We start from the raw sequence: 53,701 nt of genomic DNA on the forward strand, positions 1-53,701 counted from the left end.
TGACCGACAACTCGTCGTCCTCGGTGACGGGGTCCAGGAGGACCGGGCCGGAGTCCAGTGCGCTGCAGGCCCGCGTCCTTCCAGGCCCCGGCCCGCCGGCAGCCAGCAGAGCGTCAAGGCCAGGTCCCCCGACGCTGGGGCACAGCGACACTGCGAGGACAGGCCCGCCGCGGGGACAGCTGCCCCGCAGCACGTGCCCGAGCCCAGCCAACCTGTGTCAAGGCGAGGCCCTGGTGCGCTTGTTGGGCCCGCGGCCACGTCCCCAGGCCTGTCCCTCCGCTAGCGGCCCGACTCGGCGACATCCAAACCCCGCCCGCACAGGGGTGGGAAGGATTTCTCCTCGGAGCGCTCTTCAAATTCACGAGTGGACTCACCTGGAGACAGGCCTTTCGTGTGCAACCTACGTGGGCGAGCTGTTACCACCAAAGGCAACTTGCAGGTCCGCTCTATGGGCACACGGGGCGACCATGGCTCGGCTGCCTGGGAGGGAGCTGGCCAGCAAGCACCATGGCTCTGTTAGGAGCTGATGGCAAGGAGCCCCTGAGATGTGTCCAAAGGGAATCCTGGCCCCTTCGGGACCTTGGACCCTGCCGTGTGGAACCAGTACAACCCACCGTGCTCAGTGGGTCTGGCCATGAAGACCAATGAGATCTCTGTGGTGCAGAGTGGGGGACGCCTACCTCCCAGTGCCCCTGGAGCCAGCTCCACTGTGGACACCACCACTAGCTCCAGGATGGATGGCTCCAGTCTGCCATCAGTGCTGAAGTGGAAAAACCAGGTGCTGCCCACGGCGTCCCCAAACACCAATTCCCTCCTTTCCTCGAAGAAATAGATTGCAGTCAGCTGAGCTCTTTGTCGAGGGAGAAATGCAGGCAGAATAACCTCTAGAACTCTACTTTTTTTCCTTATTAAAAGAACCCATCTCCTCCTGTTTTTCCTATGATGTGCAAATGTTTACAGTTGTGATCACAACCTCAGGCAAGTCCTACAATCAGATGTTGTTATGCTGCTTTGCAAAAAAAAAAATTTTTTTTTTGATAAAATCGAAAACAATTAAAAAGAGAAAAGAAATTGAAAAAAGAAAAAAAATAATTGAAAAAAAAGAACAAAAAATCTAAAATATACGGACTAGAATTTTTTTCTTTAACTTTGGAAAGAAGCGGGTCCTGCAAGTAGCTTTGTTACTTGGGACAAACTGTATACATAAAACCTTTGTACAACTGAGAGTAACTATTTCCAAAGACTGTCCTCCTATTTCAAGTTGGAACTTACTGAACTACACAATGGACAACTGTTAGCCTAATTGGGGGAGGGGGTTGTGTACTTCCCTGGTGACTGTATGCGGGTACGTGGACAAGATCTGGCAGTTGTTTAGGGACCTGTTTTGCATGACACCCCCCTCCCTGTACCCATCCTTCCTTTCTTTTTTTCCCTGAATGTACTTTTTTTTCTAAACTAAGGTTGTAGAATTACAAAATTCCTTCAACCTTGGGACCTTAGGTAGGATACCCTCAAATGGGCTGGTTTAGTCCTTAGGGAGTCAATGTGTGTTGCTGCTTATTTAAATAGAGTTCATTCGGACCCCAGGAGTGCCAATGTACTCCCGACGCGTTCCAGATGCCTCCTTCCTGAGCCACCAGGAGGGCTAGACACCTAAGCAGGGACCCTCAGGTGACTTAATTTGGTTCGCCAGTGCCTACTCAATCAAAGACCTGGGTTTTCCTTCTTGAAGAAACTCATGGAAAGGGCATATTTCTTATAGGTTCACATACTACTTTACTTTGTACAAAAGTCCTTGGTGCAGCTTATGCCAAGTTAGTATGAAGATTGTTCTTGAGTATTGCATGAAGGCTACGAAGTTCGAATGGCAAGTCATGGGTGTGAAAGCTTTAATTTATCTACCTCATTTATTTTTTACTTTTGTAGCCATAGTGTCTATTTTCTTATTTTATGACCCTGGCTTAAACCTGAGTTGATGTGTGTGGGAGCAGCTGGACATTGAAGATATTTTCATGATTCTTTTTTTTAACTCGAGCCCCCCCCCCCACCTTTTGTATATGTAATGATGAAGCATGCTCTGATGGTTGAACAAGGAAGGAGAAAGAAAGACCTTAATTTCCGAGTGGAGAATCTCTTTCTTTGTGGAAAAGTAGATCAAGACTGTTAACAAATGTTGGTCTGTGTTATTGTGCCTGACTTTAGGATCCAAATTTTTTTTTTTGCCACGTTTTGCTTTTCCTTCTGGAATTGTGAGTTGAGAACACAATGCTAGTACCTGTTTACACTGTGAAGTGGATATTGTTACAGAGAACACACCAGAGCCTTTCTCCCTGTTAAGCAAATCATGCCCGTGTGAATGTATGACCTGTGGAGAAACCCCTGTAGGTTTTACCTGCTGATACTGTCTGTCTTGGAGAATAAATTTTGGATGTTTTTTTTTCTTTCCCCCCCACAAAAAAATGAGCAAAATCATGTGATAATCATCTTTCTCTAACCGACTTATTTTGCTTAGCATAATAACTTCTAGTTCCAACAACACTGTGGCAAATACTAAGATTCCACTTTTTTGATGTCTGAGTAATATTCCATAGTGTATATATATAATACACTGTGTTGCTTTCAAACCCCTGCTCAGGCTGCTTCACCGCCTGTGAAGGAATTCCATCTCACTCAACTCCACCCAGCAAACATCCCTTTGGGAGATACTCATTTTTTCCTTCTCTTCAACACTCTCCTGTCTATTCCTTGGGACCAAGGTCTCCCACTTTTGTACTCAGAGGCTTTTTCCTGATGCTTCCATTATGAGTGATGACATGATTTGTGACATTAAAAATACTTGTGTCTCTCAGACAGGACATCTTAAGTTCTTGAATTAAGGGTATGGTTTATTCCTTATGGAGCCTAGAATATGGCCAGTGTCCAATATACATTAGCAGAGCTCCTGTTTCTGGCTTTCTATGAATGCCTCTTTTCTTGTCTATAAAGTACACCTGCTGTGGGGCTCAGAATGGAGATATGACATACAGCCTGTGATGTATCCTAAGGGACTTGAGGAAAATTGCCATGGCTTCAGGCAGGTTTACCTTACATTACAGATCACTACAATGTCAACTATTTTGTGTTATATGCAACCGATGAATTAATGAACACTACATCTGAAACTAATGATGTCCTGTATGCTGGCTAATTGAACTAAAATAGGAAATGAATGAAGTAAAATATGAATAAGCTTGACAAGTACTGTTTAGTGCTTGTATTGTTCTTATATTCATACCAAATGGAATAGGTGGGGGCAGTAGAAAGCATTTGAATTGCCATCAACATGGAGGTTACAGACTAGGAGCCAAAAATTGCTTCAGAAGGACTGCCATGGGGTAACATACCGACAATTATGGAAAAAAAAGGCAAGTCATCTTTCTTTTCTTTTTTTTTTGCAAGTCATCTTTCATTCATAGTGGCCTACAGACCAGAATTTAGAATTTCTTTTTTAAGATTTTAATCGTTTATTCACAAGAGACACACACAGAAGAGGCAGAGACACAGGCAGAGGGAGAAGCAGGCTCCATGTAGGGAGCCGGACATGGTACTCGATCCCGGGACTCCAGGATCATGCCCTGGGCCAAAGGCCATGCTAAACCGCTGAGCCACCCAGGGATTCCCCCAGAAGTTAACATTTAGAAATATTTGGATATGACAGACAAAGCAGCAATATGAAAGAAACTGAAATCAAATGAAGTAATGATCAGTGTCTTGGTGCCTTCCCCTTCAACAGTTTTCAAAGGAAGAGCATCAGTTCCAGAGAAAATGCCACTCCTCATCTCTACTTAGTTCCACCAGAAGCTTAGAGCAGTTGACAGATACTATAAGAATAAAGTACCACCACTAAACATGTCACTGTCTATATTCGCAAATGTGAGCAAAACCAAGGAGGATGTCCTGCTGCATTAAGACAGGTCATCCATGGGTGGCTCAGTGGTTTAGCGCCTGCCTTTGGCTCAGGGTGTGATCCTGGAGGCCTGGATCAAGTCCCACATAAGGCTCCCTGCATGGGGCCTGCTTCTCCCTCTGCCTGGGTCTCTGCCTCTCTCTCTCTCTCTCTCTCTCTCTCTCTGAGTCTCCCATGAATAAATAAATAATCTTAAAAAAAGAGGTCATCTCAGGGCAGCCCAAGTGGCTCAGCAGTTTAGCACTGCCTTCAGCCCGGGGCCTGATCCTGGGGACCCAGGATCGAATCCCGCATTGGGCTCCCTGCATAGAGCCTACTTCTCCCTCTGCCTGTGTCTCTGCAGCTCTGTGTGTGTGTCTCTCATGAATAAATAAATAAAATATTTAAAAAGAGAGAGAGGTCATCCCAAACTAATCAAGAAGTCAAGAAGCCCCAGACAGATATGAGGCATTTCTCTGACATGTCCATCCCTTCCTTCACCATGAACTCTACTAGGTCATTATTAAGACATTAAGAACACAGAGACTGAGGTCAAATGGAAGTTCTTTTCTGTGCCTGTAAAAATAGTGAAATTTCGGAGACCTTCTTCAGAACTTTTCTGCTCCTTGACTTTCAGAATTGTACAAATATAACATTACACCCATCCTGCTCTAAATGTGAGGTAACAGAGGATCAGGGAAAAATTGGCTAATCTACCCAGGATCACACAACTTGTTAAGAGCAAAACTTGATGCGTGTGCCTGCAAGACTTGGTTCATTTCCTCTTTGCTTCCCTCCCTGACAAAGAGATCTTCTATCCCTGGAGATGCTGAGCTTGAACCAAGAATAAAGGGTGGGAACTTCTAGTCCCACCCCCTGACCTCTGAGGAAGGGAGAGGGGCTGGAGGTTTGAATGAATCAGCAATGGCCGACGATGTAATCAATCATGCTTACCTAATGAGGCTTCCATAAAACCCCCAAAGGATAACATTGAGAAAGCTTCTGGGTTGGTAGACACATGGCCGGTGCTGGGAGAGTGGCATGCCAGAGAGGTCATGGAAGCCCCGTGTCTCTTACCACATAACTTGCCCTGTGCATATCTTCCATCTGGCTGTTCTTGAATTATATCCTTTTAATAATAAACCAGTAATCTAAGTTTCTCTGAGTTCTATGACCGGCTCTATCAAATTAATCCAACCCAAGGAAGGGGCCCTGGGAACCTCTGATTCATAGTCAGAATGACAAGTCAACCAGACTGTGACTGGTATCTGAAGTGGAGCTAGTCTTGTGGTACTGAACCCTTAACGTGTGGAATCTGAAGCTATCTCTAGGTGAGCAGTGTCAGAATTGAGTTGAAAGGTCACATACCCAGTTGATGTTGAAGAAGTGCTTGGTGGTATGGGGAAACCACCCCCCCCAAACGCACACATTGGAATTTGGTGATCAAACCCATTTAATATGAAAGTAAGGTTAAGAAGACTGTAAAATAGAATTTAAGAGTGCAACATCTGAGGGGGCACTTGATGGGCTGAGCACCGGGTGTTATGCTGTATGTTGGCAAATTGAACTCCAATAAAAAATATTTTTAAAAAGAGTGCAACATATGTCTGATAAATATAAGATGCAGAAACTAGAGAAAATAAGGAAGAGGAAATATTCAAAGTGATAATAACTGAATTTGTTCCAGAAATGATAAAACACATTAATCCTCAGAATCGGGACACATTATGAAATCTCACAGAAACAAGAAATCCACAGCTAGCTCTAACAGAGAGAAACTGTGAACATTAAGGATTAAAGAGACCTTAAACGCAGTAAGAGAGGGGCACCTGGGTGGCTCAGTGGTTGAGCATCTGCTTTTGGCTCAGGTCATGATCCCAGGGTCCTGGAATTGAGTTCTCATCAGGCTCCCCACAGGGACCCTGCTTCTCCCTCTGCTTATGTCTCTGCCTCTCTGTGTCTCTCATGAATAAACAAGAAAAAAAAGGCCTCCGAGTGGGGGGGGGGGCGCGAGGAGCTGGGCTAGGGCCGCGGCGAGAGCCCCCAGGACGGGAGAGCCCGGCCCGGAGGAGCAGGAGCTTCCCCAATCTTCCCGGGCAGAAAGGCGCTTGCAGGGAGGTGGAGTAGGACCCCAGGAGGGCGGGGATGCGCTCAGGCTCCCAGGGGCACCAACAGGACCTGCACCAACAGGACCTGCACCCCCAGGCCCACACCCTACGGCCGAGTTCCCTAAAGGGCTGCAGCACACACGGCTGGACCCAGGAGCACAGGGTGCTGGGGACACAGCCCAGGAACCGGCACTCCCCCCGGGACAGGCAGAGGCCAGGAGGGCCCAGGACAGCAAGGACACTCCTGCAGCCGGTGGCCCCGAGCTGAGCAGATCAGCGGCCCCCCCCCCCCCCCCGCGGGAGCATCCAGGCCCTTGCAGGCTGAGAGCTCCGCAGTTACTGTGGGAGCTGACTCCAGGGCTGGAGAGCTGGCCCCGCCACTGAGGTGGTTCCTCCTGGGGCCTCAGGGGTAAACAACCCCCTGAGCCTCACTGTGTCCTCACAGGACAAACAGGTTAAACACCTTCACTGAGCCCTGCACCAGGCAGGACGCTGAGCAGCTCCCCCAAGTGCTCACACCTGAGAATCAGCACAGCAGACCCCTGCCCCAGAAGACCAGCTAGACCGACAGGGGGAAAAAAAATTGACCAAGCAGCACTGGAAAGGTCAAGGGAAGTCGAGGGATTTACAGTATACACAACCAGAAGATACTCCCCTTGTTTTTGTGTTTTGATTTCTGTTTCTTCCCCTTTTTTGCTTTTCTTCTTTTTTTTCTTTCTTCTTTTTCCTTTTTTTTTTTTTCTTTTCTTTTTCTTTTCTTCTTCTTATCTTCTCTCTTTTTCTCCTTTTCCCAACAACTTGTTTTTGGCCACTCTGCACTGAGCAAAATGACTAGAAGGAAAAACTCACTTCAAAAGAAAGAATCAGAAAGAGTCCTCTCTCCCACAGGGTGACAAAATCTGGACTACAATTCAGTGTCAGAAAGCCAATTCAGAAGCACTATTAAAAAGCTACTGGTAACTGTAGAAAAAAGCATAAAGGACTCAAGAGACTTCATGACTGCAGAATTTAGATCTAATCAGGCAGAAATTAAAAATCAATTAAATGAGATGCAATCCAAACTGGAGAGGTCCTAACGACGAGGGTTAATGAGGTGGAAGAACGAGTGAGTGACATAGAAGACAAGTTGATGGCAAAGAGGGAAACTGAGGAAAAAAGAGACAAACAATTAAAAGACCATGAGGATAGATTAAGGGAAATAAACGAAAGCCTGAGGAAGAAAAACCTACATTTAATTGGGGTTCCCGAGGGCACCAAAAGGGCCAGAGGGCCAGAATATGTATTTGAATAAGTCATTGCTGAAAACTTTCCTAATCTGGGAAGGGAAACAGGCATTCAGATCCAGGAAATAGATCCGCCCCCTAAAATCAGAAGGACCCACATGCAATGAATACTTGATAAGATAGTGGAAGAGAAAACACGAAAAGAGGTGCCATTGGTTTTAGAGAAGTGGGATTATGGTCAACTCATTCTCTATCTTCCCAACGTTCAGGGTGCAGTCCTAACACGATGTTGACTGGGGCTTTCCCTGTTGTATCCACTTTCTCGAAGAGGCTCAATGAGTGCTAGACGCAAAGCAGTCCTGTGATCGTCGCCCGTCATCATGCACTGGTAGACTGCATGAAAAGACTTGAAACGGGAAAGGGAGTTTCATTACATAGGAGAGTGTGTGTTGGCTTTGTGCTAAGGCAGCCCAAGGTCCTCTTCTCCTCCCCTTCCAGCGAGGGAGAGGAATGGTACTCCTTGGTCCCTCACCCATCAAGTGGGGGAAGCTCTAAGAGAGCGAATGGTCAGAGAAGCTGGCAGAGAGAGATTTGTGCTGAAGCTGTAGCAAATGTAGGTCTCCTCTCCACCCTGGCCCCAGAATGCAGTCAGACAGGTACACCATGAGCGACTGGGAGACCTCTGTGCGTGGGAGCCCATACCAGCAGCGTGACCATCACTGTCTTTCCTGGGGAACTGGGACTCACTCCTCAGCCTGGCTCCCTGCCCACTTGCCCCTTGAATCCACCGGCAGATGTCCGGGGAAGGGGGGCGTTGGCCTGTCATTGCCCTCACTGCACACACTGTCACTCTGGGAATGTCCAAGCGGGGAGGGTGTGGGCTCTGTGTCTCGCCAGGCCTTGCCAGGAGCCGCCCGGTACCACCGCCTTCCCTCCTGTGGCTCTGCGCTTCACTCATGAGGGGCACCCAGGGGGTGTCCTTCCACTGACTCTAATCTGACAGGGTAGGGGCCATCTGGTCCAAGAGCCCTCACTGGCCCTCCTGAGCACCTGCTGTGCACCCGGGTCCAGGTGCCACCAGATTGGTGAGTGCGATGCTCCCCACACCCTCTGCTCTGGGTCCCAGGTGGCGGGGAGACAGAGGGCTTTGAAGGGGGCAGATGTGGAGAAGGACTCCATTAGGGGTCCCAGTGCTCTCCCACAAAGCCCGTATCCCATCCACAGCTCTCCTTTCCTCTTTTCTCAAAGGACCCATTAGACCTTACCCTGTCACAGGAATTGCAGACTTGTGGGGTGAGGGTCCAGCAGCCCCTCCAGCCCACAGCCCCCTCGCGGCCCTCCTGGAGAGGGAAGGCTCCCCTGCATGAGCCAGGGCTCACTCACATTTCCCACTGGTCCAGGATTCCTTCCTTCTTGCAGGAAGCTACAATGCATCGATATCCAGAGGAGGGCGGGGGGCATCACAGGAATCGTCCTGTGGACCCGATCTCTCCTCATAGCTGCTGTCACCCTCTGACCTCTGACTAGTCCGGAGCCCTGGGGGGCCGTCAGCTCTGTGCGTGGGGCCATGGGCAGCTCCTGGAGAAGCTCCTGCACCTGCTGGCGCTTCCTGAATGCTTGAGGAATGAAAGGGCTCCGGCCAGGCCCATGGCCGATATCCAAGTGGGCCTGGGCGCCCCGGTGTCCCCGGGGACCCCTACTGCGAATGCCCCAGGATACAGACCCCAGATGGACTCAAAACTCCCTTTCCATGGTAAAACAGGCCAGCTCAAGACCCTGGTGACGGTGGGGAGGCGGCACAGGCTTCGTCATGGGGACAGAACGACGACTGCTGAGCACAAGCACAGCCCCTCTAGCCGACCTGTCACAGGCCAGGCCCGGGGGCTGCCCTGCGGGACCCAATTAGGCCCTGCATGACTCTACTCCAGTCGGAGGAGCAGCCCCAGGGGCCGGGAAGTTCAGGAACATTCCCCAAGACTCCCAACAGTAGGTGGCCCATCCCACTGGGCTGTGGAGTCAGGGTGTTCACTTTGCAAACAGCAGGTCCAGCACCTCTTCAGGGGTGCCATATTCCTCCAAAACATTTAGGAATTCAAATATGGACAAGGAGTCAATGTGCAGCAAGGCAGGCACCAGTTCTTCTACCTGCTGCTCCAGCAGCTCCCTCCGGCTGGGGGTGGTTGGGCAGATGATTCCTTCTCAGGGCTGAGGCCCTTTCAGCCTGAGGTGGGACAGAGGAGACGTGCAGCCTGCACTGTAGCCTCCAGACCACCTGGGAGTTGGAGCGCAGACCAAAGCCCGAGCTCTCAGTGGCTGCGGGGGGCAGGGGGAAGGCAGGAGTGCCCACAGCAGGAACACGGGGCTTGACGCCTGTGGCTCTGTCACTTAGCATCTGACTCTTGGTTGTGGCTCAGGTCATGGCCTCAGCATCCTGGGAACCCGCCCCTGGCAGGCTCTGCGCTTGGGGCCGAGTGTGCTTGAGGAGTCTGTGTCTCCCTCTCCTGCTCCCTGCTCTCTGCCTGTCTGTTAAACAAACAATCCAATAAAATAATCTTAGAGGATAAATTTTCAAAAAAATTTGGATCAATACAAGGACCTAGTGAGAAAGGTGTGTCCCAGGTCGCTTGTCAGCTGAGTTTTGGCAGCACCTCCCTGCATTAACGGCTTCACCCTTTGTCAAATCCCAAATCTTAAAACTTCTCTGTCATATTTTTAAAAATATTTTAAAATAAAAGAGAAGCTTTGAAAATACACCAAGATAAGTTTCTTCTCACATCCAACTAAATGTTTTGATATTTTACATGTCTCCTCCCACTACATCTTTATAAAAGCAAGCAACATCGATAATCCTTCATCTCAATTGCAAATTGACTCCCTGTCAAAGCATTTTCAAAAAATACAAGAACTTTCATAGTGGTGACATAGAATATCAAATGTCAAGTTGAATTTGAGCACTATGTGCCTCGTAAGTGGAACTTCACAACAATATTCTAGGCTTGATTATTTATTAAGAGAGCTTAGAATCCCATATAAGGCTAATGTTCTGGTGATTGCCCTACAAGTCATCACTACACTAATGTCCCTTTTTGCTCCAAAGTATGCTTCAATGTGTGTCTGTGTGTGTGTGTGTGTGTGTGCGTGCGTGCATGCATATGTGTGTATGTATGTTAATATAATTTGAAAAATATAGTCAACCCTTAATTTACTCTTCATGATGATGTTAAATTAAGTTAAAATGAAAGGAATGTGGTCTGGTCTTGACTCTTTCAATGTGTTGCTATTTCATAGTTCCTAACACTTTAATTGTACTGAAATGAGCTTCCCACATTACTTAAGAGGGCAAATATTTGGATCCGGATTACCTTAAAATTTTGCAAGATTTATAAAAGATATATAAAGCTTGTTAAAATAATTTGTAAATTATTACATTTCATAAAAATACAAATTCGAAAATAATAAAATAGGCTTGAAACTAGAAAATAGTAAAGAAACTTTTGTCTGCCTTGATACTTATAGTTAGAGAACATCAAGCCTGATATTGCTAGGACTAATAAACAGCTGGATCACCAAGCTGACTATTCCCTTTGAAAGGTTATCCTGACTTTGGAATGGCATGAGTCAGACTCTAAAGGAGAATAAGTGTCTCTGAGGACGTTCAGATATGAGCACCAAGAAGGTAATGAGCCTGGAAATCCTCTGATACACAGAAAAGTAATAAGAATTGGGGAAAATCTTAAATGAAAAAACTATGTGTATCCAACCTGAAACTATTTAAAAAGCTCTCATCTAAAGAGAGTTTATAAAGAGCCTCATTCAGTTTATGAAACAAAAATAGAAATGATGGCAGGGATTTTATGAGAAAGCACATTCTAATCAATCTAAGAAATAACGTTCTAACAGCAATGTTTTACTTTTGGAGTTAGTAGCTTATTATCCCCCAAATCAGATGAAGTTAGTGGAGTTGGCTTTCAGTGAATTTGTGCTCTTGGTGAGATGCTGGACTCAGAGAAGTATTGAGGTTCCTTCCATTTCTAGGGTTTCTTTTTTAAGTACTGATACCACAAAAAGTGTTAATGAATTTCCATGGTTCTCTCTAACTTTCAAATAAAGAACATATCAGGCTACATGATACCTACTTACTTAATATTTTATATGTGCATCTTATTTTTTTTATTAAAGTTACAGACCAGAATATGTCATCTACCTCTATGTATGGAGATATAAAGATACATTCATACACTATATCTATCTACAGACCAGTATATGTCACCTATCTCTATCTATAGATATGGTATGCAGCTATATCTATATCTACATACCTATACCTATATCTATATCTATATCTATATCTCCATACATAGAGATAGATGACATATTCTGGTCTATATCCTTAATGCCAGAAAAGCAGGATTAATTTTTCCTGATACATTTTTTGACTTTGGCAGACAATAAAGAATGACCTTAAAAAACATTAAATTTCTCAAAAAATATAATAGAGAAAAATAAAAATGGCTCATTATTCCACTTCCCAGAGATAACCACTATTAATATGTTGGTTCATATTCTTTTCCCTCTTTCTGTTGATAATAGACTAGTCAAAATATATTAGTGTCTTTTCACACACGTGGAATAATACTATTAATACTAAAACTATGTTTTTCAAAGTATTTCTTGCCTTTTCTTCCACATAGATTGATCTTCTTCTTTTGCGTGACTCTGTTGTATTCTATTCAATGAACCTAAGTTTATTTAACTGATATCCCAGTTGAATAAGGGGCTTGTTTTGAAACCTTAACTATTATAAATGATGTTGCATAATATTTATAACAATATTATCTTCACTACAAAGACTAATAAACATCTCTCAAGTACTTAGGAGGTGCCAAACTCTTTCTTACACACTTTATAGACATCATTTCATTTAATTCTCAAAGGATAGTGAAATCTAGACATGCTATGTAACTTGCCTAAGCTCACATATCTAGAAAGTAATGCCATTAGAAACGACAAATACCCCCCATTTGCCTCGACATGGATGGACCTGGAGGGCATTATGCTGAGTGAAATAAGGCAGTCGGTGAAGGACAAATATTATATGGTCTCATTCATTTGGGGAATATAAAAAAATAGTGAAAGGGAATAAAGGGGAAAGGAGAGAAAATGAGTGAGAAATATCAGAGAGGGAGACAGAACATGAGAGACTCCTAACTCCGGAAAGGAACAAGGGGAAGTGGAAGGGGAGGTAGGTGGGGGAGATGGGGTGACAGGGTGATGGGCACTGAGGGGGGCACTTGATGGGAGGAGCACTGGGTGTCATACTATATGTTGGCAAATCGAACTCCAATATATATATATATATATATATATATATATATATATATATATTAAAAAAGAAAGTAACGAAATGGTAATTACAACTCAGGTCTGTCTGATTCTAGAGCTAAAGCTCAACACTCACTCAGCAAATACTTCTGTGCATACATTTTTGTATGACTTGTGTTAGTACACACATGGTCCATTTATAAACATAGTATCGCTGAGTCAAAGGTTATGCAATATTTGAAACTCAAGATGTATTTTCTCTTTTTTTTAATATATTTTTTCAATTTTTATTTATTTATGATAGTCACAGAGAGAGAGAGAGGGCGAGACACAGGCCGAGGGAGAAGCAGGCCTCCATGCACCAGGAGCCCGATGTGGGATTCAATCCCGGGTCCCCCAGGATCGCGCCCTGGGCCAAAGCAGGCGCCAAACCGCTGCGCCACCCAGGGATCCCTCAAGATGTATTTTCAAAGTAATTTCCAAAAAGTTTTACCGATTAGCACTATTGCAGAAAATCAGAGCACTACTTTCTCCATACTCTTGCCAGCATTGTGTAGTATTTATCTTCCCCCTCCATATGATATGCAAAATAATTTGTGTTATTAGTGTTGTTTCAATTGTCATTTCTTTAATAATTTACTGTTTTAGTAATAAAATGTATATATTTAAATATCATTCTTGTCATCAGCTGTTGCATTATACCTCATATGCCTATCATCTCTGTTTTGAAGACATGGCATAAAATTCTCAAGAAAGTTTCTTTTTTGTGCATTTGTTTATGTGTGTGTGTGCAGTACATTATTCATTCTCTGTGTCACCGCATGTATCCAAATTCCTTGTTTTTCTTTTTTTTTAAAGAATTTTATTTATTTATTCATGAGAGACACACACAGAGACAGAGAGAGAGAGAGAGACACACAGGCAGAGGGAGAAGCAGGCTTCCTCAGGGAGCCTGACCCAGAACTTGATCCCGGGACTCGATCCCGGGACCCCAGGATCACTCCCTGGTCCAAAGGCAGCCGCCCAACCGCTGAGCCACCCAGGGATCCCTCAGTTAAGGTTTCAGGACTTGGGCAAGGTAACTGACTAGAGAGTAGGAACACACTATTTAAAGTTGCTTTTTTTCTCATAAAAATGATGGCAGTTATGGAAAGAGAGAAGAAAAAGTTTTTGAAAACTAACGTGATATGAGTTAATACATGTATACACACATGCATATGTACGTGTTCTTTAAAAGAGTGAAGAGTTCAAGGGAAAAATAACATTAAAAGAAGAGCTGTTCAAAATTTTTCTTAAATTTTAAAAGTCCTTCAGAAAATCAAAAGTGATTAAAGATTTTGAGGTCAAGAATTCTTAGAAATTAAGAAATCAACTCACCATTTACATTTCTTTTAGAGTCCCTCTATAGGAGCACCTGAGTGGCTCATGGGTGACCATCTGCTTTTGGCTCAGGTCATGATCCTGTGATCCCAGGACCTGGGATCGAGTTCTGGATGGGCCTCCCCATAGGGAGCCTGCTTATCCCTCTGCCTGTGTCTCTGCCTCTCTCTCTGTCTCATGAATAAATAAACGAAGTCTTTAAAAAAAATAAAAATAAAAAAAATAAATTCCCTCTATACACTCCAACAAGTGCATATCACATTGCAGAAAAATGCACCGGAGTCCACCAAATGCTACCAAGTCTAGGAAGTAGTCAGGGTTAACATTTATTCCAAGTGGAAAAACGTGGCACTCAGCTACATCTAATGGCATGAAGATCAACTAAGGCACACAAAAGCACTTGTTTTTTGTAATATATTCAAAGGTACAGCCATTTGCTGTGCTTAGCATTCTCAAGACGATAGTTTTGTCAATGGTAATAAGAGTAAGTATGATTATGTTATAGAATTATCATCAATAAAAACAAAAGTGTCATAAGTGGTGGTCCTTAAGGTTGGAACCAATTAGCAGCACCTGTAATCATTCTCCTTAATTATTCTCATTTTCTTAGAGGAGAAGAGAGGAGAACTTAATGTGTATCAGGTTAAGTGTTTCCTCCCCTAAAGTTAAATACTCTTTCTATAATAATCTCTAATGAATGCATGTTTGATATTTTATACTTCTTTTCTTTTGCATGAGCAGACCTACTGACATTTTTCACCTTGTTCAAGCAAAAATGAAAAAGAATGCTAAGTAATTACAATGTGGAAGTAGCCTTTTTCTTTTTCTGAGTGTTACTTGGAAGAATGCATCTTGCTACAAAGCCAGTATTTTTTCTTCAATTAATATAAATAAGAAATGGGACAGATTAAGGGATTGGGTATGTGGTTTATCTCTGGTCTGTAATTTGTTTAAAAAGCAACTCCTATTTCTTTTCTAACCCTGTTCATTTCTCTCCTCTACATAGCTTAAAAAAGAAAAAAAGACCACCTACATCCACACAATATCATGTCCCCCAAAGCCAAACTTAAAAAAAAGGAAGCATCAGTAAAATATTTATTTAACTTTTCTGCTCTAACAGGCAAATGTAACACAAAAGGCAACAAAATCTACATTATGATTTCATGATTATTAATTTGAATATGAATGGAAATGCCGGATTCCAAAGCTCGATTGAACTGCAAAAGTAATATACTGTGCTGTAAGTCATTTTTTTTCCTAATTATATGGTGAAATCATTAAAAAATAATGATTAAGTTCACTCAAAATGACATTGGAAAGCTTGTAGAAATATAAAAGCAGAATCTTTACATATATGTGCGTGTGAATATATATATATATATATATATTTCATTTTTTTATCATGGTTCATACTGCAAAAGATTTTAAGGAGATTGACTTTATCTTAGAATTCCTATCGATAAGGAGGATAACTACGTAAAAAACAAACAAATTGACCAATCTATCAATGGAATACTACAAATTAATTTCATTATTGGTTATGTACACTGTATTATGAACTTGTTTTCTCAATTGCAGAAATGTCTCCTTTACAATGAGCATTGTTTATTTGAGAAAAGAGAGATTAGACAATCTACAGGTAGAAAAAAAATGAGTGAGAAAAAATTTATTTTATTTTTATATATCTGATTTATTTATTTATTATTTATTTCAGAGAGAGAGAGAGAGAGCATGAGCGATGGGAGCCATACCACCCTGAACATGCCCAATCTCATCTGATCTTGGAAGCTAAACAGGGTTCGGGCCTGGTTATAGTACTTGGATGGGAGACACATATATCAAAATACCACATTGTAGGGACGCCTGGGTGGGCAGCTGCCTTCGACTCAGGTCATGACCCCGGGATCCCAAGATCGAATCCTGTATTGGGCTCCTGGAGGAGCCTGCTTCTCCCTCTGCCTGGGTCTCTGCCTCTCTCTCTCTGTGTGTGTCTCTCATGAATGAATAAATAAATCTTAAAAAAAAAAACAACAAAAAACCCAAATACCACATTATTCATCATCAATCTAAATGATTTTTATTTTTCAATTATACCGCAGTTAACTTAGAAACAAAATGAATGAATGAATGAATGAATGAATGTTATATGACAATGCACATAAGTACTATAGTGGGTGCCCGTATCACACCTTCCTATAATGCTCTATACAAGAAGATGAAACACAGCTTATAACCTTTAACTCAAGAATTTTTTTTTAAATATCTTCTCAGAAACTATAAATACAATATGTCCAAAGTTTTACCAACATAGCTGATTAAAGTTGTATTATGTGTCTGTAGATGTAGGTGAAAAATAAATATATATTCTCTCTCTCTCTGAATATACGCATATGCACATGCAGTAAATACTATAAACTATATTATATTTAATGAAACCATACAATAATTAAAAATTTCCTATACAAAAGAATTTAATGATATGGAGGATGTTCATATTATTATCAAATGAGAAAAGAGATCATGGAAGAATGTTCCAAAATAGCCCATTTCTATAAAAATTAAGTTCCATGATGTACATGCCCTTGTCATCAGTGAAGATTAGTAGCGATTCATTAGAAGAGTTTTTACAATCCTTTCTTTAGAATTATCTGTATTTTCTCAATCAGTCCCTTGCCACATAAGATGATTTCAGCCCATATTAATCAGAAATGTGGCTTCAGTGAAGAGAGACACAACTTGCTGTGACAGTGACAGGTACAAAGTAAAGTCAGTAGGATGCTGGTGGCATGAAAAAAGAAGGATCAGTGTAGGGTGGAGTTCCTGAAGGAAGGAAAGCTTCTCACTGTACATAGATGAAAAACAGGTAGATCACCCATAAAGAATTATGGTGTTTTTTTTTTCCCCCAGCTGGAAAGTTCTTTCCAGGAGCTTCAGTACAGCTTACAGATAAGGAAAACATTTAGTAGCCGAGCAAAGACAAGTAGCAAAGTCCTTGGTTTCTTTTTAGGAAAAAGCAAATTCCTATATTAGTATAAAATGTTTGACTTTGTTTTCATTAATCGTCCTTCAAAAACATGGTACACATCTATTAAGCTAGGGCTATTCTTACGTTCAGTAAGAGGTTGTTTGGCACATGCTAGAGTCATAAATGTTTCCTGGAAACAATTGACCAGCGTTTAAAGTGTTCGCTGAGGTAATAAATAATGTTGAAATATGAAATTACTTCCTTCTACATTAAGAATGAGCTTCCTCATTAAAACTATTTAAAAGACCTTCATCTTGCAATAGCTCTAGTAATAGCCTTAGTTTGAGCTTTAAGTAGGAAATCCCACCTCCAACCTCTGCCTACACTGCCAAAAAAACAAAAAACAAACAAACAAAACAAATTCGGAAGCAAAAGCAACAATTTAGGCTGCCAGCTGCTTTGGGAAGCCCTCTGTAAAGGCACATTTCAAGTAGAAAAATGGTCATTTTATTTATTTTATTTTAGGATTTTACTTATTTGAGAGACAGAGCATGAGCGGGGGGAGGGGCAGAGAGAGAGAGGAGAGGGAGAAGGAGACTCCCCACTGAGTGTGACCTGGCACAGGGCTCTATCCCAGGACCCTGAGATCATGACCTGAGCAGAAGCCAGATGTTTAATCAGCTGAGTCACCCAGGCTCCATAACAATGGTCATTTTAAAGAAGCCCCTTACATAGCCTAATACTTAATATAAATTGTTCCTAAGATACAAAATGATAAACTCCCAGCATTTGATCTGTCATCACACCTGTGATTCACCAAGTTTGTGAAAATATACCCATTTTACCCACCCCCTATGCCCCAACCAGCATAAAGGGAGAGAGAGCTTGAGGTCGTGATCTACACTAATCCTCGAGCAGTAGCTGACAAGTTGGGCCACTGGTAAGGGACTTAAAAGAACCCAATTGAAAGTTGATGACAAGAAGTTCTGATGAAGTATAGGAGTGGTCCCCTTCGAAAGAGCATAAACTATGGATATTCATGTCCCATTTAATCTTCCAGAGAAGGCTGACGCTGCAGAGGGACCTCAATAATCAGACGCACAAAATTACCTATTCTATAGCTATTAGTCTTCATTTTCATTAATCCAAGTGGTTTCTCAATGGGAAAGTTACTAGTAGGCCAGGATAACACAGGGGGGCCAGGTTTGACAACATGAAATTCTCTTCACACACACACCAAAAATCCTCTTTACAGTTGATACAGTTATGGCCAACCAGTGTGCTGACGGCAGAAGACAACACAAAGCCATTCATAGGGCACCTTCTGTCTAACTGGTATGACATTGTTTCTACTTGACTCCTTTTATCACGATGGGAAAATATGTTTTCTTGCAGGAAGAGACATATATGGAATCTTCCTTCTTTGGTCACAATTCTGTCAGCATCATGACCTGTATGTAGGCTTACAAAATCCTTATTTTCTTTGGATCTGACATAATCTTACCTCAGACAAAGGGAAGTAGTTTGCAACAAAAGAAATGTGTCCATGAGCTCACCCCAAAATCCACTGGTCTCAACATCTACAAGTAGCAGATCTGATAGAATGGAATAATCTGCTAAAGACTGCTGTAGCATCTTTCGAGAGACAAAATCTTGTGGATTTGGGATGGCCTCCCACCAGATGTTACAGACCTTACACCATTATCCAACACATGCCATCTCTCCTGCTGTCAAAATGCACAAATCCAGAAACTGAGGAAGGTAGTGAGAGTAGCTTCTTTCAGCAAATAGGTAGAAGTGCCCTAGTTTACACAGAAGAAATGCTTCCCCTAGACAACACAATCTCTGTTAAATTGGAAAGTAAGTATGCCCTCAGGCCATTGTATACTCCTCGAGCTCTTAAACTTACTGGCAGAGAAAGGGACTACAACCATGGTTGAGGTGATTGATGTTATTTAACAATAGGAAATCAGGTTGCTGCCGCACAATGGAAGCAAGAACCATTTCTAGAACCTAGAGGTTTCTCTGGATTGCCTCACTTCTATAAAAGGTCAGGTAACAGAATAATGAAGCAATCCAATCAAGGCAGAAGCAATCAAAGGCTTATACCACAAGATCATATCGCCAGATAAAGAATACTATAGCCCAGTCACTGACAGAGCTTGGAATACACATTGAGTGGATGTAGCTAGAAGAATATATAATTGCCATTTAAGGTCATATGAGAGGTTACACAAGTTATGGGACTATGGCAGCTATATTTTATGTTGAGAATTTCTTCTCTCACTTTTCCCCCTAGATTATTTTACATAAAGCTGGCATACTGAGGTTTGCCAACATTATAGATTTTATGTGGGAATATGACTAAACTGACATCAAGTCATAAGGTTATGGTAGGTGATGGGATTCATGTATCCCTTGTATTAGAGACACCTTTTTTTCATCTGGAAAAGAAAAGATGCCAAGAATAAAGAGGAGTGGAATGCAGCAGGAAATTTTCAATTTTTTCTTGCATATCCACACTCCACTTTCTTTCTCAAACTATGCCCAAGGAGGCTGTCCTGTATGGACTACATCTGTGCACGTCCTTCTCTGGCTTCAGATTGGATCCGGCCAAGGGGAGGGACCAGGAAGAGTTTGGAGGGTGGCAAAAAGTAAAGTCAAGATATCTACTCCCTTGGTTCTTCCTTGGAGAGTAGACATCATCTGTCCCCAAACCAAAGGCCACAGTCTCTGTCAGGTGACCCTCTGCAAAAAGGTATTTTTTATGAGCTCATATAATTGCCTCTCCCTTTCCGTTTAAGATTTAGGAATAGTGATGACTTAACCGCTGATTACTAGCCCAGTGTACAACCAACCATTCCTTGTTTTATCTAAACTCTATTGACTCCTGTATAAGTAGTTCTCGTATTATATTTTCCTTGGCTACCTCCTGAAGTGTACATCTGTTTCCTGCTGATACAAATTTTTAGAAATGTAAGTGAGAACCATAGCAGAACCACTTACATGATAAAGCTGATAGTTAAACCACTCTAATAAGCACTTAACCCAACATTTTCTCTATATTCAATTTTACTTTTCAGTTAAACTCCCTAACATGCTTCCCTAAAAGTCTTCAACATTTTTTGGTGTCATATTCTTCAACCAGTTAAAAAATATATGACGATATATCTGTAATATATTATGATTCTCTGTTCATGATTAATAAAGGTATTACAGGAAACCAAAAGTAGAAAACTAAAAGATTAATAAAATAATTCTAATACTCTCTTATTCTACCCCAGTAATGTAACTTATGCATCCTTGAGGTGGATATAGTACATTCTGGAAACCATTGTCAATAAATAAATCATAGCATGCATTTCTTCTTGCTGTCAAAAATGGTTGTTCGTTGACATTGTTGGTTGATTGGCTGTTATACAGATACTACTTCATTTTGGTATTCACCTCACAGTGCTGTACATGGGGTTGACTCTCCTACTGATTATTCTTAATGGTATAATATCAAGAAAAAGGAAAAGTTAATGGATAGGATTTCTTAGGTCAAAAATACGGATTAGGTTCAAGTGGTAGATGTGCATTGTGATCATAACATTGTCACATTTCATGGAAAAAGGTATGTTAATCTTTGTATTTATTCATAGTTATTATAAATTTTATTGCTTAACTTTAACTTAACTGAATTTGAATTTTCTACTACCTTTGGGCAATAATAAAAGCAACCAGGAAATTAATAATGTGCTTCAATAAAGGAAGATTTCATATTAATAGTCAAAAAATAAATTGAATGTTAGCTGAATAGTATAAATGTCATTAAAATTTCAGAAATCCATATACACACACACCTTTTTCCTTTTTAATAAGGACAACTTATTAACTCAGTTGTCCTGCTTATCAACTCAGAAACTCAACCATTTAAAATACCCAAGACCTAAGTCAATACTCACTTAGTAAACATTTACCGTCTGTGCCAAATATACATGATAATTCTAATATTTAAAAGTCATAGAAATCAAGATGCTCAACTTTTAGCAAGGTACCTGTCTAAATGAACATAATCTTTCTTAAAATTCATCAGAACTACATGAAATATTGTCAAGTAGACCCTGGCTTTTATTATCTAAGCCTTGTTTTTATTTGTTTTGTTTTTTAAAGGGACTTTTGGTTACATCATAAGGTTAAAGGCATATTGTGGATACTTACTCACCTAGACGAGCTACAGATTAAATTAGTGTGAACCTATGTAAAATAACAGTCTCTCGAGTCTGAGGATAAGCAATGCTTTCTTTCTTCTTCTTTACAGTTTCCTCTTAAAATCCTTAACATTCTACCTGTTTATATAATAAGTATATATATGCACATATATACACAGATGTATGCTTATGCTTACGCAAAAAAATTGTATAAACACACACGTAGACATGCCAATATATAGACTTTTTGTGGAATATTTAAAATATCTTTAAAAAATAAAAATAAAATATCTATTGATACTAGTATTTTCTTTCGTATTTGATGATTTCATCTTCACCTTTTTATAACTACATATGAAACAGTTTAATTTTCATGAAGTATGCATTGCTAATTTAAATTGTGTACTACATAAACCTATCACAATAGGTTAAATTTATTGATATTGAGATTATGCACTTAAATTTGATTTTCCAGATAACTATGAACCCTTTGAGGTATTTTTTAAAATTTATTTTAACCTGAAGAAAAAAGTAGTTTACTCTGACATAGTTCACTGCCAATGTTTAGGAATAAATCTGTTTTTCTATAGGAATAATTACTAGTAGTCAGTTTAGGAACTGGATCTAAAATCTCTTTATATTAGGGGTTTTGTCATCCAATAGGTAATTCCATTGAAATTTATGGTTGATAGCTCTTTATTCATGCTACTGGGAAGGGACAACTAATTTAATATCTATCATTATATTCTTATATTTTCACAGTTATTTTATATTTACTCTTCTGTATCACTGAACTAATATAAGAGGAGTGTTCTTTTAGAAGTGGCCTTTAAGACTGCTTATTGATAAAATTTTAGTTCATCTTCCATTACAGCATAGCAAAAGCATTTCACTTTTTAGAGATTTCACATTTCACTCATAGACATTGTTTCCTTCAGCTCCGTTTCTTCACTCTGGCCCCGTTTTTCCAATGTACTGTCCTATTTCATGCACTCTCCAATGAGAGATCAGTTGGGTGAAAAGACTGACTCTGGACAGGTAATATGCGTGGCCATATTAACTTGCATTCATCAAGACCCACACCCCTGCATCTCTTCTAAAATTATAGACTCACAACATATCAAGATTGGGAATTCAGTTTTGCCTGAATGCACAAGACTTTGAATAGAGAATTGCTTAGACCCAGAGTATCTCTCTTTGCATTAGCTGTTTACAAAATCAAGTTGAGTTCAGTGTGCAAGTCAATCTTGCAAATCAGCCATGGTCTCACCAATAGTTCATGATAACCTAAAGCGTAAGAATATGTGTCTCAGGAAAAACAGACTAATGGGAGAATAGAAAAGATAGAACAATGCTGTAAAGTTCCTTTTCATAGGAAGTATCACAGGAAAGTAAACAGAATCACATGATAGTAGCAACTTGCTCTAGTCCCTTGCCAACTAACTGACATAATTGGCTCACTCACTGAAGAGCAGTCAGGGATGCTCAGCTTGAGGTGTTGAAGAAGGTACATTATCTCTTTTGTAATGAAGCATCTGGGGCCATTATGTAAAGCCATTCTGCTCATGTAAAAAGGTGTTCCTAAGACTTTAAAGCAAGCTGTATATGGACGTCCAAGGCAGAATTAAAAGTTTAGTTTTCATGATAATCATTTTGTGAACTTCCATTCATATTGGTCATCTCTTAACCATATAGACTAGCAAAAAGGAAGGGAGGAAGATGAAACCAAATTTTGTCAAGTTTAACTGTGCAAGGTTCAGTGTGATACGTTCCTCATAGAGAAGAAGTAAGGAATTCCCTGATCAACAAAAACTTGTTTCCTTAGAGTTTTTCCATTTCCTCCCATTTTTTCCCTCAGCTAATGTAAATTATTGCCATCTTCTTTTAGTCCTATCAGATGCCTTTGACTTATCACCAAGGCCCTTTGTAGCCTTTTTTCCTACCTGCAAATTATCTACTTCATGCAGATTTCATTTTTCAAGTTTGGGACAGTAGTTCATGAAACAATTTCAAATTCTATTCCCATGTGCATTACATGTTGAGCTGTAGATGTTCACATGTAATGGAATGTTTAATTTTCATAAGTGTTGGACATGCGGGAATTGTACCTTCATGTCCATGCTGATTCAATTCCACAAGCATCTATTGACTTCTCTATGCCAGACTCTATTTGGGATACTTGGCCTATATCAGTGAACAAGAGAGAAAAACATTCTTACTCTAGTGCTTCTTACATCTTATAATATACATTCTCTGGTTCTGCTCTGCCCACCAAAAGTTTCCATTTCCTTCCATGTTATTCATTCTTATAAGTACTACTAGAAAGTTTCCAATGAAAACTTGTGCTAATGTCCAATAAAAACAATAAAAAAAGCAAACAACTAGTACTTAAATTGTGTTCATGTGTTATGCACTGTTCTAAATTTGTTACATATATTAAGTCATTTAATCTGCATAACAAGTATACGGGGTGCACACTGTTTATTATCATCATCCATACTATTGAATATATCAGTAGTCATTTCTCCTGAGTAAATACCTAGAAAGTAATTGCTGGATGGTATGGGAAGTATATTTTTAAATTCATAAGAGATTGCAAATTTTCCTCTAAATCACATTCCTATCATCAATGCCTGACAGACCCAGTTGCTCTCAATCTGTGCACTGCTAGATATTGTCATCCATTCTGATTTGGTCCTAAAGATGATATGTAGTAATATCTCATTATAGCCTTTTTTGAAGGATAACAATATTTTATTTAATAGTTTTCTAAACATTTATACCTTGTAACTATTTAAACATAGGGGATAGTACCTACCCTTCCTATCTTGATCTCCATCTGACAAATGTTTGGAGGCGAGCCTGTGCTGAGGCATTGTAGGGCAATAACAGGCAAACAAAACACAACACCCAAGACTGGGACAAAGTAAAAAGTACGACATTTAAGTAATTGGGATAACAGAAGGAGAAGAATGGGAAATGAGCAGATGAAATATTTGAAGACACAATGATTTATTTCCTCAAATCACAGATCCCAGGAGCTCAGAAAACACAAGTGGGATAAATATCAAAAGCACACACCTAGGCAATTCATATTGAAAGTGCAGAAAACAAAAGACAAATAGAAACCTTTAAGGCAGCCAGAGGGGAGGAACCTTACCTGCAAAGGAATGACAATAATTAGAGCCAGCTGGTCATCAGAATCTATGCAAAGAGAAGAGAGAGCAGTCAAACTATGAAAGTATGAAAAAGAAAAAAAACTACCTGTGTAGAATTCTACATCAGATGAAACTGTTCAATTAATGAAATAAGCATTTTCTTAAAAATTAAGAAAAATTTATTGTTTGCAGACTGTACTATAAGGCATTTTGAAAGTTCTTTTAAAGGAGCAAGATAACATGTCAAAACCTTGGATTTACATAAAGAAATAAAGTGTACCGGACAAAAAATGCAAGAAAAGATCTGTTGTTATGAGTAAGGACCAAGAGAAATAGATGGGACATCCTTAGAAACTTCTGAGATAAAAAATAGATTAGAAATGGGAGCATGATTAACTGACACATGGAAATACATAGGTCAGCATCTATACTGTCAACCTAGAGAAGGAATTCCTGCTGTGTTAACAGAGTTTATTTCTTTTTTTAAAAAGATGTATTTGTGTGTGTGAGAGAGAGAACGTTAGCAGGCAGTGGGGAGGGGGGCAGTGGAAGGGACTCCTCAAGCAGACTCCGTGCTGAGCGTGGAGCCCGACCCTGGCTTCATATCACACCCCATGAGATGATGACCTGAGGCACCCAGGCAGCCCATGGTGTGTTTCTGTAAAGTCCACTCTAGAATGGTGTCGGGGATTGAAAGTAACTGTTTCCCTGTTACTGCCCTACAATGCCTCAGCACAGGCTCGCCTCCAAACATTTGTCTGATGGGGATCAAGATGGGAAGGGTAGGTACTATCTCCTATGTCTAAATATTTACAAGGTATAAATGTATAGAAAACTATTAAATAAAATATTGTTATCCTTCAAAAAAGCCTATAATGAGATATTACTACATATCATCTTTAGGACCAAATCAGAATGGATGACAATATGTAGCAGTGCACAGATGGAGAGCAACTGGGTCTGTCAGGCATTGATGGTAGGAATGTGATTTATACTTTTGTATCCTTGCGCTTCCGTTTGGGTAATTATTGCTACCCTATGTTCAAGTTTGCTATTTCTTTCCCTGGCTATGTTAAATCAGCTATGAGCACATTGAGTACATTCTCTCTCCTACTGCTCTCTATTAAAATAAATCAAAAAATCTTTTAAAAAATAAAAATAAAATCAGTTGACCAATACCTGTTTATCTAAAACAGTAATAATGATGTTACTAGCTGATATAGCATATAGCCAAGTGAAATGAATGAAAGAATTTTCCTAAGGCTTACGATGGACGAATTGGTAATACTCTATTAAAAGATACCTGTACTCTATGTGAAGTGGTATAGCATCATTTCAAAGTATACTTAGATTAGTTTAAACTGTATGTATGACTAGAAATATCAACACCTCTCTTTCAAGAACTGGTTGACCTAGCAGGCTGAAAATCAGTAAGGATATAGATGAGCTGAACCTGAAATCGGTAGAATATAGAACCCTATGAATCAACTTGATCTAACCGACATTGACAGTAGGTGGCGAATACTCCTAATGAGAGAAAAATACACAGCCTTTGCAAGCTCACTCGGCGGACTCCACAAGATACCATATTCAGAGACACCACAGATCACAGCATAAAAAAATTAAGATAATAAAAAACATACAAGTATGTTTTCAGACCACAATGTAACAAAACTAAAAACCAATGTGTATGAAACCTATATGTGGAAAATTATAAAACTTGGATGAGACAAATTGGATGTAAAAGAATAGGAAATATTCTATTTTTATGGATTCATAGACTCAATACTGGTAAAATACCAATTATTCCCAACTTGATCTATAAGTTCAAAACAAATGCAATGAAAATCTCAAATACTATACATTCCACATTCACAATCTTTTCTATTTATCTACTCCTTTCCAATTGTATAGCTTACTCACTTTGTTTGACGATCTAGTCAGCAGGCAATTAGTGATTGTCTCCTACTAGACGTGCACACCTTGGAAAGGAAACGATGAAATTCATTAGAGGTAGCTCTCCTGAAGGAGGAGGTGGCTACACTTTGCCACCTCTTAGATGCATCATTTATCATACTTTTATGGTCAGGATCACCTGCTCCTTTAGGATCAAGCGGCAGACCTGCCACATTAGTTGTATGCACTGAAGAGGAAAATGAGGAATGCGTGGGCTTCAGGGACTAGCAGAGGCTCCACCGGTTACCTTGGTTTGTCAGCTCTGGTTTCCTTACCCCATCAATTAACCAAGAGTGCCCCAACCAATTTTCATATATTCATTCTAGAGCTGGTTATACAATACGGCAGCCACTAGCCAGATGTGGTTGTTTTAATTTAAATTCATTGAAATAAAATAAAAATTTAGTTCCTCAGTTGCAACAGCCACACTTCCAGGACTCAAGATTCACATGGGGCTAATGGCCACTGCATTGGACAGTGAGAATTTTACAACATATCCATCACAGCAAAGAGTTTTGTAAAACAGTACTGACTAGATTCTCTATACTAACCCAAACAGACTTTTATGATCCTATCCAATTCTCTTATAAATGTCAAGAAAAAAAACACCTATTTTTGCTAAGATCCTTAAATCTTTTCTTAACAAAAATGTAATTCTGAAGAAATTTTCAGAGCCTAATACTTATTGCATTAGCCATATTTAATGAAGACTAGGAGTACTGCATTATGTGAGAAGGAAGAGTCTTCATGGAATGAGTACTAAAGGCTCAAATATCAGAATATTTCTGGAGATAGTTCAGTAATTTTATAATGTTACTGTACAGTGTACATTATCTTTCATGTTAGGTTTATCAAGATTAATACAGAAACAAGCATTTTCTTAATTCTGATTTATTTATTAAGTTTTCCTTTAACTAGAATCAGTTGCTGGATAGAAAATTAACTTTTCTTCCCTCCTACCATCATAGCACATCATTCACCTATAACAGTATTTCTCTTATTTAGTGTCATCCCAAAGGTTTTGTGTTATCGTTTGGTGTTGTTTATGTGTTCATCTGGCCCACTAGTTTCTGAACTTTGGGAAAATGCTTTAGGAGAATACCAAAACCTATACCAAGTTTCCCCATAAAGCCTAGTATATAATGCTTTGAAGCTCTTCACCACTTAAACCTTCACTGAAATAATAACTGATCATTAATTTGAAAATATGTGTAACATGGCAATTTCCTGTGAAAATCAGGACTTCTTAGAGTGACAAGAAACACAAGACATGATCTGTGTGTGTTCTAAGGCTTAAAAAAAGATTTACTTATTAATTTACATATTTATTTCCTTATGTATTTATTTTGAATAGATACGGGATATGCTCTTCCCAAATATCCCACGTCACATTTGGTAGGTCTGCTTGATTCTCTCAATCAGTTAACCATTTGGTTCTCATACTGAGTAACCTGTGTCTTACAATTTAATCTTTATCTTTAAGAAAAGTACTACTTTAGCCTGCTGCCACTAACATCTTTTCAATTTTCCATTTTTTTTAGAATTTATGTAGGAAATAAGGTTGCAATTTATTGGTATTCCTCACAGTCCTTGTCAGCAAGGACTTGATATCTATGCTATTAATTTTGGATTTATCGTGGAGGCGATAAGAAGTTATAATAGCATTTGAGCTACATGGTGTAAGTATAGTATTTTATAACTAATCAGTAGTAGGAAAGGGAATGGTTGTTTATGATTAAAATGAGAAGCAAAAATATCACTTGAGAAAATTTATGAGATGACATTTCTGTGTGCACAAGTCTCTTAGTCTCTGTATATGCAAGAGATGAGAAGGCTTTGAGAGCCATTTCAGTGTTGAGACTTTTTCTCTTGTAATTTTTAACTAAGATTGAGATTACTATAAACCGTTTCAATAGTCACTGCCCATAACCAGTTGTAAAGACGACATACTTCTTATGAACCACCTCTGATTCACAAAAAGAGTATTTGTCTCTTTTCTCCACCCTACCAATTATGCTAGCTTTATATGTTCCAGAACCAGAAGCCAGAAGTGAAGGAACAGAGTTAGGGGACTGAGGTTTAGAGGGATGAAAAACACTCCCCAGAACCTGTGATTTTATTTTATTTGAATATGTTACATAAATTCCACCGGAAGGCTTAAAATTCTATTTTGAGATCTGCCCTACGACCCAGCAATTGCACTGCTGGGGATTTACCCCGAAGATACACATGCAGCGAAACGCCGGGACACCTGCACCCCGATGTTTCTAGCAGCAATGTCCACAATAGCCACACTGTGGAAGGGGCCTCGGTGTCCATCGAAAGACGATGGATAAAGAAGCTGTGGTCTATGGATACAATGGAATATTCCTCAGCCATTAGAAATGACAAATATCTGGAGGGCATGATGCTGAGTGAAGTAAGTCAATCGGAGAAGGAGAAACATTGTATGGTCTCATTCCTTTGGGAAATATAAATAATAGTGAAAAGGGAATAGAGGGGAAGGGAGAAGACGTGGGTAGGAAATGTTAGAAAGGGAGACGGAACATGGGAGACTCCTGACTCTGGGAAATGAACTAGGGGTGGTGGAAGGGGAGGAGGGTGGGGGGGGGGGGGTGACTGTGTGGCGGGCACTGACGGGGGCACTTGACGGGATGAGCACTGGGTGGTATTCTGTATGTTGGCAAATTGAACACCAATAAAAAATAAATTTATTATTTAAAAAAATTAAATTCTATTTTGATTTGTTTGTCCAAAAAATACATATTTTAATACCAGTGATAACTTAAAAATAAATATAATTCTTCCTTACACTATAGACAGTAAGAATACACAGACCAGATTACCTGTTCTTCAAGCTACAAGGACCCTCAAATCATTATCTTGTCTAACACCATGCTAATAAGAAAACATTATCAACTATGATGTGTAGATAGGTAACCTACGGAGAATAAAACCACTTATTTTAACCTATATGTTTTGTGGTTCAGTCGCTGATCAATGCACTTTGAAAATAACAATACTCAAGTGATAAGAGTTTATGCTTAATTCTTAAATCTTTCACAAGGTACAAGCTCAAACCCATCATATTCCATATTACAAATATTAAAGCAAGTGTCTTTTAAGTTATGTAAGTTAATTCCTTAGAACTTATTCAGATGAAATTACGCAAATTATAACTTATCCTATAAATAATCCAGGTTATACTCACAGCTTTTTAAATCTACAATTCGTATGTCTTATAAAAATTCTCGCCATTGTCTGCTAAACTTGCAGAAATTTAGAAAATGGAAAGAATTTTAATTTTGTGGCCACAATCAGAGAGTCCATGAGGGTTCGGGTAAAAACAGGGGCCTTAGCACGTTCCTTAGGGCGGTACCTCGGGACCTGGACAGCGGGGCACAGAGCAGCGGGGGGGCGAGCGGGGAGCCAGGCTTGGCCAAGTCCCCATGCAGCCCAGGGGCGACCCGGGGCCTTCCCCGCCGCGCCCCGCCCCCGCGACCCCCGCCGGCCTCAGGTCCCGCCCTCCCCGCTCGGGGTCCCTCCCGACCCCCCAGCATCCCGGGCCCCTGCCCGCCCCCCGCGACGCCGCCGGCCTCAGGTCCCGCCCTCCCCGCTCGGGGTCCCTCCCGACCCCCCAGCATCCCGGGCCCCTGCCCGCCCCCGCGACCCCCGCCGGCCTCAGGTCCCGCCCTCCCCGCTCGGGGTCCCTCCCGACGCCCCAGGGTCCTTGGCCCACGCTCCCCTCTCCCGACCCCCCAGCATCCCGGGCCCCTGCCCGCCCCCCGCGACCCCGCCGGCCTCAGGTCCCGGCCTCCCCGCTCGGGGTCCCTCCCGACGCCCCAGGGTCCTTGGCCCACGCTCCCCTCTCCCGACCCCCCAGCATCCCGGGCCCCTGCCCGACCCCCGCGACGCCGCCGGCCTCAGGTCCCGCCCTCCCCGCTCGGGGTCCCTCCCGACGCCCCAGGGTCCTTGGCCCACGCTCCCCTCTCCCGACCCCCCAGCATCCCGGGCCCCTGCCCGACCCCCGCGACCCCGCCGGCCTCAGGTCCCGCCCTCCCCGCTCGGGGTCCCTCCCGACGCCCCAGGGTCCTTGGCCCACGCTCCCCTCTCCCGACCCCCCCAGCATCCCGGGCCCCTGCCCGACCCCCGCGACCCCGCCGGCCTCAGGTCCCGCCCTCCCCGCTCGGGGTCCCTCCCGACCCCCCAGCATCCCGGGCCCCTGCCCGCCCCCCGCGACCCCGCCGGCCTCAGGTCCCGCCCTCCCCGCTCCGGGTCCCTCCCGGGGCCGCCCTCAGCCCCCATCGCGCAGTGGGGCGCTGCTTACCGCAGGCCGAGTGCGGGTCAGAGCCCTGCCCCAGGTGGAGCCGCCGCTGTGGGTCCCGGTCCAGGCCGCGGCTTCCCCAACGCCCCCCGCCCGGGTCCCCCCCAGACTGATGCGCCTCTGCCCCCCGCGCCGCCTTCCGTTGAGGCCGTTGGAGCCCGGAGGCGCGGCCGCGGGGGCCTGGCCTGGGCGGGGCGGCGGGGCCCGGGGAGCCTGGGGCGCGCGCTGCTGCTTGGCCACTTTGGGCTTTAACCGCCGCTCCTCCCCTGGGCTGTGGGGTTTTTTTGATTACAGGAAACTAGAGGACTGTAGGGAAGTGCCGCCTTGAGCGGGCTGAAGCGACTGCTGTCACTACTACATTCTTTTTTAGGTGTGACAGGGCCTTGGATCTATAGACAAGCTTCTTGTTCACCAGGAGCACCCCTGCAATGTGCATTTTCGTGTCAAAGCCACATGTAAATGCCTGTTTTTAAATACTTCATGCACAGGTTTTTAGCAGAGAGTCATGTTTTAGTTCTATGACTGCTTATTTCTTTCTTTAGCGTTGCCTTTGTAATGAATCAGCACTTACACCTGTACTAGGCAATCATGCAGTTGGCACCCCAAAAGAAAGGTAATTTTCGCTCATTTTTTAAATAGCTTTTTTTTTGAATTTTATTTATTTATGATAGTCACAGAATTTTCGCTCATTTTAAAAATGTAACAAAAACAATTATATTTGCATTTTAGGCCTCGTTTAATGATGTGACATCTAGAATGTTTATCAAATCAGATCATCATGTTTTTTTATTTTATTCATTTATTCATGATAGACCCAGAGAGAGAGAGGCGGAGACCCAGGCAGAGGGAAAAGCACGCGGAACTCCATCCCGGGTCTCCAGGATCAGGCCCTGGGCTGCAGGTGGCGCTAAACCACTGAGCCCCCGGAGCTGCCCGGTTCATCATGTTTTGCGTTTGTGGTGCTCCGTCCTTGAATAGGACATTTCATACCACTCTGCCACAAACATTTAATGTCCTTTGAATTCTGAAAATTCTGATCTAAAAATATTTGCAACAATTTGAAGGACTTTGAATTTGTGAAATTGTGAAATAAAGTTGAAACAGTAGAAAAGTTTATTCGGAGGGGATTGACCTCTGCGCATGTGTTTGAGTTAAAATAATGATGAAAAAGTAAACTTCGTCTATTTCTTCCTGTATTCTTATTTTGAGTTTTTAAACAGTATTTTCAGATTCTCAGTGTAGAATTAAACATTGCTGACACTAAAAAAGAAATACATCTTGTGTCTTCCCCCAAATAATACTATGGTTGCCGTGTCATGAGAAATAACACCACAGTGATTATGTCCTCAACTGCCAGGCTTTTTTCTTTCCTCTCCTGCTACCGTATCATAAGCAGCTTCACCACATGGACTGAATTCCATTAGCTGAGCAGAGATAGAGCAGTGTCAGCTCTCAGGTGAGTATGGCTACTTCTAAACTTTTTGAATCTGCAAAATGTACAACCCAGAGCTAGTGAAAATCCCTCTCTCTTTCTTTCAAAGACAGAGGATATTTACCCCCGGATCCGCTGGGATGGCATCTGAAACTCTGTAGACACTCCTGGAAATTTAGGTTTTTAGTACTTTTTTAAGTTGTCAGTAATGATGCAGTTTGTTGTACAAGTCTGCAGCTTAGGACCTCCAAGGACCTCTTCCTTATTTACAAATGTTCCACTGCCTTTTTAAAAAATGTAAAATGCTCTTACCAATATTTTCTGTGTTTACAAGCAGTTTAGCTTGACTCTTCTATTGCAGGCCTAGTATTTTCTTTAGCACGTTAGTTTGGACGTGACTATTTGTCAAAGTACTGAGCGTAATGTATGCCTACTCCTTGTATTTTGATGTCTGGTACTTCTCTTTGCAGCATTATATTTAATTTGAGCCAAACTCTGTGTATTTAACATATCCTGAACGCATTATTCTTCAAATTCTACAAATTCTTCATCACTTAAATTCTAATTTGGAACTTGTCAAAGTTTTGTTTCATGAGTCTATAAGGAAGTGGAAGCAAAACATTTGTAATGCCGTGTTTTTGTTGCTTCCACATGCATGATCTCAGTAATCACTCTGAGTTGTTATTAGCAGCGCAGCATTATTCCAGGTTTTTAGATCAAAGGACTGAGATTGAGGAATGTGTAGTAACTTACTCAGTGTTGTTGTTTTTATTACTCAATATTAGAATTGTTACTTTTCTGACTCTAATCCCATTGTCCTTTCTTGTACTAATTATCTCCCCTTGAGAATCTTCACATATAGGTACTTCGTATATTTTGTTCCCCAAATAAATTTTGAATGAAAACAGATCAGATGATTACTGAAAAGAAAATCCTTCCCCTCCTGTGTAACTAGTATATGTTTTGAACTCAAATGTATCATTTTGCTTTTTATTTAGGAATTTAAAAACGTTAAATAAGTTTTCACATCATTTCGTACAATGAAAAATTCATTACCTGATACATATTTTTATCCTCCAAGGACTTAAATACAGTAGACACCTCTTGTGTATTATGACAGGAGGGGGAAGAGCCCACATGTACTGTTTGGTTCCCATGACCTTTTCCGTATCCTTCAGGGACACTTGCTGGTGTCCGCTCATTTCCTCCCTTGACACGTAGAGGGAGGCCACACTGAGGCAAGAGAAACATGGCATGTCTTTCTACCCTTTGAGAGGTGCTAAGCCTTTTCCCTGGCATTAATCCGGTTTTGCTTCTAAATCAAGAAAGGAACCTCAAGAGGGAAAATACACCGTCTTCTGGGTCCTGACCCCCATGTAGTCCAGGCTGTTGAGTTCCTCTCAACTGAGCATCTTCCATTGAATTGTTATTCCAAAGACCTCTGTGTTTCAGAAGCCTTCTGGTTTAGGACACCTGTTTCTGGGGTGCTCCCTCTCTCTGCACAAAAATACCAAGTCAGAAGGCCCGGAGCCCCACAGCAGTGTCCTCTCCCAGTAGACCTGCTTAGCTGGGGAGAGTCACAGTCAAGTAGCAAAGCCAGTGCCAAAGAGCTCCCATTCCACCCTCCTTCCTACCTTGGAGAGGGAATTGAGGCCTTTTCATGGTTTCTGGAAACAAAAGAACTCTTTATCAGCAGGTTGAACCTTCCCTTTGGGCACAACTGTTCTTTAAGTTAAGGTAAACATTGTTTTTGTTTGTTTGTTTGTTTGTTTTGTTTTTACCTATTTAAAACATGAATGCCTTGGCTCTGATTTTGTCAGCTTGCTGTATTTTAATTTCTCCAGGACAAAATAATCGGCTTACTTTTTTAGGTTTTCAATTTGATTCTCCCCCTTATGCATTGCATATTATAGCAAATAGTAATAGAACTTCGCCAAATAGGCTGTGACAATTAAATTTTTTTCTTGGAGTTCAATTTGCCAACATATAGCATAACACCCAGTGCTCATCCCACCAAGTGCCCCCCTCAGTGCCCGTCACCCAGTCACCCCAACCCCCCACCCACCTCCCCTTCCACTACCCCTTGTTCATTTCCCAGACTTAGGTGTCTCTCATGTTTTGTGACAATTAAATTAATAATTCATTTTGGTTGCAAGTGTTTAGGCCTTGTGCTTTGACTGATATATGCAAAAATGATAATTTATTACAAATAAATTCATATACTTGCACTATAGTTTGATGAACCGGTAAATTTTGTCTGCATGACTGTCATTAAGCACAAAGTCAGATCATTTCAAATGTATATGTTTGACTTCAAGAATACCTGAAATGACGGCTCGCGGAAGAACATGTTTTTGGGTTTTTTTTGTCCCTAAATTTGTATGAACTTACTTAAAAGGTACTAAGAACACTCCTGTATTTCTGAAGTCTTGTACACTTAAATATAAAGAACTAAACATAACACATTCAATTCACATTCCAAAATAATAGACTCCGATTAATTTGCAAGTTCATTCTAAAGTCTTTCTTATTTTCAAGGAGTAATTCTGTTTGTAATATAGTAAGCCAAAGTACCTTCATGACTGAGTTTGCTCATAGGAATCGAGAAAATGAGCCTCTGCACAATGACCACCGCTGAAACAGCCCTGCTAAGTTTTTCTCGCGTGGGAGTCAGGTGCATATTCTCATAGAAGGAGATGGCATTCCTAGTTCCCTGTGTGGAGGTCAGCTGGGCTCTGAGTGACTGTAAATAGCAGGAGGGGAAAAGGCTCACTGGGAATCCGAGTTTGTGGTGTCCAGGGGCCAGCAAAGTTCTCTGCCCTGACAGCGTCTCAGGGGGGCTTTTATGCCCCAACCCCTTTTTCCACTAGAAGATTTTAAATTGGATCCACGTGTCAGAGCGTCTAAGACCTAAATAATTTCATAACATGGGAAATGTACCTGTTTCTTTCAAGTTGTTAATTAATGAATACCTCGATAAAAACCTTAGTATTTCCTTAGTGAAGCAATTTGGGAGGCATCGAGTCAGGTTGTAAAACTCAGAGAGTGTGTGGTGGTTGACAAAGGGAGTCTTTAGGCCCCAGGGCGAGCCCAGGATTGGTCAGGGCTTTTGTTCAGGTGAATGGGTTTTCCCTAGGCCTGTTTCAGATCCCCGAGCTCTTTTCGTGGATGCTGGCTCTATCTCCTTTTTACCGGACACTTGGGATTTGTGATTCATCATCTTCCTTGTCATAGTATCTTTGATCTTATTGATAAGTAAAATCTTGCCCCCCCCCCCCATTTTTGTCCATACCAGGTATTACCTAGACCCCTGTGCAATAGAAGTACTGGCAGCTCTGCTACTTGGTTCTGGTTTACTGTAAACCGTTCGGCCCAGACGACAAGACGTGATACCCTATAAGGTTTCGGGGTCTTGCTTGTCTCTTTTCCTTTTTCTCCTTTTTCAGAAATGCTTGTATTGCAATGTTAAAATTTTATGAAAGCATCATTGTTCCTTGCTTTTTGGTTTAGATGGAAACATAACTCTTTCTGAAAACATGAAAGTATCCCAAACCTAAACATTCCCAGAGAAAAAGCATACCAATGTGCACATGCAGTTGTCTTTGCAACTTTGCTAACAGTAATTTGGGTTGATTAGAAACTTCACTGACTGTCGGGGATTTTCCCCAAATTTACGGATGCAATGAAACGCCGGGACGCCTGCACCCCGATGTTTCTAGCAACAATGTCCACAATAGCCAAACTGTGGAAGGAGCCTCGGTGTCCATCGAAAGATGAATGGATAAAGAAGATGTGGTCTATGTATACAATGGGATATTCCTCAGCCATTAGAAACGACAAATACCCACCATCTGCTTTGACGTGGATGGAACTGGAGGGTCTTATGCTGAGTGAAGTTAGTCAATCGGAGAAGGACAAACATTATATGGTCTCATCATTTCAGGGAATATAAATAATAGTGAAAGGGAATAGAGGGGAAGGGAGAAGAAATGTGTGGGAAATATCAGAAAGGGGGACAGAACATAAAGACTCCTAGCTCTGGGAAACGAACTAGGGGTGGTAGAAGGGGAGGAGGGCGGGGGGGGGGGGTGACTGGGTGACGGGCACTGAGGGGGGCACTTGACGGGATGAGCACTGGGTGTTATTCTGTATGTTGGCAAATTGAACACCAATAAAAAATAAATTTATCATTAAAAAATAAATAAATAAAATGAAAAAATAAAACGAAAAAAAAAAGATACTTCACTGACATTTATTTATTGAAATATTTTGTTACCAGAGAGAGAGAGAGAGTATACCAGGGAAGAGGGGCAGAGGGAGAGGGAGAGGGAGAAGCAAGCTCCCCGCTGAGCAGGGAGCTCAAAGTGGGGCTGGATCCCAGGACCCTGGGATCATGACCTGAGCTGAAGGGAGACACTTCACTGACTGAGCCACCCAGGCACCCCCAAAACCTTAGGTTACCTTTAAATGAGAGGATAATACAGTTTATAAATATTCTGAATTACGTTTATCTAAAGAGATTCAAATTTTCCTATCAGAAGAGTATGAGCTTAACTCCTGGAATTGTCACTTGATTGTCCGTTAGAAAGAACTGTGTTCCTTTGGCTAAGTTGTCATCATTACTTTCATTTTCTGTATTAAAAGATCATCACCAGGGTGTCTGGGGGGCTCACTGGATGAAGCCTCAGACTCTTGCTTTCTGCTCTTGATCTCAGGGTCTTGAGTTCAAGCCCCACATTGGGCTCCATGCTGGGTACTGGACATGGAGTCTACTTATCTACAAAAAAGGTTCGTCATCTTCCTCAGTGTTTATTCCTTATGAATGTCTGTAGGGTAAATACCGTTTTCTGTTCTACCACTGAAATGGGTACCTTATTCTCATGGATGCATTCAGATATTTTCCTCTGTGTTGAGTGACCATCGTGTGATGTCTGTGGAGTGTTCTTGGTAAAACTTGGTCACTTTATGCCTGCTGACCTCAGGCTCCCTGTCACCATGACTCGCCCACTGCTTCTTGGTCTTCCCCTCTCATTTCTTCTCTTACCCCAATGGTTAGCAGTATTTTTTCCCTTTCTATCTTTTTTTTAAATGATGGCCCATTTGAAGAAACATGTTTATAGGCTCTTTTCTGTTGCAAAATATATATATATATATATATATTTATACCAGAAATAACTCTTGAGCCAAATGGAGGAAAACATATCTTCTTTACACCTCGGCTTGCTTATGTTAAGGAGTGAGAGGTTGTCCGATGTTATTGCCTCAGTGTTGCCTGAGCTCAGGACTCTGTCTCTTCTGTCTTTTCCCATTTCTCCATCTGCAGACAGTATCCAGGGTAGAATAGAATTAATATCTTGTGATCATTTGCCACGGTTTAATTGTGAACAAGTAGGATCGAACAGACATATAGCCCTGCTTAGTGATCACTTCTCTGTGGAAAGATAGAAGTCACATCAATTCATCTAAAACCAAGGTTATTTATGATTTCTAGAAAATTTCCCTTTATATGTTACTGATTTAAACTCACAACTTATTCAGGTGCCTACAGAGATAAGCATATATCTTCCACGAAAGCTATCTTGTCAGTGTCTAGGAAATCTTTCTCAATTAAGTGGGTAATTTCAATGTTCTTTGGTTGCTTCCTGACCAGTGTTTTCTTACTGAAATGGGTGTTTTCTAACTGCGACTTGATGAATGTTCCTGGTGGAAGTGAACAGAGGTGTCAGTGGTCCAGAAGGTCGGGTTCTCGGATCCTCGTGTGTTGGCTGAAGTTTCCACCTTACTTTCTTGGCAAGGGATTTGGACCTCGTTAGAGTTCATTCTCGGGGCTCATCCGCAAGGGGATGGAAATCCCTCTCTCCGGCTCCCGCCTGCCTCTGGCTCCACAGCCTCCCTGGAGCAGTGGCGGCCCTGCTCCTCCTGCGGCCCAGTGCTCAGGAGCTGCAGGGCGGCTCCGGCCTCTGGGCCTCTGTGCAGCGGTTGCCCTGCCGGCCTGAGCGCACGTTCCTTGCCTTCCCTTCCTCGTGTGCTTCCACTCCCCCTTGCCTTAGCACCTCGCAGGAGAGCCCCTTGCCCTCTCTGCCTTGCTTTTGTTTTCTAAGGCGGAATGGACTTCCCAGTGTTTGTGGTAGTGACGTGCACTTAAGGATGTTCAAAGAAGTGACCTTATAAAATGCATATCTGTGTTATTAAGATAGTGCTCAGGTTGCCGCTCCGGCAAATAGGTCAGATCTTCCTGTGAGATCCAGGGGCCAGTTCTCCCTGGTCTTAATTCCAGGAAAGGCTGTGCTTTTCTGAAACAACTTGTCATTTTGGTCTTAAGTAGCAGCACATCTTCTATCTAAGTGAGTTTTCCTCTTTCTGTTTACTGCTGTGTGTTATTTTCTTTTTGAAAATAATCTTAATTTCCTATGGTTATTTGTTAATTTTATCCATTCTAGAGAAAGCCTTTGTGCTTACCGAGTATGCTAGAACTGTCATCCAAATAGTGATATATCTTTCTAGACTGAAGAAATCTAGATGTATTATTGTGTTTCATATCTTTAATACTTGACTGGCTTTAAACAAAATAAATAGCTGTTCATGCATGACTGAGAGGGTTTTAGTTTTGTCACCCAGTGAAATAGGCTTGGGGATTAGGCATAGGTCATCATCAGTTTAAAGAGAGGAAAATACACTTGTTTTAATATCTGTGTGATCGAGATACCAAGCTACACTTTCCTCTCTAGCAGAGATGTGTCACACGAGGTTGTAGCTGTGTTCAGGTAGTCCGGTGGATGGATGCAAAATGGAGGGCAACGTTCCAGTCTGAAGCATTGTTATCTTTTCTCCTAATGAGCCTAAAATTCTAACAAACAATGCACTTTTGCGTTTTTTTGTATTGTTTTTTTTTTCAGCAGGTATATATATGCTTTCATTTTATTCATATGATAGTTTACCCAGTACAGCTCTAGGCTCCAACACCTTAAAAAATAACTCTCCTTTCCATACAAATATCACATCAAAATTCAGGTCCAGATTAATTTCACACACATTAACCTCCAACAGTTAAGCAACTATTTCCTCTGAGATACTTGCTACTCTCATTTCACAATGGATTTGGTTCATATAAATTGATGAAGACAACAGAAAAGAAAAGAAATGAAACGAAAAGTGTTTTCTGGACTTAGGTGATTTTGCTTTGCTTTTTAGTAAAACCTAAATGCATTTGTTAAGTTTGTGGTGTCTTGGGAAGACCAGAGACAATCCAGTTACACATTCTTTTTTTTTTTTTTTTTGTATCACTTTTATTGTTTTCAGTTGTTTGATACTGTTTATTACATGGTTCAGATATTTGACTGCTCTGGTTGAAAATGCCTAAATCTTCTGAAGCTTTTTGAGGACATTAATTCTCTTCTTGCCTCTGCCTGTCTACCGCTGAGCCCAGCACAGTGTCTTCCATGGGGCACGGTTTCAGATATCCGATCGACTGATTTTTTTTTTTTTTAATAAACTGACACCAAGAGGTTATAAGCTGTAACTTTATAATTTGTAGGACAAAAGCTCTGGACTTTGAAGGGAAGCCGTGATCACTGCTCGGTCCCTGCCCACCCCAAACTCTTTGTCCCCAGAAGCAGCCACTCTGGACCCTTTGAGATGCTTGTCTGTTCTCCGCGTCCTTGTATCTGAAGAATGAGTATCTGCTGCAACTTCTTGGTTTCCAGGCTCGGGTGCTGTCCGCGTTCCTGCGTGGAAGGGACAGATTGGCGCCCCCTCGCATGCCTCCCCACACACAAACTCACGCCTCCTCCCACCCGCGGTGCAGACGCGGCTCTGCCGCAGAACCCGACCGATGGCCAGCGAGGGTGTTTCCTAACACGGAAGCACCAGGTGCAGCTCGGGAACCTGGGAGGCTCTCTTGCCATTTCCAGGCTCGCACAAGTTTTCATTTCTGCCGATTATGGTTCGTGAAGCAGGATGAGGCCTAATCAACGTGGTCCCCGCCTGACTCTGGCTTAACAGTCCGGGTGTCGGTGGCCAACAGACCCCTCGCGGTCTGGAAAGCCAGCCGTGTGAGTCAGGGAGAAACAGAACCAACTGGAGGTAAGTGTGTAAGTAGATCTACTTTAAGGAGTCGGCTCACACGATGGTGGAGGCTTGGTGACTCCAAAATCTGCCGGGGGGAGGCCGGCAGCTGGAGGCCCAGGAAGAGCAGACTTCTCCCTTGCTCGGGGGACTCAGCCTCTGCTCTAGGCAGGCCTTCACCCGATTGGACGGGGCCCACCCACATTATGGAGGGTGACTTGCTTTGCGCAAAATTGCCTGATTTAAAAGTTGATCTCATCCAAAGCCAGCCTCAGAGGAACAGCCAGAAAAGTGTTTGACCGGCTCTCTGAGACCACACTCCAGGCGACCTGACACATCAGATTAACCATCTCACCATCAGAAATTCATCCTCGAGTGGAAAAATCTCCTCTTAATACACTCACCACACAGCAGCTGTTGTGGCGAACACCGGTCTCGCAGGCATCTCTCCTGCTCGGCGGACAGACAAGCCCCTTTCAAGGTCTTGGGAAATTCTTCACCCCTCTCCTGTCTGCTCTCTGACTGGTGGAACTCCTGTCTTTTTCTTTCTTTCTTGGTTTGCTTCCTCAGTTTTGGTGCTTTGCTGAGACGTATTTTGAAAATATTGTCTTTCCATCTGTGGCTTGTCTTTTTATTCTTTATAAGAGCAGAACTTGTACATTTTCATGAAGATTAATTCATCATTTTTTGTGTTTATGGATCATACTTATGTTGTATCTGAGAAATCTTAGTCCAACATAAAATAAAAAGACATTTTCTTATATTTTCTTGTGGAAGTGTGATGTTTCAGGCTGTACATTTAGGACCGTGGTTAGCTTTATTTTTGTATATGATGCAATCTATCAATTTCTTTCTTTCTTTCTTTCTTTCTTTCTTTCTTTCTTTCTTTCTTTCTTTCTTTCTTTCCTTTTCTTTCTTTTCTTTCTTCTTCTCGTTCCTTTTTTGGTATTTATCTATCTCTAGCTGTTTCAGCACAGATTTGCTGAAAGACTTTTCTTTCTCTGCTCCCTTTTATTTCTTTTTCTTGTCTTACTGAAGTGGCTGGAACCGCATATGAATGTCACACAGAACAGTGAAAACTGGAGGCCTTGTCCTGTCACTGATCTCAGAGGGAAAGTGTCTGCTGCTCTTCTGTCAATGTGATGTTAGCTATGGCGTTTTTGTACACGACTTTAATCAGTTTGAAAAAGTTCCCTTCTGTTTTTAATTTGCTGGGAATGGATGCTGCTTTTTCTGCATTGAGGTGACATGTGCATTTTCCTTTCTGCATATAATATGGTGGATTATACTAGTTGATATTTTAATTTAATTTGATTATTTTAAAAAGATTTTATTCATTTATTCATGAAAGACACACATGGAGAGAGGCAGAGACAGAGGCAGAGCGAGAAGCAGGCTTCCTGCAGGGACCACGACGCAGGACTCGATCCTGGAACTCTGGGATCATGACCTGAGCTGAAGGCAGACGCTCAACTACTGAGCTGCCCAGGTGTCCCCAATAGTTTAATTTTAAACCAACCTTGCATTGAACCCCAGTTGGTTGTGATTTATCTTTTTAAATATTGTTAGCTTCAATTTATTAACATTATGTTGAAAATGTTTACACCCATGCTTGTGATAGATATTATATGTTATTTTATTTTATTTTGGAGGAATGTCTGTGTCTGGTTTTGGTAGCAGAGACTTCCAGCCACTTGTGGGCAGACCCTCGTCCACTTCTCTGCCTTTGTCTAGAATTGGTTTGATTTCTGTTTCTTTTTTTTTCTTGATTTTATTTATTTATTTGAGTGAGTTGAGAGAGCAAGAGCGAGTAAGTGCATGCATGGGGGGAGGGGCAGGGGCAGAAGGAGAAGCGGACTCCCCGCTGAGCAGGGAGCCCAACGTGAGGGTCCAATCCACGACCCTGAGATCATGACCTGAACTGATGGCAGTTGCATCACCGACTGAGGTACCCAGGTGCCCCATTTTATTTCTTAAATATTTGGTGGATTCCCCCAGTGGAGCTCCCTGGGCCTGGAATTTTATCTGTACCTTGGTTTTTACTACAAATTCAATTTTGTTAACAGACATAAGGCTGTTTGTCTTCTTTTCTTGAGTGAGCTTCGGTAGTTTGTCATCCAAGGACCTTGCCCACTTTGTCTTAGTTGTCAGAATTATTGGCATGCGTCTGTCCACAATAGTCCCTTAATATGCTCTTAATATCTATATCACCTGAAGGGCTGCCACTTCTCACTCCTGCTGTCCATGACTTTTTTGTTCTCTTGCTTTTCTTGGTCAATCTAGCCAAAGACTTATTCATTACATCAGTTTTCTGAAGGAACCAGCTTTCTGTTTCATTGATTTTTGCTGTTGTTTTGCTTTTTTTTTTTTCATGGATTTCCATTCTCATCTGTATGATTTTTTTTTTTCCTTCTCGTACTATGTTGATTTTTATTAGCTTTTTTTCCCCCAGTTTCCTAAGATGGAACTTGGAATTGTTGGTTTTAAACAAACTTTTCTAGGTAGGTGCTAAGTGGTATGTGTTTCCCTCCAGACGCTGCTCCAGCAGCAGCCTGCACGTGTTGATACAGTGCATTTCATTGTCACTCAGCTCAAAACCCTTTCTAATTTCTTCTTAAAGTTTCTTCTTTGTTCAATGTCTTATTTGGAAACATTTTATTTAGTTACTAAACATTCAAAGATTTTCTAGACATGTTTCTAGTATTGATTCACAACCTAGTTTCATTTTGTGATGGGAGAACATATCTTTATGACTGAAATCCTTCACGATTTGTTAAGATTTGTTTCATAGCCCAGACTATGGATTATCTTGACAAATATTCCATTTGTACTTGGAAAAAATGTATGTTCTGCTGCTGCCAAGTATCATGTTCTTCTGGAATGTCCCTCACGTCAGGTCCTCGGTGTTGTAACTGATGGGCTCTCTACATCCGCCATCCATTTACTGAGAGGGATATTGAAATCCGTGACTCTGTTTCTACCTCCTTGTCTTTATCATGTTTGCTTCATGTATCCTGAAGCTCTGTTAGGTACATAAGCACTTAGGACTTTTGTCATGTCCTCTTGATGATCGGACATCTATTTCTTCACGACAGTTCTGTTTCTCCCCTGTAACAGTCTGGGTCTGAAATCAACCTTGTCAGACATTAACATGCGACTACTTGCTTTTGATTAGTATGGAATATCTTTTTGCATCCTTTACATTTAACTTATTTGTCTTTGCATTTAAGTCACTTTCTCGGGGCGCCTGGGTGGCTCAGTGGGATGGGTGTCTGCCTTTGGCTTGGGTCATGGTCTTGGAGTCCTGGGATGGAGTCCCGAGTCAGGCTCCCTGCTCAGCTTCTCCTTCTCCCTCCACTGCTCTCCCTGCTTGTTCTCTCTCTATCTCTCTCTCAAATAAATAAATAAAACCTTAAAAGAAATAAAGTCATTTTTCTGGTGGGTATTATGTGCTTCGGCTGTGGTTTTTCATTGGATTTGACAATCTCTAACTTTAAGTGGGTTTTGGACCATTTACACTGAGTGTGATTATGGACATGGTTGAGTCTAATTCTATCCACTTGCTACTTGTTTTCTACTGTCCCGTTTGTTCTCTTTTTCTTGTTTCTCTACTTTCTCTTGGATTCATTGACTATTTCTTTTTATAATTCCATATCATTTATGTTTGCTACATTATTGGCTATTTTTTTGATGTGATACTTTAGTGGTTTATTTAGTTTTTTAGAGTTTATGATATACATCTTAATTGATCTGCCTTTGAGCAAGATCGTGCCCCTTCCCATATAGTAAATGCAACTTACAATATGCTCCTACTTCTTCCTTTCTGTTCTTTGTGCTATTATTGTAACGTATTTTACTTTTACATATGTTATACATTCCACAATATAGTTCTGTCATTATTGCTCTAAACATTCAGCTATGTTTTATAAAGGTTAATTCATTTTTAAGTCTTCATAATTTCCCATCTAGTTATCATTTCTGATGCTCTGCATTCCTTTACGTTGGTCCAGATTTCCATCTGGTGTAATTTTTCTTCTGTTTGCTGGAAGTAAGTTCTTCTGGTTATAGTATGGATGGAAAATATTTATTTTACTTTCATTTTTTGAAAGATATTCTTTTTGGGTAAAGAATTCTAGGTTTACAGTTATTTTTATTCAAATGGTAAAGAAGTTTCTTCATTGTCTTCATTGAGAAGACTTCATGAGAAATTAGCACTCGCCCTTACCTTCATCCTTCTCTATGTAGTTGTTTTGTTTCTCTGCTGCTTTTAAGATTTTCTCTTTGTTCGTGGTTTTGGGCAAAATGGTACAACATGTAGTTTTTGTCATGATTCTCGTGATTGGGGTTCAATGAGCCTCTTTAATATAGGAGATATACTTTTGTAATATAACTTTTAGGAAAGTGAGTCTGGATGGTTATGGGAGGACTGGGTTTGGGAAGGCTGCTCTGGATAGTCCTGGAGGAATTTTGAGGAGGTTGGCTCTGGGTGGCTGTCTCAGATGATGCCATGGCTGAGAGCAGGGAAGTCACAGGTGCTTTAGGGCAGCCTATCACTCTCAGTCTCTGTCTTGTCCAGATTCCCCTTCTTAGTGTGGGTTTCTCTAACTCCCCAGGCCTACATGGGACCCTCACATAGGTTTCCTTTGCACTGGGAAGTTGTCCCTCTAGTGTTTTCTATTGTTTAATTATGTTTAGTACTTCTCCAGTTTGGGTCTTTCTGTGGATCCTAAGGCTCCATGAGAGCCTCTGATATTCTGTGTGGCTCAAGTCACTACTCAAGGATTGCTGAATTAGTGAGAGAAGGACCAGGTGAATGAGCTGTGTGCTGCTGTTCTTCAAGTCTTCAGTTTATCATTTCGTCCATAGCTTCAGGTCCTACTAACCCCAAGTCTCTGACCTTTTAGAAACTCTGTTCCAGGAGATTTTGAGGAAAGCGAGGTGCCAGACTTTCTGGGGAATGTGTCTGGCAGGAGGGACCTGGGGGTTGAGGTGTTCAATAGCTGTTCACACACCACTAGGGGGTTTCATGATGTGCTGCCACCAGCTCCTACTCCTGGTGTCCCATCTACAAAGTGCTGCCTCTCTAACCACACGATGAAAACTGAGCATTTGGTTGTGGGAGTGTAGCAGGATTAGAACACTAATTATAGTGCTCTCTGGGGGAGCCTGGAGCACTGGAGTCATGGTTACGATTCTGGTCTATGTGGGATTTACTTGAGTTCTTTTTTTTATTTTATTTCTACACTTGTGTGACAATAGATTTACATAATGAATATGTGTCAAGGGTTTCAAGTCACAGCTTTTCTAGGCTTCCATCATTTCTTGAAAGAAGACAGATTTTTGATGTTTTTTTGAATTTTGCAACAATGTGGGCTGGTCTACATGGACAATTGGTATGTTGTGAGGATTGAAGCTCATTCGCGTATCACGTATCACATCTGAAAGCCCCTGAAACAACACCCGGGGCTGATGGTGTTGGAGTCCCTTAACGATTCTGAATAGTCATGCTGTTCATTGCTTAAAACTTGTCTTTGGAGCGTCATTATAGCACAAAGATGCAGAGGGAGAATGAGGGTGAAAGACGTGAGTTTGAACCAAAGATCTGCTACATAAAAATAATACAGTGAGGCCTCCAGCCCGGACATAGTAGAGTAGACCTGCCTCTCCATATTCCTCTTTGCCCTGGAAATAAAGCAAGAGGGCCAGCGAGAGGAAGGAGGAGGGTAGGGCTACCGTGGGACCCGAGGGATGAACAGCAATCCGTGGTGGGGATCTTACACTCCCCGACCCAACAGAGGGAGGTGGTCCAGGCCCTGAGGCTGGCAACAGGAGACAAGGGAGTCTCCATCAAAGCAGTGGAAAGAAACATCCACGGGAGTGACTGACCAGGGACCCCATTCAGTGACGAGTGGCTGGGTGGTGAGGTCGTCCCTTTCCTGCTAGATCCTAGACTCCTTCCCCACCCTAGACAACGACCAGCTGGCTTGGCTCTGGTCCAAAAGAGTCCTACCCCGGGTCACATGTTGTCATGGTGGGATTGAGGTTCCTTTCCTTGTCTCGGCGACACTGGGGAGTGGGTCTTGCTCTGTAGGCTGTGGTAAGCCTTAGGGTAGCTACTGTAACCAGGACAGTGTGGCATCGGGGGATGATAGACACAGACTGATGAACAAAACAGAGAATCTGGACATGGACCCCACACAAAGGGAGCCCAACCCAACTTTCAACAAACGTGCAAGAGCACTTAAGTGGAGGAAGGCAGCTCTAACAACAAGTTGTGCTGCAGCCGTTTGGACATCCACAGGCACACTCGGGAAAACGAACCTGACCTACACTTTACACCTTGAAATAACTCTAAGTAGGGTCCTGCACTTAAGTGTAAAGTGTAAAACAACAACTTTTGGGAAAAAAGGGAAGCTCTTCAGGGTCTAGGGCCAGGATCCTTATTCTTGACACCAAAAGCACGATCCATAAGAGGAAGATGGATAAATTGGACCTCAGCGGAATCAAAAACTCAACTCGTGCTCTGTGCAGGACCACGTGACCAGGCTGAAAAGATTACAGGCTGGGAGAAAAAATTCGCAAACCATATGTTCCAAAGAGAACTAGTATCCAGAATAGATAAAACCTTACAAGTTAACAGTAACGAGCGATCCAATCACAAAATGGGCAGAGAGACGGCAGTCAGTTTCTCTTGACAAGGAGGTAGGGATGGCAGCGAAGCACAGGAGGAGATGCCCAGCAACACAGCCATCAGGGACGGGCTATGGAAACACAGTGGGACCTCACTGCACACCTCTCAGAACGGTAACAAGTGACCTCTCTGTCAGTTGGACATGGGCCCCTGCACTCGCGGAGGGCGGCGAGATCCAAGACACAGGAAGGCCACTCCTGCCTGGTGGGTGGGCAGGTTGAATAAGCAAAGGAAACGTACTGCCAGGCTTGTCGTGGGTGGCTGTGTGACCAGTGCATCTCCGCCCCTGCCCACTGGAATCTTGCGAGTTAAGGAGTGAGCCTGACGAGTCCATCACACGCGCCCTCCAGGTGGCCCAGCTGCACGCAGCCATCTGGCAGCTGCGCCCGTGGAGCAGCAGGCAGAGCTGCGGACCCAAGGGCGGGAGGGGATGGGCAGCCCCTGCCAGCTGATGGCTCATGGGTCCAGCAGCCATCACCCCTCTCTGAGCTCCTCCTGCAGCCACCAAACATCGGGGGGACCTGGATCTCTCCTCCACGGCTGGCCGTGGTTAGATGGCACAGGCTCTGGGAGACCAGTCTGCTGGCTTCTTCAAAATTAAACGTACAGGGAACCCTGGGTGGCTCCGCGGTTAAGCACCTGCCTGCAGCCCACGGCGTGACCCCGGGGTCCCGGGATCGAGTCCCGCATCGGGCTCCCTGCATGGAGCCTGCTTCTCCCTCTGCCTGGTTTCTGTCTCTCTCTGTCTCTCTCTCTGTCTCTCATGACTAAATAGAATCTTCTTTTTTTTTTTTTAAACTAAATGTGCAGCTACAGTGTGACCTAGAAACTGCACCTCTGGGCATGCATCCCAGAGAAATGGAATTATTTTCCCTGGAAACCTGTCCATGAATAGTCAAAGCAGTTTTATCGGTAAGAGCCCCTGACCTGGGAGCAGCCCGGGTGCCCTGCAGTGGGCAGTGGTCCCGCGGGCTGGGCCCATCCCCCGGGAGCAGCTCTCAGCCCCTAAAGTGAACGAGTTTTTGCTACACACGACGTGGCGATGTCCCCGAGGCTCACGCTGTCGCCGGGTCACTGCGGGGTTCCATCTGCAGCACATTGGTGAAGTGACAAAAGCTTGGAAATGTGGAGCAGAATGTTGGTGCCCGCAGTGGGGGCGAGGGGCCGGGAGGGGGCGGGACCTGCTGGGATGGATGGTCTGGTCCTGCCCGTGGGGGGCACCGCAGGAACCCACGGAATCGCACAGAACAGGATCGCCCAGAACTAACCCCCCACGCAGCAGAAGCAGCAAACCTGGGGCCCCTGGTGTCCAGGCCCTTCCTGGTGGCGGCTCGCGCGGGCTCCGGGCACCTGCCACCTGCCACCGGGTGGGGGCCTGGGCCCTGTGGGCTCCTGCAGCTGTGGCTGAAGCTCCAGATTCCCCGCGACGACCTCGGCTGGGGAACAGGTGACCAGCCCCGCGGGGCTCCTCTCTTTCCGTGGAGAGTCTAGAGGAAGGTGAGCCTCCGGCTGGAGGGGGCGAGCTGGGGGCCGAGCCGCACTCCTCTGCACCCTACGTGCCCCTCTCACGCCATCCTGGCCACTCCTGGCTTCCCTCGTGACAGACACCGAGGCCTCGGTTTACCCAGCCTTCTGGGGTCGGGGTGAGGTGTCACGTGCGGTTCCCATGGGAGGTTAGCGGGGGACACAGGGCTGCCCCAGGGAGCTCTCAGGTCAGCACGGAAATCGGTCCCGTTTCCCAGACGATGGGGCCCGCTTCTTCCCTGGAAGCTTCTGGGCACGCAGAGGCGGGGGGGGGGGGGGGGGGGCGGTGGCGGGGGAGCAGAGGGGAGCCCGGGCCCCTGAGGCCTGCAAACAGCGGCCTGAGGCCAGAACGAGCGAGGAGGGGCCTGTGACCCTGACCCCACAGCCTCATCTGGGACCAGCGCAGAGCTCTGGGGCCTGGGGAACGCATCCAATGGTGGTCCTGGGACCCGGCACACTTCTGCTCACCGAGTGGAAAAGGTTCTGGGCCAATTCCAGCAGGTGTGTGTGTGTGTGTGCTGGGGGGCGTTGCCCTCCACCCAAGAACTTATCTTACCTGGCTTTGGTATTGGGTATTGGAGTAGTGCTAGGAAGTGTGTCTGCTTCCTTTTTGGGGGCTAAAGCTCTGGAAAATTCAACTTTCAAAATTTGTGAAATGCAGCTATTGCAGTTGGTGAAGGGGAATGTACGGCATGGAAATGCACATATGAGAAGACAAGGAGGATCTAAAGCTGGTCATCTGAACTTCTGCTGTGGGAAATGGAGTAAGATGAACAATTTAGGGCTCGTGCAAGCGGGACGGAGTACATCATAACAATTTGGCCAGAAGCCAACAACATTGAAAACAGGTACACAATAAATAAATAAAATCAACAAAATGAAAAAGTAGGTCCTTGGAAAATCAGTAAAATTGAGCAATCTCTAGCCACAGATGTGGAAAAAATATTTGTAAATCACCTTCCTGGTAAAGGCCGTACATCCAGAATATACAAAGAACTCTTACAACTCAATAATAAAGAGCAAGCCGCTTGATTAAAAATAGACGATGGATCTGGTTGGATGCTGCTCTAAAAGCAATACACAGACCTTGAGTGAGGCTGCACGGATTCCAGACATCACCTGTCACTATACGGGGCCACGGCATTGAGGTGTGACCAGAGCTTGTCAGAACGACTGGAATGGGGGCACCTGGGTGGCTCAGTTGGTTGAGCATCTGCCTTTGGCTCAGGTCATGATGGCAGGGTCCTGGATCAAGTCCCTCATGGGGCTCCCAGTTCAGAGGGACTCTGCTTCTCCCTCTCCCTCTGCCCCTGCCCCTCATACTCTCTCTTGCTGCTCGCATACTCTCTGTTTCAAATAAATAAAATCCTTTTTAAAAAAAGAATGACTGAAATGGGAAAATGGTTTTATACCAATTTCTGGCGAGGATGTGGAGCAGCAGGAGCTCTCATTCACTGCGGGTGGGAATGCGAAATGGCACAGCCGCCTTGGAAGACCATTCAAAGTCTCGGATAACACTAAACAGCCTTACTGAATGATCCAGGAATTGTGCTTCTGGGTAGTTTTCAACAGATTTAAAAAATGATATCCATACAAAGAGCTGCATATGAAGCACCCTTATTCACAGTCACCCCAGTGGGAAGCCATGACGCTGGGCTTCGGTAGGTGAATGGATCCACCAACTGGTCCTTAGTATGGTGGGATGCCACTCGGTGATGAAAAGGAGTGAGCGACCCTACCGGCATGGGTCTGAGCTGGATATTGAGAAGTGAGAGGCTACGTGGTGTTGATTCAATTGATAGGACATTCTGGAAGAGGCCAAAGAGAGAGAGCCGGGGGCCTGGAGGCCTCATCACGACGTGTGCTCAGCACTTGATTCTCCCCTCCTCTGGGAAAGGGCCCCACGGCTGCTGGGAGGACTGGCTGGTCTGGGCCCATCAGAGAACACAGGAGGTGAGCGTGGAGCACCTGGTGGCACCAGGACAGGAGGTGTCTGAAGAAACAGGACGATGCCGTGGAGACAGAGGAGCCGCACGAAAGACGGCCCGTGGCCAAAGCTGGGGCAGGTATGGCAACACATGAAATAAGGTAGCAATTGGTTTACAACCCATAGAATAAAATAAATATACATGAATGTGCTATAAATAAATGGAAGACTAGACAAATCTCTCACACAGAAGAATTCAAGGAGGTGGAACACAGCTCCCCATCCCTCAAATGTGGGCTGTGCACAGCGCCTTCTCTCCGAGCGCCCAGCATGCAAAGGGGAGAAACCTCGCAGACACGACCTCAGCCCTGTGATCCCGGTGGCCAGGAAAGGAGTCCTGCTGGTGGCACGTGCCCTGGCTCTGATGGCCAGGGGCACTCTTCCTCTGTGGTCTTCCTCTGAGAGCCCATAACCCCAGTGTAATCGCGGGAGAACATCAAACACTCCCAAGTTTGCAGATTTCTCAGAACTGTAAAAAGATTTCTCAGAACTGTAAAAATCATCCAAAACAAGAGAAAGTTTGAGAAATGGTTACAGCCAAGGAGAGTCTAGGGACACGTGGCAACTGAATGTCATATAGTGTCGGGGGGCGGGGGGAGGGGACCTGGAGCAGAAAGGACAGTAATACAAAACTTGATCAACGTTAATTGATAATGATCTGTCGATATTGATTGATCAGCGGAACCATACTAAGATAAGGTGTGGGCTCTAATTTAATGATACACACCACATATAGGTCAATAAATAATATAATCGTATTGCATGTGGTGTAGGGTATATGAGAACTGTGCCATCTTCACACTTTTCTGTAAATCTAACACTATTCTAGAATAAAAAGTCTTTAAAAATGATCTCCTTTTGTAATAATAGTCTCCAAAATAGAAACCCCTCAGATTATTAAATTAATCAAATCAGTCTTGTTTGTTATTCAATATTAGTAATCCATGTTTCACTGAATGGAGAGAAATGAATGTTTGTTTACAAAACCACAATACAGTTATAGATTGCTCCTTTGACTTCCTATTTTTAGTTAATAAATTGAAATCAAATCACTTTTTGTAACCTCCAAAGGACTCAGTGATTACCTGATGAGGAGGAGATTTTAGGCTCTTGTTTTATAAATGAACATGGTGAATCCCTAAGGATTATTTTGATTGGTGGGAATTAAGGTTTCAGCAGTTTAAAAAGGTTTAAAGGGGACCCAAATCAATAGGGGCTTTCTATTTGTGAATAGTTACAACCTCTTATTTATATTGCGTATGTGAGGAAACATTGTCTCCACTAAACACTCAGGGCATTTTGGCACAATTTCACATCTGGATAAAAGTATATTTATCATGATCTCTTGGGGAATGTTAATATCGCATTGCTTAATACCTCTGGGTCCCCTCTTTCTAAAGTATTTTGTGTTCGAATTTAGTAAAACACACAAAGTGGTTGATCACCTAGATGGTTTTTAATTCCTTCTATTTCTGTTAGGTTACTGAGTAATTCCAGATTCACCCCATCCTATCTGATAAATCAGTGCAAGTGACTTGGGTTTGTCTTATGAGTGGTTTTTTTTTTTTTACAATAAACATAAATAGAAAAGAAGGAAGAGCCAGAGCTAAAAAGCAAATTGATCTTTAAAATATTGATTTTGCACACATTTTATTTCCCATTTGAATACCAAGGATTCTGGCAATTTTTTTCCTTCTTAATTAGAAAATTAAACCCCGAAAGCTCAGCGCTCTGAAAACGAGTGTGTGCGGCACGGAGCTGCGACAACACTGCGCCCGTGTCTCTGTGCACGGCTGTCTCCCTCTGCCAGCCACTTCTCACTCTGCTTGGTTTCCTGGGAGTGCCCAGGGACTCTCCAACTCATGGACAGCAAGGTGGCTGCACTCTGTGATCTTTAACCCTCTGCCTCTGTCCTACCTCGGTTTCCTTGCACTTTCTTCTCTTTCACCCTCAGTGGGAGGGTTTTCACCAAATTGATTGTGAAAGAGGCTCTCTGCTTGTCTGGTGACTCCTGGAAGATCACTTGTGTGGGCTGTCCTTGCTTTGTCCTGTTGTGTTCGGAAGTCCATCTGTCCTCAGGGGAGGTTACCCAGTTTTCAAATTTGTAAATGGTTGACTTGGACTGTCCCACATATTTGAGAGCTCCAAGGTAATGTGAACCGCGCCCCCGATATGCGCTTGCCTGTTCTAGGGGCTTGGCCTAAGCAAGCTCACTGGATCCTCACACAGCCCTAGACTCGGCATGGCTCTTGCAGACATGGAAAAGGCACCCAGGTGTGCCCCCGTGGGGTCTGCACACTTACATATGCCCAGCACTGTAGAAGCACTAATCATAGCGTATCTGTTCCTCCTCCACATAAGATGCCAGCGGGTTAAACATGCTTCCAGCTGTCATGTATCAAAACAAACATATTTTTATGGCACATTAAAGGAATCATACACCACGATCAAATGAGATCTATTCCAGGGATGCGAAGATGGTTCAACTTCTGCAAATCAGCCAATGTGATCTCAGTAGATGTAGAAGAGGCGTTTGACAAAATGTAATTCCAGTCATGATAAAAACTCAGTGAACGGGGTTTAGAGGGAACATTCCTCAACCTAGTAAAGACATAATGACAAGCTCACAGTCAATATTATACTCAATGGTGAGAAGCTGAAAGCTTTTCCTCTAAGATCAGGAACAGGACAAGGATGCCCACTCTTGCCGCTTCTGTTCAGCAGAGTACTGGAAGTCGTGGCCACAGCAATCAGGCAAGAAAAGGAAATAAACAGCTTCCAAAGTGGAAAGGAAGAAGTAAACTTCTCTCACTGAGCATCATGTCCCTAAGGTCCATCCATGCTGTCAGAAAGGTAGGATTCTCTTCTTTTTAATGGCTGAACAATATTTTAGCCCGAGTGTGTATGTATTACACTTTTAATCCATTCGTCCACCGAAAGATACTTGGCTGTTTCCATATCTTGGCTACTGTAAATAATGCTGCAATAAACATGGAGGTGTCAATATCTCTTCAAGATAGTGATTTCAGGGGTGTCTGGATGGCTCAGTTGGTTGAGCGTCTGACTCTTGATCTCAGCTCAGGTCTTGATCTCAGGGTCATGAGTTCGAGCCCTGCATTAGGCTGCATGCTGGGCAAGGAGCCTGCTTAAATTGGATATACACCCAGAAGTGGGATTGCTGCAAAAATGGTATTTCTACTTCTGATTTTTTGAGAACCCTCTGTAGTGTTTCCTATAGTGGTTGCACCAACTTACAGTCCCACCAACTGTGCACGAGGGCTCCCTTCTCTCCCAGTCCTCACCGACATTTGTTCTCTGCTGTCCTTCTGATAACAGCCTTTCTAACACAGGTGAGGTGACATCTCATCGTGACTTTGATTTGCATTTCCCCGATGACTAGTGATGTGGAGCATCTTTTCATGCACCTGTTAATTATTTGTAGGTCTACT

The 53,701-nt window shown here is 42.9% G+C and overlaps 2 long non-coding RNA genes across 4 annotated transcripts; one reads left to right on the forward strand and one right to left on the reverse strand.

Moving 5' to 3' along the window:
• Positions 1–9,457: 9,457 nt before the first annotated feature.
• LOC119878938 lies at positions 9,458–30,708 on the reverse strand. Of its 3 annotated transcripts, none has more exons than XR_005387243.1 (5): positions 30,558–30,708; positions 26,198–26,256; positions 24,277–24,320; positions 23,225–23,300; positions 9,458–9,779 (listed from the first exon to the last, which is right to left on the reverse strand). It is a non-coding gene; the product is annotated as an uncharacterized LOC119878938 (long non-coding RNA). The 3 variants fall into 3 exon arrangements; XR_005387244.1 differs by lacking the exon at positions 9,458–9,779 and adding an exon at positions 16,595–16,800; XR_005387245.1 differs by lacking the exon at positions 9,458–9,779 and adding an exon at positions 22,237–22,403.
• Positions 30,709–30,870: 162 nt separating this feature from the next.
• Positions 30,871–31,420, forward strand: LOC119878937. The gene is made up of 3 exons (XR_005387242.1): positions 30,871–31,009; positions 31,097–31,167; positions 31,367–31,420. It is a non-coding gene; the product is annotated as an uncharacterized LOC119878937 (long non-coding RNA).
• Positions 31,421–53,701: the final 22,281 nt, after the last annotated feature.

This window comes from Canis lupus, unplaced genomic scaffold, assembly GCF_011100685.1.
Source record: "Canis lupus familiaris isolate Mischka breed German Shepherd unplaced genomic scaffold, alternate assembly UU_Cfam_GSD_1.0 chrUn_S2122H2321, whole genome shotgun sequence".
Taxonomy (NCBI): domain Eukaryota; kingdom Metazoa; phylum Chordata; class Mammalia; order Carnivora; family Canidae; genus Canis; species Canis lupus.